Below are 65,168 nucleotides of genomic sequence, written 5' to 3'. Positions count from 1 at the left end.
AATATTCTCCTTTATAGTTATCAGAAACTAAATTCTTCATATTAGGTAGCGACCGACTTTCCAATTTTGTTTCCAAAATATTCAAAAATACTTGCTGAGCAGTTGTGAAGGTAATATTGTGGTAGCTATTCATAACTACCACAATATCTAGTCTTTTATTCAGGATTCAAAGATACTGTAGTTTTGACATTCTTAGCATCTTGTTGAGTGGTAGTGTCCTATTCAAGCTATTGTATAAACCCGGTGGGATTCAAGCTGCATCGCTTCGATTGAAAGAAAACATAACCTGTAGTTGAGATATTGCTATCTGATTTACTAGGTGATAGAGACTGCTGTTCACTATTTTAGGATTGCTCTGTTTGCAGGTATCTTCCAATGGATCCCAATCAAAAATTGCTCTCCTAAATTATTGAAGTGTGTGAAACCGTAGTTTCACATTGAAACTGCGTTTACCACAGTTAACCATTGACATAGCATGTCGACCCAAGTCATCATTGTTGTTGTTGTTGTTGTTGTTGTTGTTGTTGTTGTTGTTGTTGTAGCAACTTCGGGAACCCTGTTGTTTTACTGTTCCTCCGTTTCAAGGTCCAGGAGGCTGGCGGCTGTCATTAGTCTCGGCTTCGAGGGGCAGCTGAAAAGATGCTCTGTGCTGTGGCGTCCGCTGCCACAGTCGGGACATGTATCACTCACACCATCAGTGATTCTGGACATGTAACTGCTCACAATCACAGAGTAGCCCGATCTCAGTTGAGCAAGGATGGTGCGGGTTCTTCTGGGCAGGCTTTTCTCGTCAGCATTTATCTGGGGTGGATACCCCCCAACACAGGATTAAGCCTCAGTACGCTAATGCTCTCGTCGACCGTCTTCTTACTTTCCTTGCCCTATTACCATAGGTAAGGAAAGTATTGCTTTCCGAAAAAAATTAATGTACCCAAATTTCTTTACGTTTCAAGGTCCCCTTAGTCCAAAAAAGTGGGTTTTGGGTATTGGTCTGTATGTGTTTGTGTGTCTGTGTACACGATGTCTCATCTCCCAATTAACGGAATGACTTGAAATTTGGAACTCAAGGTCCTTACAATATAAGGATCCGACACGAACAATTTCGATCTAATGCTATTCAAGATGGCGGCTCAAATGGCGGAAATGTTGTCAAAAACAGGTTTTTTGTGATTTTCTCGAAAACGGCTCCAACGATTTTGATCAAATTTATACCTAAAATTTTCATTGATAAGCTCTATCAACTGCCACAAGTCCCATATCTGTAAAAATTTCAGGAGCTCCACCCCATCTTTGCAAAATTTGATTTTAGATTCCCAATTATCAGGCTTGAGATACAATTTGAACAAAAATTTCAATTGGAAAGGATTGAGCATGAAAATCTCTACAATTAATGTTCAAGTAATATTTCCACCTTACATTGAAAATAAGCTCGAAATTCGAGAAAATATGATTACTCAATTGCAAACTATTGGCAACTGTTGATTCTATTAAATCTTCCACCATGAAGAGATAGCAGACCTCGTTTGTTTCCAGCGTTATTGTCCTGTCACCAGCTGGCTCAGATCTTTGAATAGTAGACTTGAGATGCGCGTGAACACTAGCGTCAGGTGATCAATTTCCATAACGGCAAAGAAAGTTGTGTGAGTGCGCCACACTAGATTTTTGTGTATGGACTTGATCCCCTCCTTGTACCTTGTGCTATCAATGTATGGTCTTGGTTCCAGCCATCCAATTTCACATATCACATCATTTACTGATCTTCTAAAGCTGCGTACACATATACGCACTTCCAACCCGCACCGAGCACGCTCTGCCCACGTACCGCCCTCGTTCCTCCATCGAACCACAGTCGCTCCGCCCATGCACCCATCATGAACGTTACGGAAGATGTTAGATCTTCTCGCGTTCCCCGGTCGATCGACTCTTGCTCCCCGGTCGATCATCAATCGCTCTGCTGGAGTGACGTTCGGTTGCGGAGCAGAGCGAAAGTCTGTACGTACCTTTATATGTCTTGGGGCGGTTCCTTTAGGATAACATGGTGGCAAGCTGGCAGTCATCATTCGTTCTTCCTAATGAATAAAGCCCTTGTCACACCTGTCATACAGCGTTCCGAACATTCGCACCTACCGATATTTCAGTTGTGAGGAGAGGTGGTGGTGGTGGGACAGGTCACATGACGGACATGCACCATTCTAAGCCGTTATCATCCGTGAACGGAACGCTGCATGATAAGTGTTAAAATCCGGGCTTCAATCCATTTGAAATCATTCATTCATTTAGTTTGTGGACATTCGTAGTTTCATTGAAACTGATCGATCACAGTTCTGATTAAGAATGCACAAACTATCAACACAATCCATCTTTACTGTAAACTTGTAGATGATGTGAAATCGATTATAAATCTTATTTGGAATTGAAACAATGTGTTTTTGATGTTGCTTTCCATGACGAAACACTATATAATAACTTTGTTGTAGTTCAGGCACTGTGTTACTGGTATATAGACAGAGTATATACAAGAACTACAACAAAGTTAATGTGTTTTTATATAGTGTGATATACACTTTAAACTGTCAGCTTTGAGTGAATGGTGATGCTATTCTTAGAGTAAGCTGACAGTATGAGTTTTTACTATAGCATCATGTAGTATACGTTTTTTGCTCTATACTGCTTGACAGTATATAACTTAGTTAAGATTTCGAAAACCCCGATAAAATCAGTAAATATAGCTTAATCTAGAACTAATTATAATTAGTATGAAACGAGAATTAAAATTAATATTCCATCAACTACCCTGAAGACTTCTGCGAACTGAACTTCACAACAGTGAAATTCACTTTATACTGTTAGCATTGCTTGAATTCTAAGCATTGACGTTATTTATATGGAATGCGGACAGTTTATAGTGAATATAACTAAAGAACGGAGAATGTTAGGCGCTTCTAATAAACAAAACTCATATTTTGAATATTACATTAATAGGATATTGAATTAGAAGTTTTCAGAATGTTAGTTGTTATTAATAAACAGAACAATTTATTTGAACTAAGTAGGTAGATAGAAATTGATCTTAAGATAGAAGAACTTAGTAAATTACAAGAAGCATCACTGCATCAAATAGTATTACTAGAAGAGAACTGAATATTAGTAATTGACTGTAAAGCTAGCTTTAAATAAGCATCAATATATGGAGAACTCAATTAAGAGTTGAAACAATTTAATTCAAAAGTTTATTATTAGACTAAAAAAATATATTAGTTACAACTTATCTTGTATTTTATTTGAACTTCTCTTATGAAAATTTTCGAGCAACTTATTTCCTATCATTCGCTATGATATGTCTTTATGATACAGAATTGTATTATTTTTTATGGTATTAAGATTACAATAGTAATTTTTCTAGAAAGTTTGAAGTGTAGATTCTGTCAATAATTCAATGTTATTTTAATAATTCTTCAATGTTGTTATCCATCACAAACTTATTAAATTCTCTCTTAAAGTGATGATTATAAGAGTTATTAAATCACTGTTTTGTTATTGAATTTGCTATGAGAAGGAATAACTTTTCTAAATAGAACGACTAGCAGTCGAATTTTTTCAATGAATGAATCTATTCACTTAGGGCCGTTTGCACAGTCAAAGCTTAAACTGAATTTAATCAGCTGGTGGCTTAAACTAAAAATAAACCACATTATAAAGAACAAGACTTGATTATGGATTTAATCCAGTTTAAAATGTAATTAAGTTTAAATTGATACTGTGCAAATGGCCCTTACTGTGACAACGAGATCTTTCGGCAGATCCGCCATCTTCATTATTTGGAAAGATCTCGTTGTCATAGTAAGTGAATAAATACATTAATTTCAATGTTAATACTCCAGATAGCAGCTAGTATGTTGTCCTTTGGTGAGTTTTACTTCAATTTGTCATTATTCCTTATAATATTATAACATTATTGCCTATTCAGTTATTGCTGACAGTACAGAATAAATTTCACTATTGAGCATAATTATGCTGAATATTATGAATATGAATGTCGTAAAATATAATTATATATATATATATATATATATATATATATACAAAACGACATCACATTATTGTGTTGTAATTATATTGTAAAGAATGTATTATCTATGATAATAATTGCTATTAAATTCATGAAATCGTCGATGAATAGATTGTGATTTGTGATTAATTAGGTTTTTGATGAAACAATGAGCACAAATATCAATGAATTTACGGTTATATATTATAAACTAAGTTTTAGTGAGATCTACTTTAAACTTTCTTAACTTGAATGCTGATATTTCAAAGTGAGTCTCACTGTCAGGTTTACAAGAATACAAGATCTTTATTTGTCATAAAATAAAACAAGTTTACAGTAGACATCGTCAGTTTAACAATATTCTCATTTTTAAAATAATTCAACCTTTTCTCTGAAACTGTTCCTGTTGTATATTTCATCATTGTTAATGTTAGCAAGTATTAAGTCCTTCTTGACGTTTTTCATCCATGCACCTCCATTACTAAGGGTTGCTACATATGTTACTATTCTTTTTGTAAGTCTGTGATCTGGAAGCCTCATTATGTGACCATAAAATTTAAGGCGCCTTTTCCTGATGTCTGCTTCTATGTTAGAGTATTCTTCAACTTTGGCTGTTTTCTGTAGTCTATAACCATCTTCGGTCTTTCTTGGTCCAAGTATTTTTCTAATTATCTTCCTTTCTTCTTTTTTCAAATTTTCAGTATCTGTTTTTCTGCTAAGTGTTAGGGTCTCGCTGGCATACAACATTGTTGGCTTGATTACTGCGTTATAATGTTTGATTTTGGTATTGATAGACATACATCTCTTATTATAAATATATTGCACTAGCCCTAGGCCTTTACGAGCTTTCTGTATCCTTTCATTTTGTGCATGTTTTTCTGATATAATTTCCCCAAGATATTTAAAGTATGGTACCTTCTTAATTGTTCCATATTTTGTTTGTAATTTAGTAACTTCTATATTTGATGTTGTGAAAACAGTTTTTTCAAATGATATTTGTAAGCCTACTTGTTCAGCACATTCTTTTAAAATTTCTATTTGTTTTATTGCACTTTCCAATGAATCTGACATTATAGCAAGGTCGTCTGCAAAAGCTAAGTATGGAATTTGAAGATTATTTTTCTTGGTTCCCAGCGAGATTGGCTTCCAGTGGTTCACCTCCTTCAGTTTCTTTTCCCATTCTTCCATTACTCTATCAAGAACTATGTTGAAGAGCAGTGGTGATAATCCATCACCTTGCCTAACACCAGTCTTTATCTCAAAAGGCTTCGAAAGTTCTCCCATAAATTTTATTTTTGATGTTGTGTTTGTCAATGTTTGTTCTATGATTTTTCGAGTTTTCTGATCCAGGCCTTTCTCTTCAAGAATTTTAAATAGTGTTGGTCTGTGGATTGAATCGTAGGCTTTCTTAAAATCAACAAATACGTATATTGTGGCTTTACTTCGTAATTTTCTTATCTGTGATATTAATTTCAAGTTCAATATTTGTTCTGGACATGAACGATTTGGTCTAAATCCAGCTTGGAAATCTGAAATTTTGGGTTCTAGTTGTTTCTGGGTTCTTTCAAGAAGACAAGCTGATAATATTTTATAGGCGACAGCAAGAAGAGAAATACCCCTATAGTTATTCACATCGGTCTTATCTCCTTTTTTATGCAATGGGTGTATTAGAGCACATTTCCAATCTTCAGGGATTTCCTCTGTGATCCATACATTCTGGATAATTGAAACTAGCTCTTTTCTCGAATTATACCCTAGGTTTTTTAAAAATTCTGCTACAATCCCATCTTCTCCAGACGCCTTGTTATTTTTTAGTTTACCTATGTGTTTGATGATTTCTTCTTCTGTTGGTGGTAATGATTCATCCTGTTGTAGAGGTATGTGGTTGAAAATCGGGAGAATTTCTACAGGTTCTGGACAGTTTAGAAGATTTTCAAAATAATTAGCTAGTACTTCACAATTTTCTTCATTGCTAAGTGCAAGACTTCCATCTGGCTTCTTGAAGCAAACGTTTTGAGGAATGTAACCTTTAATTTGATTTGAAAACGTTTTGTAGAATCTGTGCGTGTTATAATTTTTAAAATCGGATTCAATTGATTCTATTTGCTGAGTTACATATTTTCTTTTCTCTTGTCTGATGATTTTGTTTGAAAGTTTTCTTGTTTCTAGAAAGTCTTTGTGGGTCATCTCATTCTTATTTGAAGAGTATTTTTCAAACGATTTTTTGCGTGATTCAACTGCTTTTTCACATTCCCTGTTCCACTTAAAATCTTATTATTATATATAAATATTAAAGAAATCATTTCCTTTTCCTAGGCAACTTGGCAAATCCAGCAGACATTTTATCTTCAAAATAGTCCTGAACGGCATCAACCTGAGAATACAAAATTTCTTTTCATATTAAATTATTTACAAAATTTCTCTAGCAATAATTTTCAATAGAGTTCTTATACTGACATTAATTGACTAGACGTATCTATTGTTTCCCGTCGTTTTTAATTACCAAGATTTTATGAATAAATTGACAACTACCAATTGTCAATATAAAATAATAAATAAATGTATATTCATCGTAGTAAATTTCAAAAAATATTTCTTATAATATAATACCATAATATTTTCTTTTCAACTTCTTGGTCCAAATTGAATTAAGACATCATTGTTTTTCAGTGATTATAACAAGCTGAGGCATTAGTGAGACCACACACCTGGTTGCACAAAAATCTGTTAACTTTTTAATCCCGATTAAATGCCACGAACCAATTAGAGAAGCCTTCTTTTCAAAGAGCCTTTGATTGGTTCTCTTGGTATTAATCTCGAATAGAATTCAACAGGCTTTTGTGCAACCGGGCCTTAGTCTGTCATCAGTGACCGGACTGGTGTCCATAAAATTTATGGGTATTTAATAATATCGCTTGAGTATATATAATATGAGCTTTTATACCATTCCAACGGGAAAAGAAATAGCTCGGCGCTTATCTAATCTTGAAGATAAATTCCACAATTCGTCCAATTCCAATTCATCAATAACGGCAAGTTTTCTATATTTGTCATAGTTTTTTTAAAAGTTTTCACCATATTTTTTAAATTAGGGAACTGCTATTGTCACATCGTATTGGCTGCAATACAAACTAATTTTACAAAAATGTGTTCCAATCTATTCATTTTATCTGTTAATAATTCTTGCTGTTCAATCAAACTTTCAAAGTTTTCCATTAAAATATAGTCATAATTTTTCTAAAAAATAACAAATTTTTTATGATCCATAGTAGATCTACCTTTTTTCCACCACTGAAGAATACCATGTACGGTACGTCTTGTACATTGTAAGTTGTTATGAAAGGGTCTGTAGGCGAGAAAACATCTGTTTTGATAACTTGGACACACTGTAAAGCTGGATTTTTATCACAGTTTGTCTGCAAATGAAACACTTTATGAAAATACATCATGTAAAAAATTATACATACAGCGCATTACGAAAAGATCCCTAGTTTTCTTTGTTGGTAATGATTTTAAAAAGGCAGCAAGGGGCTTATAATATGCCTTGGACCAAATAAATAAATTGAAACTGACCACAGAAACTTGAGTTTGTTGATAAATTCAAGTAAAATAGCATAGGCTACCGTACCGTAATATGAAACTTTTAATAATTACCTTCAATCATTTCTCAGCTGCAGGACAATAGTTGCAATCTGTTTTGCAAAGCAATAACACGACACCATCATTCGGTTTTGAATGAGCTTTCAAAACATTCTGGAAATCATTCTGCAAAGAATCATTTTTGGACATTATTTTGAACAAAATAACAGTCTAAACTGAAGAATATCACCGCAGAATTGATAAGTGTTCGTGTAATTATATAATAAGAGAACTCTATATTCTTTATGACTTCTTAGAAGTTTTTGTATGACATAGCAATCTAAACTGAAGAGCCCAAGAGGCCACAGATAAACTAATAGTAAAACTTACTTTGAATTGTATCAACATTGGTTGAATGGAGAGCAATAATATGTTATTCATAAGAATGCTATAGTAAACCAAGTTTGAAGTGTTACTATAACTTATTGAAAGTAACTAATTAATTATTCCCCTGCATTCAAAAAATACTACCGGTAGGCGAATCTTACTTACTACAGTTTATAATAAATTATTTACAGTAATTATTACTGTATTATAGTACCACTATGAGTTATGATAGTATGAGTATATAGTACAATTTTTATGTGCTATATGGTATTACTAAACACATTGTTCCCCACAGCTGAATTCTTAGTTTTACTCTTGTAATTGCCATATTTTTATACATTCAATTGCCTTCAGTCCATAAAAAACACATTATTCTGAAGAACATGGATCCTGGAGAGAAAATATTCTCTATCTTACTTTACAAATTACAAAAATGTATATTTTATTCCTCAATAATGACTACAGTGCATGTGGGAGATTCACTAGGTTGTTTGTAAAATTAATTTCAAAATGTTGTTCAATGGAAAGCATAGACAAGGAAAGAGTGTTCCACATCAATAAATCTACAATATAGTTCACAACAGTAAATTATTATTGGCATTAAATCTACAATATATTTCTCCTTATCAAAAAAATATATCTTGGTTTCGCGTTGATTAATACATTCAATAGATGTATTATGTATTTAGCGTAATATAACTTTTATTAGTGTTCTGAGGCTAATAATATTTGTTGTACGTTAAAGGAATTAGTCTGAATAAATCTGATCTCATTCCAATCATAGTTTATTATAAATTATTTATTAAAATTGTACAAACCCAATTGTTGATATTTGTGACTCCACCAATCGCTGTTTGGAAACACTGAAAATAGAGATGAATTTAAACTGTAAAATTTATGGGAAAATAGAATGAAAAGAATTATTCATTTATTTAGCGTATGGCATCTTGTAGATGTATAGCTTATTTTTAAAGATGAAATTTATCATAATGAAAACTCTAACTTAGGTTGTCAAATATCACTATTATAGGTAGGTCAAAATATCACTTATTTATTTTTAAAAATTACTACTGATCGAAGATACTGAAGATGGCACCATTGCTGTTGAAACATGTTTGTAATTTTTTAAATAAATAAGTGATATTTTGACAACAACCCAGTGTTTTCATTATGGATAGGTATCACAATAATCTCACCATCAACAGTATCTGAAATGAAATGTATCCTTTGTCAATATGTTAGAATTGAAAAAACTTTAATACATTATTTTAGTGTCTTTTCTCTTTAGGGCTTCTTTTAATATAAATAAAAATATAAATCTCAGTACCCTTTTAAATTATTTTATCACAACATGTTTCAGACATTAATGCCATTTTCAAGTCAAAACATGTTGTGATAAAATAATTTAAATGGGTACTGAGATTTATATTTTTATTTACATTATTCTAGGTATGAAATACTAAAATACTTCATCCTTGTCAGCTTTTAGAGGCGAATATTTATGTTTCTCACATAATCCTAAGTATTCTGCTTTTATCAAAGTTTCAAAATGTTCATTGTTCAATCTTTTACTTTTACATTAACAAAGTATTAGATAAGTACAAGCCTAGAATAGAATACAAAACTGCTCTTTTCAATTGTATGAATTGAAAGAAAATCATTTCCAAATAAATCTTTCAATTGCAATATATCCGCATTAATTGAATTCTCACACATTTCAAACTATCCTCCACATGAATTAGTCACACTTGAAGGCCCTTGTATTATACAGCTGCATGCGTATAAATATTTATGGTTGTAACGAAAATCACTATTCGTGCATCATTACTCTCATCAAAATTACATACCTACCGTATAGGTATTATATTATAAAGTAAAGAAATAATTACATTGGTTTGCTATCCTTGTCTGTAATTAGAAAGAAACAGGTAGTACATACGCTATATCCTTTTCCAATGCCGCACCGTTGTGAAATTGTTTGTAGCGTGGTAATTATGTAGGAATAGGCCTATCATGAATTGACAAAATATTCCACCTTAATATACTGTATCATGAGAATTCATGATCAAATAAAAAAAAAACCTTTTCTTAACAAATAAAATATATTTGAAATAGGATCCATCATTATTATTATTATTATCATTAACAACAATCAACAATTAATATCAGATCAGATCTATGAATAAGTCTATATAAATGTTTGAATAAATATTAAATTTTTATTAATTCAATAATGCTCAGTATACAAATCATAATAACTAATATTATTTAATCTATGCTCAAACTCTTGCAATAAACACAATAAATTATCATGAAGAAAATTGAAGTATTGAACTCTTCAGTCAGCTCACATGAAAAACATAATGTTCATTATAGGCTATAAATAATATGAAAGTAGACTACAATAATAGCTTACCAGTGTAGATATGAGAATTACAGCTAATTTATACTGGATCATGGTCTAAATATGATTGCCTTATACAGTGTAGAAGTTCCACGTTTAAAAATACCCCATTAACTTGTGGATTTACGCTCAGGAATAATTTGTTTATGGAGTTTTTTGAGAATATTAAATAATACGGTACCGGTAGTCTCACTTCCACTCACTGAGCTACTATCGTAGGCGACGTGAACGATTGTATGATAATTAATTATTATTTGAAAAATCAAATTATGCAAATAAACCCACAGCCTCCAATCGATCTATTTATTTTCAAAAAGGTTCGACTATTGTAATACAAACAATAAGTTCATCAAGTCTACTACTGTTCTAGACTAACTAAATACGCTTCAAGCTACATAAAATTGTCTAGCAGCTTTTGAAGTAGCTTTGACGCTTTTATTTGTTTGGAATTCCCATGAATCCGTGACTACTTTAATCGAAAAAATTGATTTTTGGGAAATCTTTTGACAAACAAACTTTTTTTGTGCTTTGACACATTTATAGAAATTTTGGATTTCACAAAAACTGGTTTTCATTTATTTTTTGTCACAAATAAATCAATTGTTCAAAACAAATATCACAACAGCATGTACTAGAAAAAAGGAATGGAAAATATATTCCTTAAATCAGCAACTTATAATTATAAAACAATGCGATTGAATTAAAGAATAATTCTTTTATTCTTATTTCTGTAATTATTACAGAATTCAATGTAATCTACATAAATCTATCTTATACAATCCTTACGTCAAACTATTTTATTTTCCCCGCACAAAACAGAGTGTCAGAGGTCCTTGATCATTCGGTGGCACCTACATGACGTAGGCCTAATTTATAATCTATCAAACCCCAAAAATGTCAATGTCAAGAACATTGATAGATAGATTTAACCAATGTATTCTGTTTTTTTGGTTTTTCATAGAAATTGGAATACTTTTTCATAATACAATCTATCATGGTTCACAGATTATAAATTCAAATTATCATTATTTGAAAAAAAATTGTCATAAATTCGTCAGCCAAGTCAGGTGACATAACCTATAATATAATTTCTGTTTTCTGTAGACTTGTCTGTGCTCAGTGTTTTTGAAATTATTTGATATGAGAATTATTCCTAATTTACAGTATTCTATTAAATATCGGAGTGATTCAACTAGATATTTAAACTAAAAATTCAACTTTATTTAACTATAGGTTCACCCTGTTTACTGATTCTCTTTTGCAATGTAGAAACCGCTTGTTATTATAAATCTATTATCGCAAGTTGGTGTTTAGATTGACGTTACCTATATTATTGAATTAGCCTACAGTGATTATGCAATAAATTATTGTAAAATGGCTCATAGTCCTGATATTTTGACAAGTCAATTGTATTCAACGTCTGAGTTTTACATTGGATTGGGATTTGCTATCAGCTCATGCTTATTCATTGGTAAGTAAGCTATACAACTGCAGTCTTCCTGCTCATGGTTACTTTTTGATTCTTCCAGTATTTTAAAGGTTCGAGGTCTTCGTAATAATTTTTACTCTTAGTCAGGTATGATTTCAGTTCAAATTTTTGCATGAACTTGCATTAATGACCATTACCTTAATTAAACTGACTCCAGACTGTTGTCAGCGTATAATAAAACATTATTTATTATTTTTACTCCAGCAAAGGAAATACTTTTCTTGTACTATAGTTCTAGATTCTAGAGTTACAAAGTTTATTTTCCTGAAATGATGCTTGCATAAGCTTTAGGCTTGTATGAGGGTAATGGAAAGGGTTGAAATAAGTAAAGCTTTAGGTAGGCTTTACACCACTATTTGAAACCGATTCTTTCAAATTATATTAAGCGGAGTGAGCTACTCAAGTGATCACCAGTCCAATGGGAAAAGCAAGAGCATGTATATCAACTAATTTGTGCTATAAAATACACCCTTGACGGCGGAGCCCATCAATTCCCCAGAAATGAAAACCAATGAGATGGTATAATAAACACTATACGTGTTATAATACTAATACTTGTTTGCACGTACGTCTATTTCTATTGTATTCAACTACTGTTTAATGACGTAATCGCATTGGAGTCATATTCATTCATTATTTATTTTGTTGAAACTTGGTTAAATTTACAACTACTTGCAACTGGGAGGTAACTCCATAGTCAGATCCACTTCAAACTGTTAGTATTATTTTTGAGCATCTATATTCCATCTATATAAACATCTTATTTATATTCCTAGTTAAACAATGCTATCAGTCTCAAATGAATCTCACTAGAAAATGTCCCATTGTTCAGGCCTTTATTACATTAGAGCACACAGCTGCGACACAAAGTGTCTGAGTCACCAGCCTCCAGTGGCGGCCCATGTGGGACATCACATTTCAAAGGACGTTCTGGTGTCAGGCCAGTGTCACATTTTGATCGGCGTCCCACCTTGCTACACATGGAAAGAAAGAAAAAAATCTTTCCTCTAGTTTGCTAATGTGATCTAGTATAATTTTGATGGCTCAATATATACTATATTATTTTCTTACATATTTGTAATTGATTAATACTGATGCGGAACTTTTAAATAATTGTTTTTTCTTAAGTTTTATTCAATTTTATATTGTACATTCTTTGTCAATGTTACCATAGGCAACAGTCTTGTAACAATAGTCAATAAATATCTTATCTTATTTTATGAACACCCGATTTGGTGTCCTAATGTGGTATGGATTTAATTCTCAAACAAATTATTATTAATACATAAAATAATTATTAAAATTTATTTTTTCTACAGGAGCCAGTTTTATAATAAAGAAAATCGCTCTTATTCGACTTTCTAAAGGAGGTTCGGTTAGAGCGGCTGCCGGAGGATTCGGATATCTCAAAGAATGGATCTGGTGGACTGGCTTAATCACAAGTAAGACTTTTACCCTTCTCTTGATTTCATTTATCGGTCTTTTGATTTCATTCATCGGTCTTTTGATTTCATTTCTATTCATTATTGGCGTTCATTATAAACGTAATTTTGTTTGAACAAATTTTATTTTGTAAAAACATTTTACCCAGAAAGCTCTTGTGTATCAGTGAAATATAATCGACTGAAAACCACAACTTGATGGGGAAGTGGTCTGCGTATCAAACAAGATAAGCAACGTCTCTTATATTTCCATCATAATATTGAATTGCATTTCCGATAGGTCTAATTAGAGGTTGTAGAGATTGAATTCTGAAGATAATTTTGAATCAATCTATTTTCGTAATCTAGGCTACATAATTTAATTATTTAATTTAAATTGTTGCTAACGTTCAACATACCAATCTTCATTCTTGAAAATGGATGAGTAATTAGGCCTATATCCTTCCCACTAACGCGTCACCGGAATAATTAAGAGAGATAAGAACTCATAAACAATATTTTAGTGGTATATATTCATCTACGAACATGATATAAAACCATTTCCTGTAAATCTATTCTTAATTCCAGAATTATTTTGTATTTATTTTTTCAATGGGAATAGACAAATGGACTAAATTCATTTCCTTTTAATCAAATCAATAAATTCAATTACAATGTTTTAGAGGTGTACATTTTAATTCGATCATAATTTTCCTCAAATTGTCTTTGAGGAAAGTTATATAACAAAATTCGGGATAACACATTTTTGCCTGAGCCTGTTAGTAGTTATCTTCCGTTAGTTGTATATGATTTTTGTTTGTATTAATATATAAATTGAGATATAAACTATATCATATCTATACTTTTGATTTAGATAATTCTGTGTAACTTATTATAGTATTCAATGTATTAATATTAGTTGTATAGATTTAATTTTGTTTATTCTGTATGAGCATTCTATTTTTACTTTTATACCGACATGTAGTCAATTATTCATATGTAAAATCATAGTATGTGTTTACTCACAAGACTGTAGCGCTTTCGAATTTCATGAACTCATTGTTAACAATGGGGTAGATCGGTCTTATTTTTTCTATATCTTTATTGGGAATAGAATAGAAAACTTTTTTGTCACTAAGCACAAACATTACTGTAAAATTTGAAATCAATTATTCATACCAATATTGTCGGTTCAATTGTTGAAATATTATCACACTAGGCTTTTAATAGATTGTCTGTGAGTGCAAGTAGTCTGAATTAAGCTTTTTTAAAATCAATTTTGATAATACTGATTTTCAGAATCTTTTGTATAATACACTAGAATACACTTTGTATGTACAGAAGAACATTTCAATTTGTTGGGTATAATTATAATAGACAGTTTTTTCAAGGCCGAATCACATAGACTATAATATAATATATTATGGTATTATATTATTATGGTCTTATATATTTGACCAACTTTTCAATGGAGCCCTTAGAAACTGAATGATGTGTTAACACGAGTGTTCAGTGAGATTTATAACTAAAATATAGTTTAATTCATAGACAATACAATTCAGTGATAAATAGTAGTTTTATTACTAAGTTATAGCACAAGAAGATATTCCATGGTATGGGGCTTTTATGTTCCAATTTTCAATGTTAACTCAAGCCGATGATCCTAGTAGTTTTTCTCGTGAAGCTATATTACACACTGGGCCGTTCTCATACTCTCACCCGGCCAAAACAGTAATAATAGACAGCAGTCGGCTTAAGGTAACAAAAATCGGCTTTAAATTTGGAACATAAACTACCTATACCATGGTAAGTATATTTTCTTATGCTATTTTCCCTCAATGGTTATAGTTCAATTGTTGGACGACATTTAATGTAAAATTCGTATTTATATTTCAATTTGGGTTTGTTCTAGTGGGAATAGGTGAAGGAGCCAATTTTGCGGCCTACGCGTTCGCCCCAGCTTCCCTGGTTACCCCGCTAGGAGCGCTCAGTGTCCTTGTGTCTTCAGTGCTAGCGTCCAAATTTCTCAACGAAAGACTCAATCTGTTGGGAAAGGTGACTGAATCAACTGAATCCTTATCGATAATTCAAGCATGCAATCTTTCTTCCAAACATTGATAGAGGCCACGAGACTATAGTGTGGTCCACGTTATAATGGCAGTGGATAAAGATAGAAAAATAGCGATGCCGATTCTCTGCATTAATTAATTATATTTTTTCACTGTTAAAAACATAATTGTCATCGTTGTGAACTTAGAAAAGGATAGTACCACCGGCTTTGTCGAATGATAGACAAGGATAGCAAAACTGAAGTTGATCAAGTACTGTCATTATAAAGTGGACCTCACTATAGTTGTGGCTCATGGCCCCTCTTACGGTGAAATTAAGTAGGTGGTATTGTGCGGTACATTTTAAACTGTTGGTTGAATGGGAAGTGCTAATGCTTTTTATAAAGAATGCTGTCAGTTGATCGTGAATCTTACTGCAGTGTGACCAACTTTCACACTCATAAATCTTTCCTTTTCTCTCAGGAGAGTGTGCACTGTCCGAAAGCATAACATAGAGTTAAAGTGTGCAGGCTAGAAGTAGAATACCGAGTTCTTTGTACAATTTCAATGGTCAGTCCCATGTGGGATAACGGTCCGAAGCCACAACTTATCTCTCAGTCTCTACCTAAACATATCTTAATGATCAGAATAGTTGTGTATTTCTTTCAAATCTTTAGAAAAGGTGATTGAAGATTTTCAACTGAATCCTTGTCGAGAAAATATTTATTTCACACATTATCATGTTGAAATTATCAGCTCGTAATATAACTACCGGGAAATGACACCTAAACATTTCTGCACATTCAAAATAATTTATTGTGTATTTCAATCTGTTGAGTGAGATTTGAATAATACAGGGTTGGGCAGGGAGGTGTGGATGATTTGAAATAACAGTTACACAATCATTTTTAAACGAACTCAAAATTTATTTTTTAGTATGTACCTTGAATGTTGCCATTATAAAAAATAAAGAGGATAAAATTAGAACATTGATTATGTACAAAGAATAACATCTGTTAAATGCTGTCCGGTTTTGTCCATACGGTTTGTCACACTCCTGTAGACATTGTGAGAAGTTGTCCATACTCCTCTGAAGCATTGCACGTGGTACCGCTCGAATTTATCGAGTTATTGTTTCACTCAGGGCTTCAAAGGTTCGTGGTTTGTTCATGTACACGTGCCTTTAGGTAGCCTCATGAAACTTATTGGCCCTTACTCTTTTCGAGCAAACGGTCGAACCTTCACTGTCAATACGGATCGTTACCTAACGATGCTTCGTGATTTTTTTCTGCCAATTTTAGAAGACGACGTGTCAACGTCAATACTGTATGGTTTCAAGAAGATGGGGCGACATGCCATAAATCGAGAGCAGCTATGGAATTTCTAAGGCAGACCTTCCCTGGACGCCTCATTTCGTTGCGTGGAGATGTGGAGAGGCCTCCTTGGTCACCGGACTGTCGCATTGTGACTATTTTTTATAGGGCTACCTAAAAGCACGTGTATACATGAACAAACCACGAACCCTTGAAGCCCTGAGTAAAACAATAACTCAAAAAAATCGAGCAATACCACGTGCAATGCATCAGAGGATTATGGACAACTTCTCACAATGTCTACAGGAGTGTATGGACAAAACCAGACAGCATTTAACAGATGTTATTCTTTGTACATAATCAATGTTCTAATTTTATCCTCATCAATTTTTATAATGGCAACATCCAAGTTACACATGAAAAAAATAAATTTTGAGTTTGGTTTAAAAATGAGTGTGTAACTGTTATTATTTCTTATCATCCATACCTCCCTGCCCAACCCTGTATATATTATACAAGTTTCATTTTAAATCTTTCTGTATTTAAAACTTCTTGTTTGTGTTTGCTCAGTAAATTGGACACAAATTCTTAAGTGGTAAAACATAACCTTCTTTCTGGACTAGTATATGAATCAAAATTTGGGGGAGGAACAGTTTTGGGCTGCTCCTCTTGTCCTCCCCCCCCCATTATTTTAATTTATTGATTCAATAAATGAATCATCTTGAATCATCAATGCATCTTGAATCAATAAATGAATTGAAAAATGATATTTTCTACAAATACATTTTCAATAATTTGAATCAAGTATTGACTTGTTGAAAAACATTTTTCATTCTTTCTACAAAAAAATGATACTTTCGTCATTATTAAATATTCAAAATAATTGTATATTTCCTCCGAATCTATTGGAAAATGTTCACCACTTTCATCTAAATTTCAAATTCTATTATCTTTTCAGCTAGGCTGTTTTCTGTGTATATTGGGATCTACAATAATTGTAATTCACGCTCCCAAAGAGGAAGAAATTGAAAGTCTAGAAGTGCTAATTGAAAAACTTCAAGAACGTGGTGAGTTTGAGTGTTACATACTTTTGTTTTGAATTTTTATTATTCCAAGTTGATTGATAAGAAAATTCTAATATATTATACGAGTAAGCTGTATAGTCATTCTCTTGAAACTTGAATTTCACATATTATATACTAAGAGCCGTTTTATATATAAACAAATTATTATAAGAACAAACTCAATTCATGTTTGTTTTGATTGCCACTAGAATACATTCTGATTGGTTTTGAAGCACTGCAATTTTATTTAAAGTTATCTGAACTAATGTAATATTGGATATCAATGAAATTCCATGTACTTATTTTCACTAATTGTAATTTATTGAAGGCGAATTTCCACATATTAATATCAGAAGCAGTGTCTGGTACAGTGAATATATAATGAGTTGTAATGGAAAACTCAGCCCAACCAAGCATGTAAGTTGAGATTGAAACGAAAAGTATTCGCCATATATCCTATATGAAAAGTCCCATTAGAAGTAATGGAAGTAATATTCTCACTGTACCGGACACGTTCACTGATATGTGGAATTTCGCCTTTATTTTTACTGTTTTCACCAGTTTCTTTGCATTAAATTTTCAATAGTTGTAGGCTATTATTAAATTTTGTATTTCTGTTAGTGTGAATGATATATCATTTGCTAATTTCAATTTGTTTCAGATTTCATTCTGTACGTGATGTTGGTGATTACGACTGCAATAATGATAATATTCTACTTTGGGCCGTTGTACGGCCATCGTAACGTGTCCGTCTATCTAATCCTGTGCTCGTCTATTGGCTCACTGACAGTCATGTCTTGCAAGGGCCTCGGTCTGGCCATCAGGGAGACACTTTCTGGTCAGTTGCTACCTACTCTGCTATTGTCTGTTCAATACATATTGATAGTTTGCAACGTTTACATTATTTGATGTACACTATTGATAGAAAAATCATTGATAAATTATATAAATATTATTTAGAAAACACAATATAAAAATATAAAGTACCCTTTTATTTAAAATATCTCAAACAAGTAGTTTTGGCCTTTGGCCATTTTCAAGTTTTCATATTGTGTTTTTTAATAATTTTTGTAAAAGTAGCTTCATACAAGTGAAGTGATTTTATTATATAAATACTATTTGGCTCCTGTGTTCAAGAATCAAGAAGGTTTTATCGTCAAAGTTATTAGAGTCTACTAACGTTGTTTTATCGTCACAAAAAGAATTGCTTTGACAAAAGTCATTTCATGTGAATACAATAGTATTTTGTTCAATTATTATAGAAATAACTAGTACCCTTTTTAAACTTTTTTACATAAACACTACTAGTTTCGGCTCTCTTGCCATTTTCAAATTTCCTTTTTTGAAAAAAGACACGAGTGCTGAAAATAGTAGTGTTTATGTAGTAAAGTTTAAAACAGTACTCTCTATTTCTATAATAATTAAAAAATTCAAGTAGTATATATGATAATACTTGTATTAAGTTGTATTATAGTGTGGTCCACGCTATAATGGCAGTGGATAAAGAAAGAAGAATAGCGATGCCGATTCTCTGCATTAATAAATTATATTTCTACACTGTCAAAAACATAATTGTCATCGTTGTTGACCTAGAAAAGGATAGTACCACCGGCTTTGTCGAATGATAGACAAGCATAGCAAAACCAAAGTTGAAACGAAATTATTACGTGGACCTCACTATAGTTATTTTGTTTACGTATTCATTGAATGGATCTTGTCTCTAAAACTTGTACTTACTTTACAATTACTTTATTTGAATTGATTAGAATACTATATTAGCTTACTCTATTAATAATAATGTGTGAATAATTTGATTTGATGAGTTGGTTGACAAGCACTAATGTTATAAAGCCTTTTGCTTCACTAGTATAGCTGGATAAGATGCGTTGGTTTCGAAACACGAAACTGTAATCATAGAAAAAGATTGCATAAGTAGATATCACATGGTGTAGGTTGTACAAATTTCAACCCAAGCTATACTTGTTTTGTTAACTGAGGCCGACTTCTGTCTACTATTATTGTTTTGACCGGGTGAGAGTGTAAGAACGGCACAATATGAGAGACTTGAGCCTCACATATAGTTTCACGTAGACTATCGGCTAGAGTAAACAGTGAAATTTGGAACATAAACGCCCTATACCATGGGATATCTTCTTGTGCTATCTTTTCCCTATGCTATTACTTGGAAATGAATCTTCTTAGTAAAAAAATACTTGGTAATAACTTCTTATGCTTTTCTGTAATCCTGTAAATAAACTTATAAAGTGAATTGACAATAAAATCTGTGTTTTTCAATTATTCTCTTGATAAGAAAATGACTTAACAAAAATACTAATAACGCAGAAGAAGGCATCATAATAAACGGTGTATATTATAACAGACATAAATAAAAATTAGAAATCTAAGTACTCTTTTAAAATTGTTCAATCACATGTTTTGGCTATATATCACCATTATTGTTAATAAAGCCGAAACATGTCGTGATTGAACAATTTTAAAAGGGTAATTGGATTTCTAATTTTTATTTATATTTAAGAGTAGCCCTAAAGAAAAAAAAGATAACATAACAGACATGTATATTATAAGACTGTGTACTAAGGTATAAAGCAGTGTTGTGCGAATTCCTGTTGTTTTTACCTGAAAAATGAATTTATTATCTATGTATATGAATAAATGAATAATATTAATATGTAGATACATCTTACAGGGTAGGATTGATTTATCGCAACGAAGGTGTTCCTTTGAGAAGTATTCTGTACTTGTATTACCAAATACTGCACTAGCTTTTACAAACGTTTTCTTTTAAATATAATGTTTCAGGACAACGCAACGAAATGCGTCACTGGCTGACGTGGACCTTCCTGGCGCTGGTGTTAGTGTTCATAACCGTGCAGATGAACTACCTGAACAAGTCACTGGATATGTTCAACACGGGCATCGTGACACCTGTCTACTACGTCATGTTCACCGCTCTAGTTCTCACTGCCTCCGCAATACTCTTCAAGGAGTGGCGCCACTTGTCTGGCCAGGTAACGTTGAACCGTAGAGAAAATATAGCATAAGAAGGTATCCCATGGTATAGGGCGTTTATGTTTCAAATTTCACTGTTAAAGCAAACCGATGATCCTAGAAGTCCTTTTTCGCCACACTGAACAGAAAGCAGCTGTTTTCCAGTCCCTACGTAGATCTGAAAGACATTGTTTGCAGACGACTCTCGTATGACGTCAGAACAGGTTTTTTTCCGGCCTAGGCCGGAAAGAGACCCTTTCCAGCCGCTAACATGAAACTAAGAAAGGTGATCAAAAAACAGCTGATCAAAAAACTTTTCATTATTTGTGTTCATTAATTAATAATTAAATGTGACAAAAAAACTGTGTTTTTACTTTCCTTGCCCTATTACCATAGGTAAGGAAAGTATTGCTTTCCGAAAAAAATTAAGGTACCCCAATTTCTAAATTTCTATACGTTTCAAGGTCTCCTGAGTCCTAAAACAGATCTGTGTGTGTGTGTGTGTGTGTGTGTGTGTGTGTGTGTGTGTGTGTGTGTGTGTGTGTGTGAGTGTATGTGTGTACACGATATCTCATCTCCCAGTTGACGGAATGACTTGAAATTTGGAACGTAAGGTCCTTACACTATAAGGATCCGACACGAACAATTTCGATATCAAATGCAATCCAAGATGGCGGCTAAAATGGCGAAAATGTTGTCAAAAACAGGGTTTTCCGCGATTTTCTCGAAAACGGCTCCAACGATTTTGATCAAATTTATACCTGGAATAGTCATTGATAAGCTCTATCAACTGCATCAAGTCCTATATCTGTAAAAATTTCAGGAGCTTTGCCCCATCTATGCAAAGTTTGATTTTAGATTCTCAATTATCAGCCTTCATATACAATTTAAACAAAAAATTTCAAGTGGAAACGATTGAGCATGAAAATCTCTACAATTGAAAATAAGCTTGAAATCCGAGAAAATGTGATTATTAAATTGCAAACTGTTGGCAACTGTTGGTTCTATTAAATCATTCACTACGAAGAGATAGCAGATCTCGTGTGTTTCCAGCGTTATTGACCTATCACCAGCTGTCTCATATCTTTGAATAGTAGACTTGAGATGCGCGAGTACACTAGCGTCAGGTGATCAATTTTCATAACGGCAAGGAAAGTTGTGTGAGTGTGCCACACCAGATTTTTTCAATTATGGAACAATTCCACAATATCAAATTCTCATTCAACAAATTATATTTTGAACATAAATAGAAATAAAAATTTGAGTAAAATTATTTAAATAATTGAAACTCTTTTAATTGTACCATCAATTGTACCCTTTTTCAATTATTTCATCATGACGTCATGTTTCCTATCTAACCTTTTCAAGTGATTTTCTGACTTGAAAATGGCATTAGTAGCCGAAACATGTCATGATGAAATAATTTAAAAGGGTACTCAGATTTATATTCAAAAGTAGCCCTAAACAAAAAAGACAATTATGAACACTTGGACTAGGTAACTTGAACACCAAATTCAACTGTTGTATAGTCCTATACTATTGTATCTACACTACAATATCACTTGAATACACTCTTAGTCAAACTTTAGCATGTGATATAGGTTAGAATACAGGTTGATTTGTGTGTGCAGGATATCCTGGGCAGCATTTGCGGCTTTCTGGTGGTGATAGTGGCGATAGTGCTGCTCAACACATTCAAGGACATGGAAATCTCACTGAACGATGTGCGAGGCGTCTGGCGGCCAAAACGTGAACTATTGGTCTCCCATAACAGCCACGCCCTGGCCGACAATCGGCGCCTCTCCGCCTACGGCACTTCCGATAACAACATGTTCTGACAAATGCATGCCAAGTTCTGGCAATAGTTGCACAATCACCAGAATAGGTGTCCGTACTGAAATTCACTTTCACATTCAAAGTGATATTTTACATCAAATGTAATCGTTGAGCTTATAACATTAGGACACCAGGAATGAGGAGAAAGCTGCCTTGTTCCCCTACTGTTGGTGTCTGCGGGGCATTAGTTCTCATGACGCTTATTGAATAAAACACCAGATTACGGTGTCCGGTTGGTGTCTCACTTGGGACACCGCAGGAATTGGGACATTAGGACACCGTAATGTAATCATTCTTGAATGGGAAGCGTTGTTGTTATTATTGTAAGAAATGTCAACAGTTGGAAGTGAATCTCACTATGGCCGACTTTTTTCTCGTGACCCAACTATTTCTTCAATGACTATCCATGTTTACTTTTAACTTAATATTACAAGTGTAGTAGACCACTTAACCAGCACCTCCTATATACCAGACCTGAGCCTATAAAAAAAGGCCGCCTCAGTTGTTCGCCGGCATTAATATTTTAAACGGAAACTAGACGAACTGAGATTTCGACAAACTGAGACCTTCCCAAACAGCTGATTAGTGATTTTTCTTAATGGAAAATTCATTAACTACGGCGACCATTTTTTCCAGGCTTAGGTCAGAAGGACCTGACAACCCACCGGTGAGGGAGAAGAAGAAGAGAAATAAAAAGTAGCGAGAATGTGAAGAAAGAAAGATCATTGAGAAAGAGAAGATGAACATGAGAAGCGAAGAGAAGAACGGAAAAGAAGGAGTGGAAGAAAGATAACAAGATTCAGAATATGTTTTCGGTTTAAGAAGAAAAAGGAGTTAAATATGGATGGAAGAACCAGTAAAAAATATGAAATTAGAAGAGAATTGAGGAGATTGAAGAATATAGTGTATGAAAGGAAGAACTAAGAAATAAGTAATAGAATAGGAGGAAAAACATTCAATATAAGAAAGAAATAGTATAGGTAGCAGGATAACAATGCATTGGAAGATTGATAAAAGTGTAGAAGAGGAGGAATAAAATTACGTATCTGTGATATATTATGTAAGTCATCTCTAGTGTTATATAAATCATATAAATATAAGTACCAAATTATTATATTGTCAATTAAAAATTCACCAAGTACTTCCTTGAAAGATAATTTAAAATTAATGGATAATTTAATTGGAAGATTGATATAAATCAATTGAAGATAGTATGTTATGGAATATATAAATTATACTTTGGTTTGTTACTGATATACTGATACATATTTTGCCTAGATTGGAAAGCAGGAAAATAATCTCAAGAATTCTGCTATTTAAGGTTCGTACCCACTAGAACGTACCAGACACGGACCGTGTCAGACCATGCCAGGCACGTAAAATAACAACTATGCCCACTACAACGGATCAACAGCGTTCTATGCCAGTACATTACGCGTATGGTACGCGTATGATGCACGGTCAGAAGTTGTTGGGAACGCGTCAGTTAACAACTATGCCCACTACAACGGATCAACAGCGTTCTATGCCAGTACATTACGCGTATGATGCACGGTCAGAAGTTGTTGGGAACGCGTCAGTTAGCAAGAGAATGTAGCGGTGAACAGATTTACGTATTTTGCGGTGTTGTGAAATAGTGTTCTAATCAGTGTTCACATAATTATTTTTAAATATGGCTATTAGGCGATTATCATTAACAGAATTGGCAATGGTTGCAATTATTTTGGACGAGGAAGAGGAAAATAGAGGAACTCAGAGGCGCTATTGGATTCTCGAATCTCTAAGAAAACGGAAAACTGAGGGGGAGTATTGGACATTATATAGGCACCTAATGGATGATGAAGAAAAGTTTTTTTCGTATTTCGTATTAGCAAGTAGCAACTAACTAGGTACTTTACCACAATGGTGTCTACACTGGTTACCAACGCGGCGCATGCGCGGTTACAACGGGGTTTGCAGGCGTCACGTACCATGCAAGGAGCGTTTCGTCATAGACAAAATATACTGGCCGACAAATGTTGAACTGGACGTGCATGGCACGTTCCGTGCTTGGCCGGTGACGGAACGGTCTAATGGGTGTATTACATATCAAATGATGCAAAGAATATTTTTTTGCATGTGTCGGTACGGGCACGGTCATGGTATGATACGTTATAGTGGGTACGAACCTTTAATTAGTAAGAACTTTTATTTCCTCACAATGAACTGAGGATTTTTATTTATATACTCAATTCGGAGGGTTTTCACTTCTATTAAGTATTATGTGTGTGTTACCCTGTTGGTGTTTTACAATTTAATTGTAAAATACAAATTGAGATAAGCAACTGTAATATGCGTATATTATCCAGCAAATGACTGTTGTTATGATCAAATTTTATTAATTCTTGCATCAAATTAAATCCAATTGTAATTTTGTTCAATAAACATCAAGAGCTTCCTTTGCTTTTTAAAGACTAAAATCTCGAGAATTGCGATATGACTGATTTGAACTGAATTTTTCTAGTATTGTATATTCGAATATAAGTTAAATGGTCTAATTTTTCAAGACTTATGTATCTTTTGTTTCTAATTCGTTGAATAATGTCAAAATTCAATGTAGGGTAAATGAGTTATTGAAAAATGAATCTTGTCATAATATAATAAACATTTATAACTGATACGTAAATTTTATGAAATTTAAGGGTTTTAATAATTGTGAGATATGTGCCATCTTGAATGTTCTACCGTAAACCACAATCAAGCACTCAGAATAACTAAGTGAATCTCGTTCTCGTTTTGTGAGATTCACTCCAAATTGTCTGCATCAATTGAATTGGAAGCATTGATTACTGACAGATGTGGGAATGCTGACGGTTTGAAGTGAATTCCACTTCAGGGGCTAGTAGCCCCTCCTCCTCAGGAGATTGAGAATTATAGTAAGGTTCACGTGAAAGTGCTAACGTTGGTTGATGTTATTCAGCTCAGTGTTCAATACAGTTTACTTGGCGTAAATATTCTTTGATTCGATAAATATTAGTAATGATATTGGTTGTTTTATAAACCAGTATTTATTTTATTCAAATCCTCTGTATTTGGATAATTTTATATAATGGGTAAATCTAACATTGCATTTTTAAAAATGTGATTGAATTATTGTAATGATTCAGAAGTATGATGAGAGAGAAAAACGTGACAAATAACTCATTTTAATTTTAACCGTATGTTTGATGGGACCATTATTTTTGGCGATATGTTTGTTAATTTTACATTTTTTTCAAACGATAAACAACTGAATATTGATAGAATTATTTATTCCATAGTCTCGACTCTAGTATCAGTGTCAATTATTAATTTATTAACAGTATTCATGATTTTTTTGGTTCATTTTTCAGAGATCTCTTAGTAATATTTATGTCGTTTTGCAAAATAAATTTATTCACAAGAGAAACATGAAATATCTAGTCTTCAATCATTCCAAAGATCCTAACCCTCTGATCTTATACTATTATGTCTGATTTAACTTTTTTATGCTTTTTAATGAGTGCGTGGGTGATTGATGAGATGATCAAACTTCCATGCCACCGGCAGGATTTGAACCCTCGACCAGGTTGCTCTAACAGACTGAAGCCACAATCACCGTGTCACTCGCCAAATGTCTCACCGAATGGCCAACGTGAGCGCCTCGCGTTCGTCTTTCTATACACCCCCATCAAAATCAGTGGTAGCGAGCCACTCACCTTCGCTCGAAAAACTGTTTGTTCCCTGAAATAAGTGGATACATAGTCATGCGTCAGTTAGATAACATACTGGAGGCTACAGGAAAACCTCCAAACCTAGAAAATTATACCCCCCTGACACCACCCCCCCACATTTTTGGGACATATTTCAATTTGCTTCGCACAAAAAAATTATCAAAAGCTTTTTTGTTCAGCTCGCCAAGATTAGTACATATCCATGGATAAATCTCGACCTAATTTGAAAGAGAGGGATCAATTTCAAATATTTTTTTTTAAATCGCAGATAAAACTGTGCATCTCACAATGTTGTAAACTATCTCGTTGGAAAGAGAACACAGAGTAGGTACCAGGAAAACCTCCAAACCAGTAGATATTTTATTCAATGAGGGCTGGGGGTCCAAATATTCGAAAAATTTAAATTTACAGCAATTTCAAGGACATAATAGAAAAAGTCAAAAGGTAGGGCGCCAGGGTCCACTTTGGAATTTTACCCAATTCTTTTAAAACTTTATTTTTCTCCTAGATAATTGGATGAATGATTTGTATTGTGTTTCTCCCACTACCTCCGTAAGCGTAAACAGAGGTAGTGTCTCTTCTCGATCGCCTTTACATGCAGTTGAAACATTTGGAATTTGGAAACAATATGAAGTTTGCAAATATTCACCACTCAAATTTTTCAACTTTTAAACCGCTCATTTTACACAAAAATTGAACTGGACTTTTTTTGTTTAGAATCGTGAGATACCTGGATTTCCATAATTTAATTTCGACCGGGTCGGCATAGGTGGGTCGGGGTTACCGACTTTTTTTCAAAAAAATTGTAGCCAAAACTGTAATTGTTAGGTACTTGATTATGTTACTAAAATATGAAAATTGTTCAAATTCTGGGGGGTATCAGGGCCCCAACAATTTATCCCCTCTCAATCTGAATCCTTCTCCAACCCTTTTTTTGCAACACACTTCTTGATTTGGTATATTATTGTCATTGTTGTTTTGCATTTGTGTTCATTTGTAACTTACTGTATTTATTTTGTGTTTGTAAATGAAATATGAATCAAACCTAAAAGATTCTGTTCAATTAAGGTTTTATAAGTAGAAGGAAGGTTTTAGTCCAGTCAAATGGTCGTTTTCCAGGAAACAGCCCCGAAAGAATTCAAAAATACAAATTGTTCATTATAATACCTTTTCAAGGCCTTCCTAACAAAAAAATACATATTTCGGCTGAAATCATCTCACGAGGGTTATTTTCTATGAGAATCACCCGTTAGAAACATTTTATTTCAGTATTTCGTATTGGGGGGGGGGGTACGTTATAAGGATACGGTACGTCAAGGATCAAAACTTTAAAGACTCATAACTTTTGACAGAATGATCAGATCTCCTCGTACTTCAGCTCATTCTTCTCAGCTCGTCAAGGCGGTTCAAAATCATGTATCATAACTGAAATTTGATGAAAAAATAAGAAATTCCTCTTTTAGTGTATTTTAGCCCCTATTTAATTAAATACACAGAAAAATGGCCAATTTCTATATTCAAAACTGTGTATCTCGGTAACCCGAAATAATAAAAAATGGTACTTGGTCTGATTTGAAGATCAGAATCTCCTCTTTCATGTGAGGTAAATGAATTTTGTAAAAATTTAGTCGTGAGGTGAGATACATTTGATTAAAAAAAACAAGAAATTTGCGATATTTTCCTCATTTTCAGTCTCGACAGTTTTTTGATAATAAACAGTCATGCAAGATGGGTTTCAGGCAACGTATCTTATAGAGCATGTAATTCTCTTTAATTTGAGACCAATCGCAAGTTTCTATCATGTATCTTACTCGTTTTAGAGACTCTTGAATAACAGTAAAATCGCAGAAAAAATTAGAAAATGAAAATAATCATTTATTCAATTGGCTGTAACTTTTGAACGGTATTGTGATCAGAAAAAAAGATTTATGGGAGTGGAAAGAGGAGAAATTTCTCTACAACCTTGACTACTTTTTTGTTTTTTTATCTGAAGTGTTTCACAAGATACGCAACTTTGAATATGCGAGATTGTGGAAATGATTAACGTATCAAAAAATTTCCGCATACCGTATTCAAAGTTGCGTATCTTGTGAAACACTTCAGATACTACCCTCCACTACTAAATACTGAAATAAAATGTTTCTAACGGGTGATTCTCATAGAAAATAACCCTCGTGAGATGATTTCAGCCGAAATATGTATTTTTTTGTTAGGAAGGCCTTGAAAAGGTATTATAATGAAAAATTTGTATTTTGGCCGTAGGACATGATTTTCTATTTTTGGGTGTATTCCCCCTCCCCCCAATAATAAATTCGAAAATTCTCAAGGAATCCTGTTCATAATGAATTGTTCTTTCACATGATGTGTGATTTTTTATCTATACTAGAAAAATATCCAAGTTGTATAGGGTAGAAGTGGTAGGTTTGCATACTTTTGAAAACCCCTTGAAAAATACTCCTTTTTTGAAAATTCGTAGCTTCGGAACCAAAAATTGTTAGAATCCTGTGCGACCACTCAATATATTGGAAATTCTATTCTCTTTAATTTTGTTGAGAATGATTTTTCTTGAGAAACTTAAGGTTTACGAGATAAAATGGGAAGATTGAAGAAAGTCCGAAATTTTGAGGGTTTTGGGGGTGAAGCCGCTTTGGCGTGTCAGCAAATTTCAGATTCGAATTCAGCGCCCCAAAATACATATTATAGGACCGTCGAGAAAAATTCTTTCGGGGCTGTTTCCTAAAAAACGACCAAAGACCTTAAAGATATCTTTTTAAGGTCTTTGAAAACGACCATTTGACTGGACTATATTTTAGGGACGATGAGTTTCGGTTTTTAAATAGCAAAAATGTTAATATTATTTGAAATTTGTTGAACATTTTCTTATTATAAGCACAAATTAATAAATACAAGTTTCAATATAATCGCACATTTGAGACATTGCATCTACGAATGACACCTGTTTTGTGTTTTCATGCTATCATTTACGACGTATTATTTCAGTAAATAAACGCAAAATCATAAATTAATCTTCTTCAGATATTATTGGGAAATTTATTGAGAAGCAATTCAGTTTATATAATAATTATAAAATTATTGATATATTGAAATGTGTTAGTATACAGAAGGTCCTGGTTGAGCTATGTTGGCGGCCTGAATATCATAAGGAATCGCGGCAAAGATTCCCCAAAACATGGTAAACGACATTAGTCATAGTCATACCTAACCTCAAACTAGCATTGATCTAAACAGGACGTGGTTTTCAACATTTTTATATTATTGTTTCTATCAAAAGTGATTTATTTAGATGTACTGAATTGAGATAATACTTGAACAAGTAATGTAAAATATAATCATAAGAATATTATAACTTCAATATCTTTATTTGTGTGTGGAATTATCAGAATTCTCTATTAGTTGTGAGAACAAGGAAATTTTGGTTTTATCAGTAGTTATATTTAGGTTTTTTGTTATTTCGTCTTTATAAGTTTATGCATTTTTAGTTAGATTCAACTTACAAACAACTTGATTTAATAGTTTTAAGATGATATAAATTGGCAACAATGAACGTAATTGACTATTTCAACCGAGAATACAATGGACGTCGTAAGTATTTGACATAATATAAGTAAACTGATTATTAATTTATTATTGTTATTCACGTAATATAGTTTATTGCATTGATTAATCCAACTTTCTGTAAAATAAATCAATCAGTTCTAAACATTTGAAACGTTATAGTTGTATAATAGTTAATAGTTGTTTAGACTTTTATTAAATTAGCACGCACACTTAACAATACTTAGAATTTACTTCTTTCCCAGTAAACTACATTTAATAGAATAGAATAAAGTTATTTTTAAATAAAACATATTTTCGAATTAATTATTTTTTTTATTATTTGCCCTCTAAAAAAGTACGTTATCAAGTAATTTGAGATGTTAATTTCTAAATTGTTTTCAATAACATTAAGATGTTTCATTGTTTCAGCTTCAACTTTGGGTGTCGATTTAGCATTAAAAAGACTGACAGTTGAACCCTTGAATACGTTAAAAGACTTTGATGTTTGGGATTCTGCCACTTGCAAATTTTGTAAAACACCGGGCAATGAAGATTATTTTGCAGTTGTAAATGAGGCAGGAAATGCTGCCATTGTAGACACCAAGGATAATTCCGATTTGATTCCTGAAATTGGTAAGTACTAAGTATCAGTATTAGTTTCCTCGTACATGTTATTTTTCTTATTTATCACGTTTCAATATTTTAGACCGCTAAGCCTATGTCTTATTTACTTGATAAATCCTTCGTCGTTGTTTGGGAAGACCAAACATACTGTGACAAGGAAAACTTTGGGTACTTCCCCTTCGACTCTGTTAAGGTAGTGGACCTCATTGGAACTCCTCCAGTTCCTTCTTTATCACGCGTTTAAACATCATTTTCCATTAACCTTTACAATTCAAGTGCTGCTATGATAAAGCTTTTTTGAGGTCCCCGTCGATCTGCTACGGGGTCTAAATCACCAAGTTCCCTGCATATCGAGTTTTGTAAACATGCACATTACTCCTTTTCTTCAGATTGTCCACTTTGCATTTTACATTCAGGATTCAGGATCTATCCTCATTAAGTTTCAGTCGATTTGTCAGGAACCATCCCTTTGCATCCTGGGTAAGAATGTAATTTCTTAAGTGAAATTCGCTTGAACTTCCTCTCGAGATAAATGTTGTGTCATCCACGCGAATAGTATCAAGTCATTGCATGGCACGAAATCATTTGTTAGGAGGATGAACAGCACTGGACCGAGTACAGACCCTGTGGGACTGCAATTTGATTTGGGGGATGATGCAATGAGGGCACTTCTTTTTGAGCGGTTGTCTTGATTCAAGTATTGAAAAGCGATAATTAACAATCGGTTCGCAATGAAAGTTAAATTGAAGAGTATTCTTCATTTTTATATTAGTTGAATAGTTTAAAATGTGTCTCGGATTTTGTTTATTTACAATTTATGAAGGTATAGCCTGTACTTTTTCATATCATACTCTAATTTATCAATATTTGCCACACATCTTATTTCTCTTATCGTATACCATAAGAACCTCTAGTATTATTTTCTTGCCATTGTGTGAACACTCCTATAACAACTAATGATATACTTTCCATGCCAATGTTTGAACTTTCCCATAAAAACCAATGTTATTTATTTTCTGCTAATGTGCGAACACTTTCAACGTTATTTTAAATGAAAAAATCTAACTGAACTCGTCTATTCAAACTTTGAAAGTAGATTTATGTTGTGTTTTTAGAATTGAAGGCGCACGACAATGCCATATTCGATCTGGATTGGAGCGACTGCGACAACAGACTGCTTATGGGGTCGGGCGACCGCACCGCGTCGCTGTGGGACCTTCACGAAGGGGAACTCACCAAAATCAACGACTTTGCCGCTCACACTCGCAGCTTGAGGACGGTTGCGTTCACGCCTCAACAGAAAGGTCATTTCCGATTACAACATTGCTTAGTAGGCATATCTAATCATTTAGCGATTCATCGAAATTAGTGTATTAATCATTATTTTGTCATGTAGCTTAAATGCATCATTGTACACTATTTGAAGAGAATAACATTTGATTTGATAAAAATTGATTTCTATCAACTATCTGAAGACTTCTTCTGTTACAAGTTTTGACATCTGGGAAAACAGCTAGTAAAAAAATCGATAAGAGTTGTCATCCGAAAAATACGAATCAGCATGTAATTAATTGCATAATGATGAGATTCATTTTTGGATGGTAGCTCTTATTGATTTTTTTCTAGCTGTTTTCCCTGTTCTTAATATTTACTGTAGCGCAATTCTTAGATGTAGTTAAAAGCTATGAATTCAGGTTTCTGTTTGATTAAAATTTATCCATTAGCAATCTATTAAATTTATCCAATAGATGCAATATCAAATTTTATCTAAAATGAATCTTCGATGAAGAAATTTCAGAATAAGGATCACAAATATATTCCAACCTCAAAGTGTTTATTGTGCATTGGTTGATGAGTGGATTTTGAATTTTCAATTTGAAGTTCAGATTTTGCAGGCCGGATACAGACAGCAATGTAGGTCAAAAAGTTATTTACTCTTTGAATGTTTCTAATTTTTTTGTTGGCCCATTATTCCATTATGCATATAGGTAAATATCTAAAATGATAATTCGAATTAATTAATTAATTTGAATTAAAAATAATTTCATGAGATCATTGTACATGCTTATTGGTATTTGCAGTGAAAATCTCCAGTTCAAATTATTTTTGAATACAATTGGTATTTATAATTTAATCTTGAATTTTGCTTTGTAGATGTGTTTGCGACGGGAGGCCGGGATGGTTTGATTGTGATCTGGGATGCTAGAAGTGCATCTCCGAATGTATTAGACGTTCATACAAAACCTGAAAATATCATCCAAAATGGTAAATAATCCGCAAACGCATATCACAATAGTTGTTAGCTTTGTTTTGTACTTGTTACAGTATTATTATGAAATCATAGAACAAAATTCTGTTCTTTTGTAGGGTGAAATTCGTTTCAATTGAGATTCGATTGGCAGCATTCTTTATGAATAACATCAATACTTCCCGCTTAATCAATGCTGACAGTTCAAGTGAATATTTAAACTGTCATCTGAAATTTAAATTAAATGAACTGAAATTTAAATTTCATTCACTTTAATCTCATAAGTATCGCTTGAATGGGAAGCGTTAGGCACGTTTGCACAATAGCTGGTTAAATTTTAGCCATGATTAATTTCACGTGGAATTAATCACGATTAAAAATTAACCGGCTTTTGTGCAACCGTGCCTTAGTGTTATAAGGAATGCTGGCAGCTCAAAGAGGCAGGTATGCGTAATGTGAGTATTGTGTTCATTTATTTATACATTCATAGATACAATAGTAATTATCAGCAAATTATCAACATGCTTAAAGCCCAAAACTGTTCCTTTACCAAATTTTAATAGAAATAGTCCAAAAATAGGTTATGTTTATCATTTCATAATTTCTGTACAATTTTGAGTCCAAAATACATACATATCAATCAAATAAGAATAATTCATTAAATCAACTGGAAAATGCAGTATTAATTGAAAAAAATTGAAACATAGGTTATGTTTATCATTTCATAATTTTTGTAGGCTACAATTTTGAGTCCAAAATACATACATTTAAATAGTATTAATTGAAGTATTTAGCAGTATTAATTGAAAAAATTGAAACATAGGTTATGTTTATCATTTCATAATTTCTGTACAATTTTGAGTCTAAAATACATACATTTAAATCAAATAAGAATAATTCATTAAATCAAGTGGAAAATGTAGTATTAATTGAAAAAATTGAAACTTGTTAAGGCACCCAGACTTTTACTCAATTTATATTACATATGGTTTAGATTGTAAGATTCCATGATGCAAGATTCGATTTTCATAAAATGTCTTTCTAGCAACATTGGTACAGAAGTCGTCTATGTCTTTCAGCTACAGTACTACAGAAACATAACTGATAATTCAATTTTGACCAGATATACACATATTTTATGACATGTGTGATGTCTCTCAAAGGGTCAGCCGAGGAGGAAAGTCATGTGTTGTTACATTCAGAAGAGCAAATCATCCATGCATAATTGCGGATCCCTATGCAGAACGAAAGAAAATCAACCAATTATAAGATGATTTAGAATTTCTTCAATATTTTATTGGAAGAGTATCGAAAAGATATGTGCGATCGCATATCAAGAGCTGCCACATATTGACAAACTTATATGTAGGTGTAATGGTGCTCGAATCATCGGCCCTGCTAATGCTAAGTTAATGCTGACCATTAAACTACACCTAACTTCACACATCTACAAATGTTGTTGGCTTTTCACTTCTTGTTGATTTATCTAATAAATCTTTGTATTCTTTCACTTATAGTTAAATTATTGAAAAAGAAAGATGCGGCGGCCTTCTCCATATGCTCTGTACTCTTCCAAGACAGTGTGCATCTCTTTTCCTGCGGCATTTCAGAAACGTAAGCAATGTTTTCATTCTATATTACTCAACTCTCATTGTATTCTTATGGGAACTTACTATCATTGTATTCTTTTGGGAAGTTATTGTTATTTAACAATTTTAATACTGTACAATATTGTACTAATACTGTACTAATATTGTTTCCTACAATAAAAAAAAAAATGATGACAGTGATACAGTAGCCTATAATTTAATTAGTAAACTTTAATACACTATAATCTACAGTGATACTGCACAAAGTGGTGCAGAAGAAACGTATGTTTTTTGAACCGATATTACTCGGCGTCGGGAGGTGGTATGGACCTTGGACGAATTTTGGCAGACGGCCCGTACTACCCCGTTTCATTCGCTATGGAGCGTTGGAACGTACATCGTGTATTCGCTGTCGAGCAGTTTTTTTTTTTTTAGAAACAGAATCTGTAGTCACAGTGCAACGCTTTTCGGTCAATATTTTAGAGATGGACGTCGAAGTGCAGTGCCTGATCAAGATACTGAACTCCGATGAACGTGGAAGACCAGGGTGGTTTCTTTTTCATCACAGAACCAGTACTTCTAAATGCTGCAACCCATCAGAGTATATTTCGATCAGGCGCTGCACCTCGACGTCCAACTCTAAAATATTGACCGAAAAGCGCTGCACTATGACTACAGATTCATTTTTTCTAAAAAAAAAACTGCTCGACATTGAACACACGATGTTGTACATTCCAACGCTCCATAGTGACTGAAACAACATAGTGTGGGCTGTCTGCCAACATTCGGTCCATACCCCCTCCCGACGCCGAGTAATATCGGTTCGAAAAACATGCGTTTCTTCTGCATCACTTTGTATAATATACAGAAGTACAGAACAGATTGCATCAGTAAACTGTAGTCTGATTTTTTCTATAATTTGCAGAAAATACGGGAAACATACGTAGAAATTCACAAACAAGAATATCAATTTTGGAAAGCCACATGTTTAACGCATCATCACTCCTGAACTATAACTGATTAACTTGGAATTTTGCTTAACGATTATGAAGTTACCGAGGATGTTTATAGGCGTTTTTTTTACTGAGGGTGATGCCCACATAAGTTCTTTAGCTTGTGCGTGGGTGATGATGAGAGATGATGACTACTTTTTAGGTAGTCGGGACCGACGGCTAATCGTCTCCACCGAAAGACGGGGTTGCCGTATCTATGTGATTGTGCTGTTGTCAAAAACTTCTGCCCCGGTCGAGATTCGAACTCGGGTTCTCTTGATTATTAGACCGGCGCGTTATCACTTACTGCAACGAGCCAACGAGGCTTATTTCCATTTTCTTATTAATCAATTCTAATTTGATAATTAAAAGGCTGTAGGTTCCAGTCCTACTAAAGTTATCTTTTGTGAGAATTTTAATGAACACTTATGAATACTATCCACAAATAAAAAGATTTGACAAAATTATAAATAATTATTGTATGTTTTCAATTAATTTTATATAATCATGTTGTCAAGTGAATTTGATAGGATAATACTTCAAATTTCTAGCATGGAACTAAAGAACTTCAATTGAATCTACTTCGCGGTTGTAACTCGAATATTTCAAAAATGTAAACACCCATTGTGTGGTACATCATTTTAAAGGCCTTTTCAAAACAAGAAAGATGACATCTATTTTCTTGTCAATCATAAAGATAGCCTAACAATAAAAAATAAAACAAATACTCTATACTTATACAGAATAAAAATCAAATTTAAACTTAAATTTCAGGAAACCTGTCTCAGGAATACCAAGAATACTTGAGACAGGACATAACAAGAAACAGAAACAATTTCAAGCACTCAGAAAAAACCAACCCAGAACACATGATATTGAAAAGCATAAAAAACAAGCAGAAACAACACAACCTAGTCATCACTAATGCTGACAAAGGCAACATCACAGTTATAATGCATAAAACAAACATAGACCAGAAAGTAGACAAATTCATCAATGACAATAACATAGTCAAACTCTCAACTGACCCAACTCACACATATCAAACAAAAATAAAAGATGCCATCAACCAAACCAAGCACATAATCCCAAACAACCAGAAAAAGTTTCTCAAACAAATCAACCCACAAGCACCCAGACTCAACGCCCTCCCAAAAATACACAAACAAGATGTACCAATAAGACCACTGATCAATCACACAACAGCACCTGCCCACAAACTAGCCAAATTACTAGATACCACCATAAGAGACAACATAACTTTTCATAATCATACTGCAGTGAAAAACAACATTGATCTCACCACAAAACTTCAGAAAATCCAAATACCACAAAACTCCACAATAGCTTCACTAGACATTTCAAATTTATACACCAATGTACCAATTCCCGAAACTGTAAAATTCCTTAAAACAATGCTAGAACAGAATAATACATCACCTGAACATATCAATGAAATTGTAAATCTCACTAACCTAGTCACCTCACAGAATTACTTCTGTTACAATAACCAATATTATTTCCAGCCAAACGGCCTCCCCATGGAGAGCCCCATTTCTTGCATTTTAGCTGAGATCTTCATCCACAACATTGAACAAAAACACATTCTCAATCAGTTTGACAGAATCATCTGCTGGTTTAGATATGTTGATGATATTTTCATTCTATACAAAGGAAACACCAGACAAACTGAAATATTTCACTCCAAACTGAACAAAATACACCCAAACTTGCACTTCACCATAGAACTGGAAAACAATAGTACAATCAATTTCTTGGACATCACCATATTTAAACAAAACCATACTTTCAAAACATTTAAAATATACAGGAAACCTACCACAACTGACACAGTAATTCACAATACCTCCAACCACCCAACCCAACATAAACTTGCAGCTTTCCACCACATGATCAACAGACTATTGAATATCCCCATGACACAATTTGATTACATCCAAGAGCTCAACACGATCAAATTCATTGCCCAACAAAATGGATACTCATCCACTCTAGTCGACAACCTACTCCACAAAATAAGAACAAAATTTGGAAAATGACCAAAAATTCATCACACTCACATACTACAAAAAAAAATAACAGAAAGTAGCATCATCTTTTAAGAAATTCAAATACAGAATTGCCTTTAAAACAACAAATTCACTGAGAAAACATTTTCAAAATTACCAAACAAACAAACAGAGATTTGAGCAACCAAGCATCTACAAATTGAAATGTAATGATTGTAGTAAACTGTATATCGGACAGACTGGACGTGACTTTCAGACAAGATACAAAGAGCACATCAGAGCCATTAATAAACCACATAGCCACTCAAACTTTGCTGACCATATTATATCAACAAACCACACATACACCGACATCGCCACCAATCTTGAAATGCTCCATATCTCACAAAAAAGCAGAAAACTCAATGTATTGGAACAATACGAAATCTACAAGCACAAAACAGTTTCCCAACAGTCTCCTCAATGATCAAATAGTTTTCTCTTCCCACACACTCTTTGACAAAATAGTCCACAATTCAAAATTACCGCCTCACTAAATATCCACCAACCCAACCCCCACCACAACCTATTCCACCACCTTCATCCCTTACCACACATAGCCTTGTCATCTGAGTGAATTCCCACAGTCTGATGATGACCAACAACAGGTCGAAACGATCGTCACAATACAAAAGTAAGTGCATTTTCACTTCAAAAGTTTTTTTAAAATTCAAGTTTAATTTTAACAGTGAAAAAGTATGGATATACAACAGAGTTATTTAAATAGTAATAATAATTGTAGTAATATAATATCTGATAATGTACCACACAATGGGTGTTTACATTTGAAATATTCCAGTTACAACCCCTAAATCACCCCTTTATGAGGGGTTGAAATACAGTTGTACGTCAAAAGGTAAATTATTTGACCAATAAATTATACTGAAAGTTACAGTATTATATCTGTATCCAACTTATTGAAGGGTTCCCATACATATGACTCACTCTGTATAATACATACATCAGAGAGAATACCGACTTGACCGTAGAAGGGTTGGTTGGCTTATATATTTCGCCTACATTCAATCATGTCTGCAATAAAATTTTTGGGTGGAACATACTCAAACCACCTGTAAATACGTTTCTTGATTCAAAAACACCTATTTAAGAGCTATATTAGAAATATCCATACTCTATCCAAGTGAGCTAGATGCTTCAACTGTTGAAAAATTTAATCATCTAAATGAATAAATATTAACCTGCGTGTATCACCGTCTAACCTCCATCCCTCATCTATTACTTTTCAAATTATAGATACTGTCTTATCAATATGCAGAAAACAGATTTTATGTAGGATATCAAATCTCATTAATGTCACTCTCTAACCTGCAAACCCCCGTTTAAGGTGGTTTATTTCCCCTCAAACCCCTGCTTCATCTCCTGACAACAATCGAACACATGACATGCTCGCGATCACCTTCTTGGCGAATCCTTGTTCGTGAAACGCGCGTTTGTCGCGCAGCGCGTAAGTCTGTATGGGGAACTCATTAAGGTGCGTACAGTTATACGCGCTACGAACATGAACATTACTATAAGGTGCGTAAAGACTGTCGCTCTGCTCCGCAACCGAACGTCACTCCAGCAGAGCGATTGATGATCGACCGGGGAGCATCAGTGGTTCGACCGGGGAACGCGAGAAGATCTAACATCTTCCATAACGTTCATGATGGGTGCGTGGGCGGTGCGACTGTGGTTCGATGGTGGTACGAGGGCGGTACGAGGGAGGAGCGTGCTCGGTGCGGGTTGAAAGCGCGAATATGTGTACGCAGCTTAAGATATTACGCAAGGGTTCACTAGACGTACGCAATATGTTAGGAAGATGATTGCGGGTTTTTTGTATTGTTGACTTCGCTTCAACCTAACCTCAAAAATGTGAAACGTTCAATCCAGCTGATAGGGTGACAAAACTAAATAAAATATTCTGACCAGGCCCCTTTTTCAAAAAAACTTAACAGTCATGTAATACACGAACAGCTGATTTTATTGGCTATATTGAGTATGTAATTGGAATGGTGATTCTCCTGTATTACGTGACTTGAAGAGTTTTATGAAACAGGGGCTAGGGGATTGCTGCGTAGCCTAAATAATACATTATTTTTATACAATAGATTGATAATAAATATTATGTTTACTGCATTTATGTTTCTGTTTTATTTAAAAAAAGTTATGTCTGTCAATGCTTTGAAAGGTGAATGACGTGGTTGGGCTTCTTTCTTCTAAATTCTAATATGCTGTTACCTATTATTAAAAATGTTTTTTATAATATTGATGATTTAAGAATGAATTATTAATTTTGATAATTTTATATGCTAACACAGAGATCGTAACTGATCCAAAAGAAAAACTTCAACCACGCATGCGCAACTATTGATTAGTTAGTTCTCCCTAGGAACTTGCCTAGCTCGCGCTCTGTTACGCGCTCTGTTCTCGTTCTGCTCTTGCTCGACCTGCGATCATCTTGCGATCTGCTCGTGTAACGTTCGTTTGCAGAGCAGAGTGTAAGTTTGTACGCACCTTTAGAGTGACGTCACCGAACGGTACGTGTTCTATTGGCTGGCGATGATCTACTTGTAAAACATGTTTTGCTGCTTTGGTTTCAGTGGGCTTCTTCGGCTGCAACCGTGTGGTGTCGTCCAACTATGTGCAGTGCTGCCTGTCTCCCGACGACGAGTTCCTGTTGAGTGGCTCGAGTGACGGCGACGCCTACATGTGGCGCACCAGGCGTCCGGGCAGCCCATGCTGTGCCCGCCTCAGTTTCAACGCCAACGAAGTCAATGTGGTCGACTGGAGTCGTTCCAGTCAGACCAAGGTCAGTTACTCCGAGCCAAGCCACTTCTAAGGCTGGCACATGTTCATCATTCATGTTTTGTCATAACCACTAGAAAATTACAAATTATAATGATAGAAAAATAATTCAACCTCAAATAGAGCAGTGAAGAAAAAAATAAACAACAAAACATCGGATATACAAATATATCTAACCTCAAAAATTTTGCTTGAAGCCTTTCGCTGTGACGACGCAACAATGTATGAGGCCATGTTATCATGCATGTTCTACCGTTAGTGACCAGCCTAAGGCTAGTTACACATACATTGTGATTTTGGACGGACGATAAAAAACCAATAGTAAAAATCTGTGTGGTACACTCACACAACTTTCCTTGCTCATTGAACTGCAAGCCTCATTCTCAAACGAGAATAATTTAGGGGAATAACATAATGAAGATTGGCGGCAACATATTGCAACTACGATCAGACTACTGTATATGTGTATATTATAATTGTTTTCAGAGTACTTTATCCTTTGTGTAAATTGTGAAATTCGATGATTTTTTAAAAGTCGTCAAAACAGCTGTTCTACAGATGAAATATCTTGACTATGACTGTGTTCTTTTTATAAACTGCTCTACCTACCTCATGCACGAGAAGGAGGTTACAAAGTCCATTTCTCAAGGATGGGGTGGAGCCCCATTAGTTTCCAAGGAAAAAGACTCATGCCAGTTGATAGAGCTGATAAATAACTATACAGGGTATGAATTTGAAAAAATCATTAGAACCGTTTTTGAGAAAACCGTGAAAAACATGGTTTTTTAGTAACTGTCATTTTTCTCAAGAATATTACGGAGCTCCTGCAATTTTCCCAGAAATGAGATTCACGTCAGTTGATAGGGATTATGAATAGCTATCCATGGTATAAATTTGAAGAAAATCGTTAGAGCCGTTTTCGAGAAAACCGTGAAAAACATGGTTTTTTAGTCATTATCCGCCATTTTTCTCATGAATATTACGGAGCTCCTGAAATTTTCCCAGAAATGAGACTCATGTCAGTTGATAGGGATTATGAATAGCTATCCATGGTATAAATTTGAAGAAAATCGTTAGAGCCGTTTTCGAGAAAACCGTGAAAAACATGGTTTTTTAGTCATTATCCGCCATTTTTCTCATGAGTATTACGGAGCTCCTGAAATTTTCCCAGAAATGAGACTCATGTCAGTTGATAGGGATTATGAATAGCTATCCATGGTATAAATTTGAAGAAAATCGTTAGAGCCGTTTTCGAGAAAACCGTGAAAAACATGGTTTTTTAGTCATTATCCGCCATTTTTCTCAAGAATATTACGGAGCTCCTGAAATTTTCCAGAAATGAGACTCATGTCAGTTGATAGGGATTATGAATAGCTATCCATGGTATAAATTTGAAGAAAATCGTTAGAGCCGTTTTCGAGAAAACCGTGAAAAACATGGTTTTTTAGTCATTATCCGCCATTTTTCTCAAGAATATTACGGAGCTCCTGAAATTTTCCCAGAAATGAGACTCATGCCAGTTGATAGGGCTTATGAATAGATTATATGTAAATTTGAAGAAAATCGTTGGAGCCGTTTTTGAGTAAAACGTGAAAACATGGTTTTTTAGTAATTATCCGCCATTTTTTCCGCCATCTTGAATTGAATTTTATTGAATTTCTTATTGTCGGATCCTCATGGTATAATTTGAAGAAAATCGTTGGAGCCGTTTTTGAGTAAAACGTGAAAACATGTTGTTTTTTAGTAATTATCCGCAATTTTTTCCGCCATCTTGAATTGAATTTTATTGAATTTCTTATTGTCGGATCCTCATGGTATAAGGACCTTAAGTTTAAAATTTCAAGTCAATCGGTTAATTAGGAATGGAGTTATCGTGTTCACAGACATACACACATACACACACACACACACACACACACACACACACACACACACACACACACACACACACACACACACACACACACACACACACACACACACACACACACACACATACACACACAGACCAACACCCAAAAATCATGTTTTTGGACTCAGGGGACCTCGAAACGTATAGAAAACTTGAAATTAGGGTACCAAAATTTTTTTGCCTATGGTAGTAGGGCAAGGAAAGTAAAAATAGTATGATAAAAGAATAGTAAATGAAAAAAATCGTATGTCCAAAATCGATGTGTGTGAAAAATCCGATTTTGTTCGAACGACTGGCATTCGACTGGCTTTTACTACCAACACAGATTTATGTTTATTTTAGTCTATTCACAATCATAGCAACCAGATGACAAGTAGCTAAAGCGAATCATTGAAAGTGCACGTCCACGATATAAAATCTATGTGTCTCAAGTCTACTTCAAATTTTGGTCTTACGGTAAAAATTCGTACGAACTTTTATCGAACGTCCAAAATCGATGTGTGTGTAGCCAGCCTAAGGTTTTGCATTTGTCTTTGTTCCGCATTTATGGCTCATCAAATTGAAGAGAATCTAATGCACTATAAGCGCATAATTAGGATGGTTTTATCCATCGATTTTTAAAAAGTTATAAAAGCAAAAATAGAAAAAATCGTAGGCAAACGTGTTTATTTCAAAAATGTTACACCTTTAAGAGCAGAAAACTAGAGAATATATAGAAAAAGTTGTGAGATGAATATTGTAGGAAATTATGTAAGCTTTATTTCGTATAATATAACAGTTTGTCCATAAGGTACATAGTTTTCATGTTATATGCGAGAAACTAAAAAATGGTACCTTTGAACCACCCCCCCCCCTAACACAAGGGTAGCTTGGGTAGCGTGTGGGGACTTTTGATATGTTTACCTCCTTACTACCCTAAACAGAACTGCGGGGTCAAAAATTTTCTTCCAAACTTTTCCCTCTATAACCCTCTGACTGGACTAAATATAATAATCCATCTGACTGATAAATGATAAATCAAACAATTTTTTTCTTATGCACTTACAATGTTATTTTATATCCTGAAAAAGGACGAAGGAGTGAGTCAATTTTGTTGTCCAACGAACTTGACCTGTAAAAAGGTTCGAAGAATTCGAGTTCAAAATTTGAAGTGGATTGATCAATTCTCTCTTAAGTTCTTGTCGAACATACAGACAGAGAATCACTTTGGGCTCTAGTAAGTCAAAAGTGAGAACTTCGCTAACGCTCGGGATCACCACTTGATGCATTGTGAATTTGTGAATTTCCTCAATTTGAAGGTGTTCATTCCAGATATTAGCAGTTTTGAACACTTTATCATGGAACTTACCTTTTGGAATTTATACTCATTCGAAAGCATATGAAATGGAGAAGTTTTTGAAATATTGAAACCACTATAATTACCCAGAGAAAAATCGGTTTGAAATTTGACTTTGAATTTGAAGAATAGCCTTTTTCAAGTTTAAGCCTTAATAAAAACTACAAATATCTAACAACAGATAAATTACATTAATCTTGTTTGAAATGTATCTCTCTTTCCAACAATATCCTTGACATTGAAATTCGACCAGTAGTTTTCGATTTATTGAGTATTTAATGACCGGAAGTAGGCATATTCTGAAAATATCGAAAATATATATATATATCGAAAACTAAGGTCGATAGGAAAAGAGTTTACTGAACATTTTTGTGTCAGAAATGTAGAGTAGAATCTATGGTCAACGGCTGTTACAACCTTGGTGGGACACCCTGTATTGAATTGCTCGCTCAATATAATAGGTTATTAAGAAAATTGAATCGTACTATCATGAAACATGTGAGAATGAAATATGTAGGAAAACAGTTTTTGATGATAGTGCTGTAGTTGTGTACAATATATGATTGGCATTGTCGATACGCCAATCCAATTGGCTAGCCATTTGCCAATCGGACAATCCTGTCAGCTGTGCGGACACGCAAGGGAGCCGTTACTTTCTTATTACGTGCATGCCGCCTTTCATTACTACTACTACTACTCATTGACTCTACGGCCCTTGAATAGCCTTGGCCTCCTCCACAGGCCTTCTCCATGCATCTCTGTCCTGTGCTAGTTGTCTCCACCGTCCATTGTCCACTTGAAAAACCAAGTTATTTTTCAGATCGTCACCGGTTCGGACTTATTGATACTGAGCCGGGTTGTTGTGGTGATTTTCGCACAAGATCTGCTGGTGGCTTTGGAGGGTACCCGATGAGCCAACCAATGATGAGTCTCATGAGTGTTATGATTCTGATGAGTCTGATGAATCTGATGAGTGTTTCCCCTCCCAACCCAGCTATGAGTTCGCCGCTATCCAGTGGATAGAGGACACTAAACATGCGTCAAACAGAAGGTGCTTCAAGCGTGCAGGCCGCTTGTCAATAAACGTAAGTTTTCTCACTCTCACTCTCTCTCTCCTCTCTCTCACTCTCTCTCTCCTCTCTCTCTCTCTCATCTCTCTCTCTCTCGCTCTCTCTCTCGTCTCTCTCTCCCCTCTCTCCTCCCCTCTCTCTCTCCCTCTAACTAACTAGTTTGACGAGGTGCTGCCGGTCTAGAATAGCAGTCCTAGCGTCCTAACAACCCCAGGTGCTAGAGTGGTAGAACCCCACCGATTTGTCCGTCTATTGATGACTCTGATATTTACTATAAAGTTTCATAGATCTCGAATTGAAGATTCGATTCCAATGTGAGAAAAAAATTATATTACAAATACCCCCCTCTTGACATAAAAAAAATTTACTGTTTGAAATTTAAAGAAAAAAAATTACATTGACCCTAATGAAAATTGTTGAAATTTAAATTCGAGAACAGTAACAATTTTTTTCTAGAAAAACATTACATGCATCCAATAATATTGAAAATTATTATAAAAATTCATCAATAGCGTTTTTATATGTTTCCAAACAATATTTCAAAATATAGAATATCAATATTACTTTTGATTTAGCTTTATAATTTAAAGGAAAATATCTCTAACAACAGAAAGTTTAATATGTAAAGAATAGTTTTTTGAAATTGCACATAAATTTAATAGATAGAAAAATTCAATTTTTTTTATTGCATAAAAAAAAATTAGTATGTTGAATGAAAAATGTATTATATTATTAATTTATTTTTTTTTTTTTTAATGAATTGATGAATTTTTACATTTAATTTTCACATAAAATTTCAATGAATCAAAAATGTTCATTTCTTTCACTATTGACGCGGTTGATTTTATTGATGCACATTTTGAAAACAGTCCTTTAAGGCACTCAGTATGATTTTCAGTTAAGTGTGACTCCATGTGATGACGTTAGTGTTGGGCTGATCTGGATGCACGTAGTGTTGGGCTGATACTTGTAGTCGACTGATGCATATCAAACTCGATACAGGTGACATCTCAGTTAGCATTGCCTCATGCTTGTAGTAACGGCTGCATTTCCAATTCAATACAGAGTCACGTAAATTTTGTATCATATTTGTAATTATACAATGTACATTTCAGGCTTGAAATGACAATGTAATTCGTTTTTTGGAAAAGAGATAGACGCTGCATACAGGATTAATTTAGGTAAGGTTTGGTTTTTTGATATTTTCAGCTTTCAAGGTTTAGAGTTCTGCATACAGGAATATTAGGAGAGATTTTTGAATCAATTCTTTCATGATACTGTGACTGTTCTTCTGATTCAAAGTTGCGAATGTGAACATGGATGACAATTACCTCCAGGTAATGCAGTAGTGTTGAAGTTTGAGATACAAAGTCAGCAATAAGCATTGGCATTGCTATGGCGTATGCTTTGGTGTCGGCTTTGGCACGGCGTTGATATGGCATTGGCATTGGCGCAGGCATTGGCATTGGCGCAGGCATTGGCATGGCGCAGGCATCGGGTTAGATATTGGCATTGGCGCAGTTTTGGTGTAGATATGGCTTAGTTATTGGTGTAGATATGGTGTGACATTGGCATAGTTATTGGCGTTGGCATCAGCATTGGCGCAGATTTGGCATCAGCATTGGCGCAGGCATCGGCGTAGATATTGGCGTTGGCATCGCACAGGCATCGGCGTAGATTTTGGCGTAGTATTGGTGTTGATATTGGTGTTGACATTGGGTAGTTATTGGTGTAGGCCGCAGCGTTGACATTGGCGTAGTTATTGGTGTAGGCCGCAGCGTAGATGAGTCACACTAGTTCGAAAATCACCCAAATGTTCTTAACACTCTTCATGGCGTTCACTTGTTGCTGATTTCGAGATTCACATGATAACTATTTCAATGTTAATGTCTGTGCTGTACCTGTTATCTTAAAATGCTTATAAACTAAAAGAAAAACTGGATTAGGCTATCAATACAATCTAATACACATGAAAATTATTTTTAAGTATATAATCAATATAAAATTGAAATTTGTTAACATCTTATATACAGTCAGCAATACATAAATTGTGAAATATGGAGATTTCAATATAAAAAATATAATTTCATTTCCATTTATCCATTGTTCAAAATAGAAATAGAATTTCATAACACCCTGTATCATTATCAAATGTAAAAAAAAAAACATCAGATCATCACAACAAAATTAATTTCAATATATATTTCAATAATTCAGACAATTATTGATCTTTATTCACAATCATTTCATAATATATCTGCATTTCATTATCATTTAATATAACATTTCATTTATAGCAAGTTCATTCACATTATGATTTATCATTCAGGTTTCAAATTATTTAGTTTAATTTGTTCAAAAATTGTATAAAAAGCAAATTATTTAATATTATTATCATCGTTTGTCGGAACTATAGTTTATTTCGACTTTTCAATTCTAAACACAAACTACATTTCATGACAAAACTTTACTATCAAACATTAAACAGAAACCATTCAAAACATCAATAATATTTTGCTTCAAAGGCAATCAATATTCATAATTAATATCATTTGCATCTATGGCAATCAACATAAGTAATCAACACAAAAAATATTATCTCATTACTGCCTCTCTAAGTCAAACCTCTGTTATCCTTCTTTAGGCAATAATGGGTTTCCATCTCAAAAACAATCACATACCAGCAAAATTCTAATCAACAAACCCACTAAAAATTCTACATACACTCCAGCATCCATTTCAAACGATAATCAATCATATCAAAATTTATAGAACAAACAGTTTAAAATTGAAAAAAATATCATTACAAAACACTTTAGAAAAATTTTAGCCTTTGACTCATTTCAATTGATAATATAAAAACGTTTATTCAATGAAAACAATATTATTCAAGTTAACTTTCATTAATACATCACATATATATGGCTACGAATTCATTAATACTTTAAAATTTTGACGTTTATTTATTATAACCAAATAATTTATAATTTAAAGACTGTATAATAAGTACAAACATTTCAAGATTATAATACAAAGATGATCAAGATGAATAATGGGTAAATAAGTTCCCTAAAAAATACAAAAAAGAGGAAAAAAGAAAACTGGGTAAAATAATTCCCTAAAAAAAACAACATTTCAAAATAAGTGATACATGATGAAAAAATATGTCACAAGCAAACAATTCTTTTTACACTACAGTGGATAGATTTAGAAAAGTTAAGTTTTATCAACAATTTAAAGATTAGGAAAATAAGCTACTATTTCAACTTCTAATATATATTCAGAAGAATACAAATTTAAATGACTATGGACAAGATTGGTAAGATATGCATCAAGAAGAAATTTAATGAATATTACACAAAGACAGGAAAGAATCGAAAATTGAAAAGATTAGGGCCAAGAAAAAATAGGCTACAGGAAAGAAAAAAGACACAATTATGGACTCTTACCATACACTGTGTAGCGATTATGCTATTCTGAATCCCGGCATAACACAGGATTCCTAATCATTGTGTGCTGGGAATACCCTTCCATCATATGATTCACAGTCATCATCTTGTAAGTAAGCAACTTGAACAACCTTTGAATACTAACACATCAATGGGACTTTGCGTTTTGTTTTCTTCAAGAACATGATTTTATTATTATGGGTTCATTTGTTTCAACAAAGCCGTTTTGCCTACAAAAGTTAGTCATGTTCACTGAGAGTGCATTGCATACACCTTTTCAATTTCAGTTGAAATGAACTCATCAATGACTCAAAGCAACATTCATTTTGTTTACATTGTTCCTAACCTCCACAGAAACCTGTCTCATGTAATCATTCACTTTGTTCATAGTTTTCCTAACCTTCAATGTAGCAATATTACTTTCATGATAGTTGACTTTCAGTGAAGACAACTCCCTACCTACTTCTTTACTCATTCTACTATCTCACTAGGGTTGACTTTTCAACAACAGTAACTAGGCCTACATTGTCAGAAACTTAATGAGTTGATGTATCTTAACATTACTATCTTCATGATTATCTTTCAATGTTCATGTGCATTTTTCAATATAAGGTTTATATAACCTGCTCTAGTCTAATGCTAGTACATCTTGCTTCATTCATCAAACCAGCATTTTGATTTTTAAACATTTGGTCTAATTAGCATTTTGCTTATCAAATTTAGCATTTTGCTCATCAAATCTAGCATTTAACTCATCAAACCTAGCATTTTGCTCATCAAACTTTTGTGTTAAGAATGCTATAAGATTCAGATCATTTTTTAATGGTTGCCATTTTGTAATATGCACTGATCATTAAATTGATCTCTCTTGAACCGACTTCCCACTCAGCAACAAACCCTTCATAACCCATCAGATATCTATCCACTAATAATTTCTATAACCAGGGATTTCATGGTGTACCATTTGGGACATATTTATTTGTAATTCGGTCAACCACCAGGGGTAACATTTGCCGTGCTACCATTTTTCCTTAAATCGGTTGGAATAGCATTTAAACCTATTAACCTAAGGATAGTTGTCGGTCCAATGTAATAGATTCTTGATAAATTATGAATGGATCTATCGCCTATGAATGAGAAATCCAGTTTTCAGAGCAAATGAACTTATAATCTTCAGATGAATTTATACAATAACAAAGAACTATATCTTATAAGCTAAATATTTTAGAGTTACTACAAACTAAAATACTTATCTAGTTTACAGTTGAAAAAACAGTGGCTATTGGCTTGAATACAAATAGCAATATACGAACAAAATAGAACACTATAAATGTTTAAAACAATTTAAAACATTAATAAACGAAAATGATTCAGAGCAAAATTTACAACAACACATAGCCAGCCATTTTTCTAGAGAAGAAAGAAGCCACCGGAAAAAACTACAAGTCAGAACAAAGCCTGGTTCGGTGTCGATTTTACAGACACGTCACCAAAAAATTATAACTTACAAGTAGAATTCACATTCTACATCTGTTCTCAATAAAACTTTATTTTGAAACTGTTATTAATTTTTTTATATATTCTCTATTTAATAAACGATTTATCTATTAATTCTGCTAACCAAGCCTCGGGAAACCATGGAACAATGCACAATCATTTACGATAAAAAAAATTGTGAGATGAATATTGTAGGAAATTATGTAAGCTTTAATTTCGTATAATATAACAGTTTTGTCCATAAGGTACATAGTTTTCATGTTATATGCGAGAAACTAAAAAATGGTACCTTTGAACCACCCCCACCCCCTTAGCACAAGGGGTAGCTTGGGTAGCGTGTGGGGACTTTTGATATGTTTACCTCCTTACTACCCTAAACAGAACTGCGGGGTCAAAAATTTTCTTCCAAACTTTTCCCTCTATAACCCTCTTGACTGGACTAAATATAATAATCCATCTGACTGATAAATGATAAATCAAAACAATTTTTTTCTTATGCACTTACAATGTTATTTTTATATCTTGAAAAAGGACGAAGGAGTGAGTCAATTTTGTTGTCCAACGAACTTGACCTGTAAAAAGGTTCGAAGAATTCGAGTTCAAAATTTGAAGTGGATTGATCAATTCTCTCTTAAGTTCTTGTCGAACATACAGACAGAGAATCACTTTGGGCTCTAGTAAGTCAAAAGTGAGAACTTCGCTAACGCTCGGGATCACCACTTGATGCATTGTGAATTTGTGAATTTCCTCAATTTGAAGGTGTTCATTCCAGATATTAGCAGTTTTGAACACTTTATCATGGAACTTACCTTTTGGAATTTATACTCATTCGAAAGCATATGAAATGGAGAAGTTTTTGAAATATTGAAACCACTATAATTACCCAGAGAAAAATCGGTTTGAAATTTGACTTTGAATTTGAAGAATAGCCTTTTTCAAGTTTAAGCCTTAATAAAAACTACAAAATATCTAACAACAGATAAAATTACATTAATCTTGTTTGAAATGTATCTCTCTTTCCAACAATATCCTTGACATTGAAATTCGACCAGTAGTTTTCGATTTATTGAGTATTTAATGACCGGAAGTAGGCATATTCTGAAAATATCGAAAAATATATATATATATCGAAAACTAAGGTCGATAGGAAAAGAGTTTACTGAACATTTTTTGTCAGAAATGTAGAGTAGAATCTATGGTCAACGGCTGTTACAACCTTGGTGGGACACCCTGTATTGAAATTGCTCGCTCAATATAATAGGTTATTAAGAAAATTGAATCGTACTATCATGAAACATGTGAGAAATGAAATATGTAGGAAAACAGTTTTTGATGATAGTGCTGTAGTTGTGTACAATATATGATTGGAATTGTCGATACGCCAATCCAATTGGCTAGCCATTTGCCAATCGGACAATCCTGTCAGCTGTGCGGACACGCAAGGGAGCCGTTACTTTCTTATTACGTGCATGCCGCCTTTCATTACTACTACTACTACTCATTGACTCTACGGCCCTTGAATAGCCTTGGCCTCCTCCACAGGCCTTCTCCATGCATCTCTGTCCTGTGCTAGTTGTCTCCACCGTCCATTGTCCACTTGAAAAACCAAGTTTATTTTTCAGATCGTCACCGGTTCGGACTTATTTGATACTGAGCCGGGTTGTTGTGGTGATTCGTCACAAGATCTGCTGGTGCTGCTTTGGAGGGTACCCGATGAGCCAACCAATGATGAGTCTCATGAGTGTTATGATTCTGATGAGTCTGATGAATCTGATGAGTGTTCCCCCTCCCAACCCAGCTATGAGTTCGCCGCTATCCAGTGGATAGAGGACACTAAACATGCGTCAAACAGAAGGTGCTTCAGAGCGTGCAGGCCGCTTGTCAATAAACGTAAGTTTTCTCACTCTCACTCTCTCTCTCTCTCACTCTCTCTCTCTCACTCTCTCTCTCTCTCTCTCTCTCTCTCTCTCTCTCTCTCTCTCTCTCTCTCTCTCTCTCTCTCTCTCTCTCTCTCTCTCTCTCTCTCTAACTAACTAGTTTGACCGAGGTGCTGCCGTTCTAGAATAGCAGTCCTAGCGTCCTAACAACCCAAGGTGCTAGAGTGGTAGAGCCCCACCGAAAACCCGGGTTCCTTTATATCCATAAACCTCTATATTCTACATCCTTACCCCTCACCTAGCCTTAATATCCTCCCACTTGTACCTTTCATATTTTCTACTTCCCTGTAAATTCTGCTGATTCAATTCATTCATATCACCATCATTTTCATTTTCAGCGTGAATTTTCACAAATATGTTTTATTATTGTAATATTGATTTTTCATCATAGAAGTGTTATTGTTTTGTTTATTATTACCAGTGTTTGCCATAGGTCTTTTCACACCTGGCAATGTCAAATATCTCTTATATTGTAACATACATGAATAAAGAACTCTAATCTAATCTCTCTCAGAGACGTTTCAGAATAATAATACTTTGAATGCCAATCCCAATTATTTCAAAAATGATTTTAAATTAGTTTCTGATGGTAGGAGGATAGAAGCTTCCCATACTAGAACTGGTGCACTCTTAAGATACCTAATCACCGAACTACTATCTATTCTAAATCGTTCCTTGTCAGTGCTTGTTGTGTATGGAATGAACTGCCAAAATCTATTAGATGTATTGATAGCCGATCGAACTTTATCTTGTCTTTGAAAATATGATTGAGTATCCAACCCTAGAGCACTGCATGATAATAACTACTCTCCCTTTCATTCATTCAACATTAAATTTATCCATTTTCCGTATCTCATCTGATTGACTTGAGCAAGGCATTCGATTGTATCTATCACCCGCTGCTTTTGAAAAAAACTGAAAAATTATGGTTTTTCTGAGAGTAGTGTGGCATGGGTGAGGTCATACCTTCCTGACAGACAGCAGTGTGTTCGATTGGGTACCTCAGGGTTCAGTTTCAGGACCACTACTGTTTAGTCTGTATGTAAATGACGTAACTGACCGACTTAGGCACTCCAGATATCATCTTTATGCAGACGACCTACAGATTCATAGATATTTCAAGACTGATGACTTTGGTAACTCTCATGAATGAGTTCCTGACTGCTGTCGCACACTGGACAGCACAGGATGGATTGAAAATCAATAAATCAAAATCCAAAACAATCGTTATAGGTAATAGAAGACTTTTGAACCAACTTGATTTCCACCATGGACCTTTCATCGAAATTAACTCACATAGATTGGATTATAATGAAAACATTACAAACTTAGGACTTACATTTAACAGACACCTAGACTGGACTGAACAAGTGACAAAGACTTGCAGACTTGCAACAGAGTCTTTGCAGGCATTCACTCACTGAAGAGAATTGGTGCTGTTATCCCCTTACGGGAGAGAATAATGCTTGTTAAGAACTTGATATTTCCACATTTCCATTTTGGAGATGTGGTCATATAGGACATGATAGTGACACACTCTGAAAGACTGCAAAGGGCTCAGAACTACTGCGTGAGATTCGTCTTTGGTCTTGAAAGGGACGTCCACATAAGCCCTTACATCACTCAGATGGGTATTTTGAAGCTTCGAGACCAGAATTTATCATGTGCTGATGCTCCTCCACAAGGTTCTGGCATCTGGTTCTCTTCTTGAGTCAGAAATTTCAATTCCTCGCAGGAATCAACAGAAGAGATACGAGGCATGGCGTAAGCCTGTTGAGCATTGCCATCCATCGCACTGTGACTTATAATAGGTCGTTCTGTGTGACTGCTTGCAGACTGAGGAATAGCTTACCCGCGTCTTTGAGGAGTGTGGAGAGGCGGACACTGTTCGGCGCGGAGGTCTTGGCGTGGCTGAGGGAGGGCGATCGGGGCATAGGATGAGGAGGTGTGTGTGCGTGGTGTGTTTGCGTGTGCGAAAGGTGTGTGTTTGCGTGAAATTTTATTGTTTCTTGCTTGAAAAAACTTTTTTTTCTAAAACTCCATTTTCTAACTTTTTTAAAAATTTTTTTCAGTCTAAAATATATTCTACTAAATTAATTGAAATTGTTTTTTTTCTGAATTATTGATTTATAATATATATATTTTTTTTATCATATTACATGTCATTCTATTTAAAAGATTATTTTATTATTTTGTGATGTAGATGCATTAGAATTGTATAGGAGGGTTAAGTGGGAGAGAGGACCGGCTGCGCCCTAACTTCGCCCTCCAGGTTAAAATAAAGGCAGCCTATCTATCTATCTATCTATCTATCTCCATGTTACATAATAAATGATTATTGATTGATTGAAATGAAATGATTATACCTCATCCCAATATTTTCTGCTCATAAGTATTGTATTTCATCAATACTACTTAGTCAATTCGTATAATTTTAATTAAATCCCACCCTATAACTTCGAGCTCAAAATTTAAGTGATTTTATTCTATATTTTGTGAATATTTGAAGTTTGGTTTTTGTTTTAACGGAAGTTTCATTATTAATTTATCTAACTTGAAATTCTTTGTTTTATTCTGATTCATAGTTTCAGATTGAAGATTTGGTGTTGAAATTGAAGTGAACATAACCTACATAATATTTGGACGATTTGTGACAAAATCAGGAAATTGAAGAAGTTTTGGGCAATAGCCTGTTTTTTCTTTTCCGACTATTGTATTGTTGGCTCTATCTGATAAATAAATAAATAAATAACGTTTGTTCCATTTTTCTATTTTTAATCATTAATGCAATATTATATTCACTTTTACTCATTCCAATATAATTCATCTCATTATTCTAAGATTCAAATAATCCAGTTCTTAATTTATTAAGGCGACTACTTTTCCTTATGTTTGACAATGTTCGCTTTCTAAAAAACCAGTAGAGATATTTTGATCTGTTTTTTTTTTCACTGATAGGTAGGCTCTTCATACACAAGTGGAACTAAAATTATCCATTTCTCTCAAAATTTTAGCAAAACATTTTTTTCATGACCACTAAAAAAAAATCAAGAAAATAAAACTATTAAAAAATGTTTTACAGATACATTTATGGTGTCATCTTCTTCATTTTAGTTCTAACTATACATCTCGTTGATATAAACACATAGAAAAATCAGCTTGATATCTCTATTGGTTTCTGAGAAAAAGGTGAAGAAATATGATTTTGAGAAAATCTAAAAAAAAAAAAGTTAGTAATCACACATTTTTAGTATTGTCATGGAGCATAAGACGGGGTGCTTTCGTCTTCCTCTTCAAATTGGTCTGCCAGTCTCCTCTTCAACACATGTCTTTGTTGTCTGATCTCTATTTTGAGTCCATCTAGTGCTTTTTGTCCCTGATTCATATGCCTTTTATCAAACATCTTCATCACTCTTACTTCACATTTTGTGTTCCACTCTGAACCCCTGAACACAGGTTAGCAATATATGAATGAATCAGCTGTTGGATACAGGTTATGCAATTTATAAGTCATAAAAATGAAAATAAATTATGGGATATTCAAAGAAATAGAAATATTTATGAAATTTATTCACAGAAAAATTTGAATTTAATAATCTGTAAAATTAACCACACTTAATGCGTTCTTCAAAAAAATAATTAAAATATTTCTAGATATGTAATCGACATGAAACCTATGCCATTTTGAAGAGGAAGATTCAAACTAGTAGATGGAGCAATAAAATTAAATTTCATAATTTAAAAAAAAAAATGAAAATAGTGTTTTTAAGTCAAGTTTCTCTACTTTGAGTTATAATTATTTCAAACAGCTCTATTCCAACACATCCAACACATATAGACTGTGCAAACCTTAGTTTGCAGCCAGGGGTTACATTTATTTATTGGATAGAGCAAACAATACAATAGTCGAAAAGGAAAAAACAGGATATTGTTCAAACTACTTCAATTTCCTAATTTTGTCTCAATTGCTATTAAAATTTCCTAAAAAAGTCCAATTATATAGGCTATGGCCAATGTTTTTCAAAATAACAACAGGAGCACACTGCTGCCGCTTTTAGTCTGATTCTATCAAAATGACCTGCGCTCTCTCACACAATTAACTCACAGGCTTTCCGGCTTCTGTGAATTCTGGCAGCATTTTGCTACATAAGAGATGCTGCAATCTAGTGTTGTTTGCATAGACTATAATCAAACATTAGAATTTAAAGTTGTGAATGAAAATAAATGTGAAAGCTATAGGAGGTTCTTAGACCTTCCACTGGAGTCATTTCCCAAAAAATCATATTTCGTTTTTAAATTACTATTTATGTTTTTTAGCAGGGTAGACATTTATCAGGAATCAGGGCTTAAGTACCTCGTTGATTTGAATTAATTGTCAAATACAATATTATTTAATCTGTATAGCAATGGGAAGATGAGGTTCAATGTAGTGTATTTATAGAGAAGTATGGTGTTTATTGTAAATGAAATGAAGTCGAGTTGAATGGAAGTTTGAATAATTATGTTTGCTTTGCAGGCCCAGCAATCACTGAAATGAACTCGCCGACCGTCAACCTGCCCAACCACGTGATCGACGGCACCTCCCCCCTCCACCGCTGCTCACCCCACTCCCGCAAGGAGAAGGAGAACCGCAATTGGCTGTCTTCCTTGAAGAAGAAAACACCATCTTCGCTTAACGCCAAATCAACACCATCCTCGCACCACGCCAAAACACCCTCCTCACTCAACCCGAAGTCTTTGCAAATCAGGAAATCGCAAAGCACCAGCAAGAAACCGAAGGCCTGCGGGAATTTGTTGAAGTTTTTCAAGGCCGCCGCAAAAGAGGACACCCCTGGCGCTACGCCCCTACCGTTGGATAGTGTGCCGGAAGTGGGCAATTTTGCCGAGTCTTCGTTGATGAACGGTGTCGCTATGATGGATATTTAACTTTCTACCGGTTATTCATTTTTTTTTTTGTAAATTTTATTGTAAGTTGGCAATTTTGCCGATGAATTTTTAGCTTTCTACCGGTTTTTCGTTAATTATATTGGAGGTTGCCAATTTTGCCGAGTCTTTGCTGATGTTCGGAATCACTATGATGAATATTTAGCCTTCCTATCGGTTTATCGAAATACCGTTTATTCTTTTTTTTTGTAAATTTTATTGTAAGTTGGCAATTTTGCGGATGAACGTAGTCACTATGATGAATATTTAGCTTTCTACCGGTTTTTCGTGAATTATATTGGAGGTTGCCAATTTTGCCGAGTCTTCGCTGATGTTCGGAATCACTATGATGAATATTTAGCCTTCCTATCGGTTTATTGAAATACCGTTTCTTTTTTTTGTAAATTTTATTGTAAGTTGGCAATTTTGCCGATGAACGTAGTCACTATGATGAATATTTAGCTTTCTACCGGTTTTTCGTTAATTATATTGGAGGTTGCCAATTTTGCCGAGTCTTCGCTGATGTTCGGAATCACTATGATGAATATTTAGCCTTCCTATCGGTTTATCGAAATACCGTTTCTTTTTTTTTGTAAATTTTATTGTAAGTTGGCAATTTTGCCGATGAACGTAGTCACTATGATGAATATTTAGCTTTCTACCGGTTTTTCGTGAATTATATTGGAGGTTGCCAATTTTGCCGAGTCTTCGCTGATGTTCGGAATCACTATGTTGAATATTTAGCCTTCCTATCGGTTTATCGAAATACCGTTTCTTTTTTTTTGTAAATTTTATTGTAAGTTGGCAATTTTGCGGATGAACGTAGTCACTATGACGAATATTTAGCTTTCTACCGGTTTTTCGTGAATTATATTGGAGGTTGCCAATTTTGCCGAGTCTTCGCTGATGTTTGAAATCACTATGATGAATATTTAGCTTTCTATCGGTTTATCGAATTACCGGTTATTATTTTTTTTGTAAATTTTATTGTAAGTTGGCAATTTTGCGGATGAACGTAGTCACTATGATGAGTATTTAGCTTTCTACCAGTTTTTCGTGAATTATATTGGAGGTTGCCAATTTTGCCGAGTCTTCGCTGATGTTCGGAATCACTATGATGAATATTTAGCCTTCCTATCGGTTTATCGAAATACCGTTTCTTTTTTTTGTAAATTTTATTGTAAGTTGGCAATTTTGCCGATGAACGTAGTCACTATGATGAATAGTTAGCTTTCTACCGGTTTTTCGTTAATTATATTGGAGGTTGCCAATTTTGCCGAGTCTTCGCTGATGTTCGGAATCACTATGTTGAATATTTAGCCTTCCTATCGGTTTATCGAAATACCGTTCTTTTTTTTGTAAATTTTATTGTAAGTTGGCAATTTTGGCCGATGAACGAAGTCACTATGATGAATATTCAGCTTTCTACCTGTTTTTCGTTAATTATATTGGAGGTTGACAATTTTGCCGAGTCTTCGCTGATGTTTGAAATCACTATGATGAATATTTAGCTTTCTATCGGTTTATCGAATTACCGGTTATTATTTTTTTTGTAAATTTTATTGTAAGTTGGCAATTTTGGCCGATGAACGAAGTCACTATGATGAGTATTTAGCTTTCTACCGGTTTTTCGTTTGTTTTCTAACTATATTGGAGGTTGGCAATTTTGCCGAGTCTTCGCTGATGTTCGCTGATGAACGGAATCACTATGACGAATATATAGCTTTCTATCGTTTTTGCATTCTTTAAAATTGTAATTGAGATTGGTATTTTTGCCGTTGAATGCTGATCTTCTGATGCACGGAGTCACTGTGATGGTTATTTATTCATTTAAATATATAAATATGTGGAGGCAAAAGGCAAACAGGTAAAACCCCCAAAGCTTGCCTCCTTAACACGTGTTACACAATACAATGTAATAAAGATATAGCAACTTGAAATGAAAACTTATATATAAAAAAGTTAAAATCATAATGATAAACTATATTATTATTATCATATAAAGTATATATTTCGAAGTGAAAAGGAAAAAATTAAATGAATGAAAATAATATTAATAATTATAATCATTTAGAAAAAAATTAATGTAGATGAAATTGATAATATTTTGATAATCAGTACAGAAAAAAATAAGAAAATGAGTTGATTTATTAATTATTACGATCTAAGAACTCGACTATATATCTGATAAATAGAATTAAAAAAAAAAATAAAAAAGAAGATACTAAACTGGAATGGCAAAAATACTTTAGAAGTTAGATACTGTAATCAATTCGGTTCTGAAGGATTTGTAAATGGCAAGAATGGAGAATATTTAGCTTTCTACCGGTTTTTTGCGTTTTTTATTTAATTGTATTGGAGGTTGGCAATTTTGCCGAGTCTTCGCTGATGTTCGGAATCACTATGTTGAATATTTAGCCTTCCTATCGGTTTATCGAAATACCATTTCTTTTTTTTTGTAAATTTTATTGTAAGTTGGCAATTTTGCGGATGAACGTAGTCACTATGACGAATATTTAGCTTTCTACCGGTTTTTCGTGAATTATATTGGAGGTTGCCAATTTTGCCGAGTCTTCGCTGATGTTCGGAATCACTATGATGAATATTTAGCCTTCCTATCGGTTTATCGAAATACCGTTTCTTTTTTTTGTAAATTTTATTGTAAGTTGGCAATTTTGGCCGATGAACGAAGTCACTATGATGAATATTCAGCTTTCTACCTGTTTTTCGTTAATTATATTGGAGGTTGCCAATTTTGCCGAGTCTTCGCTGATGTTTGAAATCACTATGATGAATATTTAGCTTTCTATCGGTTTATCGAATTACCGGTTATTATTTTTTTTGTAAATTTTATTGTAAGTTGGCAATTTTGGCCGATGAACGAAGTCACTATGATGAGTATTTAGCTTTCTACCGGTTTTTCGTTTGTTTTCTAACTATATTGGAGGTTGGCAATTTTGCCGAGTCTTCGCTGATGTTCGCTGATGAACGGAATCACTATGACGAATATTTAGCTTTCTATCGTTTTTGCATTCTTTAAAATTGTAATTGAGATTGGTATTTTTGCCGTTGAATGCTGATCTTCTGATGCACGGAGTCACTGTGATGGTTATTTATTCATTTAAATATATAAATATGTGGAGGCAAAAGGCAAACAGGTAAAACCCCCAAAGCTTGCCTCCTTAACACGTGTTACACAATACAATGTAATAAAGATATAGCAACTTGAAATGAAAACTTATATATAAAAAAGTTAAAATCATAATGATAAACTATATTATTATTATCATATAAAGTATATATTTCGAAGTGAAAAGGAAAAAATTAAATGAATGAAAATAATATTAATAATTATAATCATTTAGAAAAAAATTAATGTAGATGAAATTGATAATATTTTGATAATCAGTACAGAAAAAAATAAGAAAATGAGTTGATTTATTAATTATTACGATCTAAGAACTCGACTATATATCTGATAAATAGAATTAAAAAAAAAAAATAAAAAAGAAGATACTAAACTGGAATGGCAAAAATACTTTAGAAGTTAGATACTGTAATCAATTCGGTTCTGAAGGATTTGTAAATGGCAAGAATGGAGAATATTTAGCTTTCTACCGGTTTTTTGCGTTTTTTATTTAATTGTATTGGAGGTTGGCAATTTTGCCGATGATCGCCGATGTTCGCTGATGAACAGAATTACTATGATGAATAATTTAACTTTCTACCGGGTTTTCGCTTTTTTATTGTATCAGTTGCTTTTACTTAGCTTATTAGTAATATAGTGAGACTCAATTTCAACTGAGAGGATAGAAAGAAAGAATGGAATTTATTAGGAATACTGAAAGTTTTAAATGAATCTCACCAAAGTCAATTATTGATCGTATCAGTTGTTTGCACTGAATTGCTGCCTCAATCTGTAAACACACTTCCTACCTCTAGTTGATAGTTATTTACCTCAGTGCCTCAGTTCACTGAGGTGTGTTCATTTATTTATTAATTCATCATAATATTTTTATGGGTTAAACAATCTGTAACGTCACCAATCGTCATGCAGTACAATAAGAAAAACATACAATTTATACACTCGAAGATGGATGATGAAAATATTTATAAAAAATAGATAAAATATAATAAAATTAATAGCCTAAATCTGCAAGGTGATTAAAAATAAGGGTGGGACATATTAAACACAAGCTTCAGGTTCAAATGAGCTAGCTTTGAAAATGGTCTTCTAGTAATTTAACTAGGTACCCAAGTAAGTTATTCAGGTTTTTCTTCTCGCAAAAACTTCCCATTCTGGAATAATGATAATTTCACATTCATGTTAATACACATTACTTTATTTTCATATCATAATCAGAGTTACATATTGTAACAGAGTAGTAATAAAAAAGACGAATTATAGAAAAGGAAAGCAATTTAAATAGAATATACTTTACATTAATACATAAATTTTACTTGATTCAGTCAATTTTTTACTTTGCGGTTATCAGTCAATTTTGTAATTTAGATTTGTATCTCAGCCTACTTAACGTTTTTGAGATTTTTGTAAAGTGAGGTTGAATGGATTCAACTCATTTCGTGCCTCCTTCCACTTATAAATATAAGTGAGGTGTAAGTCAAGTTTATATGAAAATTTAGATCTTATTTGTGTTTGTTTAATATTTCGTTCAGTGTGATTATGAGTGAATTTTACTTGAAGATTTATTTGGTTATTTCGAGTTTTCTTTTTCAATTGTAAGGTGTGATTCACGTTTAAATTCTAGCCTACTTGGTTAGCCTGGTTTCAAAATAGTTTAACTTGCAACAAAATTTAAAATACGTTTTCTCAAAACTAGACTTCTTGTTGAATTTATTTTCCTAGAGATGAAGATTTAAAAGCTTATTTTCAAAACGTTTCTTGTATAAAACTATTGTACATTTTTATAACTGATCAAATATTTATTGGTCTAGTGTACATTAGTGCATTCTAATGTACATTAGTGTCATTCTAAACTGTACGTCGGTGTAATTTTAGGATACATAGCTGCCTATTGTTTTCATCTCTTTCATCTCAACATTATTTTTAGGGACTAAACTGAGAAAGGAATCAGCTGTTTTCGGTAACACAGCAACATGGCGTATTAGGTTCTAACGGGAGATAAGACTGATATTTAGACTCGTTAGACACTATTATATAATTTTTTAAATTAGAATTGAGAGTTAATATCAAAAATGTACCGTACTGAATAAATACTATCGAAGAAGAAGTTTTGTATCAATATTTTATGTTTAATGATTAAATAAAAAACCTATAAAAATGATTTAAGGGCTTTCTTTTTTCACACGACACCTTAGGCCCGGTTGCACAAAAGCCGGTTAAATTTCAACCGTCACGAGAACCAATCAGAGAAGCCGATGTTTCAAAAAAGCCTTCTCTGCTTGGTTCTCGAGAAATTAATCACGGTTAAAATTTAATTGTATCATAACTATTTCAGATCCTTGTTAGTGTAATAGGGGCTTAGTGAAAGTTTAACGCTCATATAACTTGCGGATAGCTGATGTGAAACATTGCAATCTGTCATCATTGTTTAAAGTGAATATATTATTATAATGATTGAGTTCAAAGCCACTGATCGGTAAGAGAAGGATGAGACCGGTGAGTGAACGTGGCTCTAAACGAACCACTGTTTGGTTGTTGAACGATGCATAGACTCACATGCAGCGCTACTGTACTTGCAATTGAAATCGGCCATTGAGGGGACAACCTAGAAGATTATTACATACTAAAGATCTTGAAGATTTTTGTAATCTGTAATATTACAAAAATATATAAATTATATAATATCTCGCGCTAAAATGCCTCAATGGTAGCCTTTAATTTCAAGTAAGAGCTAGCATTGGGAAGGCATAGGCATTGTGGGTTTATACCTCTTCAAGGTCTTTGGTCTAACTGAAAAGAAAAAATACGTCATATCCGGTTCGTTCACTGATCAAGCTCATCGTACTTTTCTACCGATGGAAAAGAATGTAAACAGAGTAGCTGAACGTAAACAGACATGGCTGAATACGAGGTTGTTTACAAAAATAATGGACTCCATTATTATTCATTTGGGAGCAGAGAATACATGATTACATAAATTCAATAACATTTAGAATATCTTACAAAGCATTCAAAACAACTCCAATCACTTGTTGGTTTTCCATTTCAATTGATTATACAATTAAATAGGTTAGGTTCTAGTTTTGTTTACAAAAATATAAGCAGCAGAGAAAACATCTGTCAGTCATGACCCATGAGCAACCGTTCAGCCACAAAATACATACAGAATGGAAGGTATCAATCTAACCAAGACAGCGACACGTGACTGCAAATTAGACTATAAATTAAAATTACTGCTTTATTAAAATGCTACATTTTCTTTCAAGATGGCGGATTTTAGCGTCAGGATTCTAGCCGAGTTTTCATTCTGTGATCACTAATCTATGATCATGTTTTTTACTGAACGTAAAAAACATGATGGAATTGATCAGTGGCTTTGAACGCAACCATTGTCAAGTCGCCTGAGACTGTACCTGAGCCAAAGAGTAGCATCAAGGAGCAGAACTTTGCAGCCAGTTACAAAAAATAATCTTAGATTTTTTTTAATTTTCACGAAAATTAGAAAATTTCTCAATTTTACCGAACGCCAGAATCTGACTTCAAATTTTTCATTTGGTACAAATAGTCCAGTCACCAGGTACTTTATGATGGAAAAAACTCTGCACACTAATTTTTTCGTGCAATGACTCTGTAGTATTGGACAACCTAAATACCGTAAAAAAATTTGTCCTTCTAGTCTCTAGGTTTTTACAGTGTGCCCCAAACACCACGGATTTTTGGTTCCTCTTCCAGTTTTCTGCGATTTTTTTCCAAATTGAGTCATCCTACAGAGAAAAATCTCTCTTGCATTATTTTTTTCAGATGATAAAATTTCGAATAAAATAAAATCATTTTGAGCACTCTATCTTCATTAAGTCCTGAATTACAATCTCGAAATCGAGTCGAATTTTCGGAATGAAACTAAATTTAGAGAGGTTTCCTTTTTTGATTGACTATATATTCTGATTTATACTATTTTAATTAATAATTCAAATCCCTCTGGGCATAATTTTGTGCTATACAACCAGGTAGATAGTTCTATCTCAAATAGATTTCCAGATACTCCTGACAACAATGTTACTTGTATTTCGAAAAACATCCAAACTTTCAGCTTCAACCATTATCACTAACTTCATTTTCCTCACATTGAGATTTCGCACAATAATAGAGATTTCTGAGATCATGTTCTGTCAGGCTTAGGCTACGTGTTAAAATCACTCAACTTCATCGTATTCCCTAGTGGAGAGGCGCTTACGGAAACATCAAGGAAAAAAATTCAACACTCATAACTTTTGACACAAGTTTCGGATCTCCTCGTACTCCAGCTCATTTTTTCTGAGCTCGTTAAAGCGGTTCAAAATAATTTATCCTGGGTCAAATTCGGTCGAAAAATGGAAGATTTGATATCTATATTGATGAAGTTTTTATAGTAGAATTATAAAAGAACCTCCGACTTTGCTCCGATAAGCGGAGTAGAAAAATAGAGGGAGTTGGAACCAAATCATCTAATTACAGTTACGAATAAGGTCATAGAAAGAAGCGCGGTTGCCAAGTTGACGATCAGACTCAATTTATGCAGTACTTTCTTAGGGGAAACTAGGTATGCGTTTCATGAGGTGTTGAACACTCACTAAAGACTACAGAATGCTGCGTCCGCTTTAGCTTGGCGATATCGCCGCCGCTGTATCCCTACACTCCTCTACTTACTCTGCTCCGCATATCCCTCCAAGTCGGAAGTAGTTTTAATTTTACTATAGTCGTCTAGTTTGCAAGTAATGACTACAGTTACTGTATAAAGAATTTCTATATCATGTAGTGATGACGTTTTGCCACGTTGTCTAGTTTTCACGTCCTCACAGAGAAGGATAGGTTCCTTTCTTGTCTGTGACCACGCCTAAGGCGTTACAATTGCAGTAATTACTAATTATAGGTACTGTAGAAGCAATTGTGAACAATGACTCATAAAAATGGTTGATTTAAATTTGATAGACGAACGCAAAGATGTGGTTGAAATTTAACAAATATTTAAATGTGACACATAAACTAGAAAAAGTTATGAATGACTCAAATTTGACACACAAAAAAAATGGAGAGATCGTTACAAGTATTTGACAGCTCCTACAAGTAGGTGAAATATTCTTCCTATAACCTTTGGAAGTTTGGATATGCTAAAGACTCAAAGTATTATATATTATGCAGTATATAGTAGGCTCGGAAGTTTTAATTGATGGGTTTACGTTGAGAAAATAGCTCCATAGTAAGTAGTTGCATTGTTTCGTTTTTACTCAAGGTACCTAGGTAATTGTCTACCGGTAGGCCTACCAATTTGTTAGCTTCTGTAGTGAGATTGACGCTCTATAGTAGGCTAGATGTTTCGTCGCATGATGTTTCGTTTTGCTGTGTTGAATAAAAAATATCCTATACTATTAAACGAGCTACTATTAAATTTCTGTTTATATGTTTGTATTTCACCGGATCTCGAAAACGGCTCTAACGATTCTCACGAAATTCAGAACATAGTAGGTTTATAATATAGAAATTCGATTGCACTAGGTCTCATCCCTGGGAAAACTCGCTGAGGGACATTAAAAGGATAATTATTATTCATCCTTGGTAAAACAGCTGATAATAATTATTTCGTCGTCTGTTGATGATGGAAGTGAGTGAGCGAGTTCATATGTGTGGGACTGACTGTGTCGAAATTAT

The 65,168-nt window shown here is 33.8% G+C and overlaps 3 protein-coding genes and 1 long non-coding RNA gene across 4 annotated transcripts; 3 read left to right on the top strand and 1 right to left on the bottom strand.

Moving 5' to 3' along the window:
• Positions 1–6,312: 6,312 nt before the first annotated feature.
• LOC111059075 lies at positions 6,313–10,625 on the bottom strand. The gene is made up of 5 exons (XR_005571413.1): positions 10,431–10,625; positions 8,833–8,877; positions 7,703–7,813; positions 7,327–7,464; positions 6,313–6,422 (listed from the first exon to the last, which is right to left on the bottom strand). It is a non-coding gene; the product is annotated as an uncharacterized LOC111059075 (long non-coding RNA).
• An 858-nt stretch (positions 10,626–11,483) lies between these two features.
• Positions 11,484–26,032, top strand: LOC111059073 (magnesium transporter NIPA2). Its single transcript, XM_022346684.2, has 7 exons — positions 11,484–11,889; positions 13,227–13,349; positions 15,241–15,383; positions 17,648–17,756; positions 18,415–18,591; positions 20,574–20,782; positions 22,394–26,032. Exons 1-7 carry the CDS (start codon positions 11,793–11,795, stop codon positions 22,598–22,600), a joined length of 1,065 nt encoding a protein of 354 aa, XP_022202376.1. The 5' UTR covers positions 11,484–11,792; the 3' UTR covers positions 22,601–26,032.
• A 3,515-nt stretch (positions 26,033–29,547) lies between these two features.
• On the top strand, positions 29,548–34,377 carry LOC120348854 (denticleless protein homolog). The gene is made up of 5 exons (XM_039429569.1): positions 29,548–29,932; positions 30,317–30,520; positions 31,627–31,815; positions 32,666–32,776; positions 34,277–34,377. The coding sequence occupies exons 1-5, from the start codon at positions 29,890–29,892 to the stop codon at positions 34,375–34,377; spliced, it is 648 nt and encodes a 215-aa protein (XP_039285503.1). The 5' UTR covers positions 29,548–29,889.
• Positions 34,378–39,981: 5,604 nt separating this feature from the next.
• LOC120351463 lies at positions 39,982–61,590 on the top strand. The gene is made up of 4 exons (XM_039428957.1): positions 39,982–40,218; positions 51,101–51,368; positions 55,932–57,792; positions 58,700–61,590. The coding sequence occupies exons 1-3, from the start codon at positions 40,117–40,119 to the stop codon at positions 56,339–56,341; spliced, it is 780 nt and encodes a 259-aa protein (XP_039284891.1). The 5' UTR covers positions 39,982–40,116; the 3' UTR covers positions 56,342–57,792; positions 58,700–61,590.
• Positions 61,591–65,168: the final 3,578 nt, after the last annotated feature.

Source organism: Nilaparvata lugens, chromosome 5 (assembly GCF_014356525.2).
Source record: "Nilaparvata lugens isolate BPH chromosome 5, ASM1435652v1, whole genome shotgun sequence".
NCBI lineage: Eukaryota > Metazoa > Arthropoda > Insecta > Hemiptera > Delphacidae > Nilaparvata > Nilaparvata lugens.
The sequence above is the reverse complement of the archived record's forward strand: the minus strand, read 5'-3'. Positions and strand labels throughout refer to the sequence as shown.

What these genes read in the sequence shown, in the direction of transcription:
- LOC111059073 (XM_022346684.2), top strand. Translation starts at nt 11,793, where the DNA reads ATGGCTCATAGTCCTGATATTTTGACAAGTCAATTGTATTCAACGTCT. An exon ending in GACTCAATCTGTTGGGAAAG is followed by an intron (nt 15,384 to 17,647) that starts GTGACTGAATCA and finishes TTATCTTTTCAG; the next exon opens with CTAGGCTGTTTTCTGTGTAT. An exon ending in GGCGCCACTTGTCTGGCCAG is followed by an intron (nt 20,783 to 22,393) that starts GTAACGTTGAAC and finishes TTGTGTGTGCAG; the next exon opens with GATATCCTGGGCAGCATTTG.
- LOC120348854 (XM_039429569.1), top strand. Translation starts at nt 29,890, where the DNA reads ATGAACGTAATTGACTATTTCAACCGAGAATACAATGGACGTC. An exon ending in CCGAGAATACAATGGACGTC is followed by an intron (nt 29,933 to 30,316) that starts GTAAGTATTTGA and finishes TCATTGTTTCAG; the next exon opens with CTTCAACTTTGGGTGTCGAT. An exon ending in GTTCACGCCTCAACAGAAAG is followed by an intron (nt 31,816 to 32,665) that starts GTCATTTCCGAT and finishes TTTGCTTTGTAG; the next exon opens with ATGTGTTTGCGACGGGAGGC.
- LOC120351463 (XM_039428957.1), top strand. Translation starts at nt 40,117, where the DNA reads ATGTGGCGCACCAGGCGTCCGGGCAGCCCATGCTGTGCCCGCCTCAGT. An exon ending in GTCGTTCCAGTCAGACCAAG is followed by an intron (nt 40,219 to 51,100) that starts GTCAGTTACTCC and finishes TTTATTTTTCAG; the next exon opens with ATCGTCACCGGTTCGGACTT. An exon ending in CAGGCCGCTTGTCAATAAAC is followed by an intron (nt 51,369 to 55,931) that starts GTAAGTTTTCTC and finishes TTTGCTTTGCAG; the next exon opens with GCCCAGCAATCACTGAAATG.